This window comes from Neoarius graeffei, chromosome 9 (genome assembly GCF_027579695.1).
Source record: "Neoarius graeffei isolate fNeoGra1 chromosome 9, fNeoGra1.pri, whole genome shotgun sequence".
In the NCBI taxonomy this organism is placed as follows: Eukaryota; Metazoa; Chordata; class Actinopteri; order Siluriformes; family Ariidae; genus Neoarius; species Neoarius graeffei.
This window is the reverse complement of record NC_083577.1, coordinates 57,610,736-57,682,824: the sequence shown is the minus strand read 5'-3', so window position 1 is coordinate 57,682,824 and position 72,089 is coordinate 57,610,736. Positions and strand designations below refer to the sequence as shown.

The following is a 72,089-nucleotide window of genomic DNA, read 5'->3' as shown; positions in this document are numbered from 1 at the left end:
TATAGCCCAATATTTGTTTTTGTACCATTATCAGCAACATGAGCCGAGCCACCAGAAGTTCCCAGCGCGCAGTGCATGCTGGGATTTGGTAAAGGGGCAAATTTCAAAAATATGTTTTAAAAGTAGGAACTTTCAAAACCATTTTATTAGTCACTGAAAATGACATTGTCAGAGTTGCAGGTATATGCATAGAACATATACAACTGATATATAGTCATATTTATGAAAGTTGCATTGTCATATAATGCATTACCACATGATACACTACAGTGTAGTACACTGATCACAAAACACCTTATCCATCCATAGTCCTTTACGCGCCGTGTGGCGCATCGGGCAGCACCGATCTCCGCTTCGCAGCCCTCGGCCTCTCGCCTATTACATAGCTAGGGTTACAGTGGGGGGCTAGTCCTCTGGTTACCACGAGAGTTTAACTCCCCACTCGCATCTGTATTGCAGCGTGCCTTGCCAGATGGTAGTAGGTACCATTTTTATGATGGCCTTTGGTATGACCCGACCGTGAATAGAACTCACGATCTCCCGATCGAGAGGCGGACACACTACCACTAGCAGAACACTTCCATTGCATTCTCAACCGCTCGTCCACAATCAATGACGACACAATCGCAAGACTGCCCCAAGTCCCAATCAACCACACACTCGCCAAACTCCCAACCAAAGACGAGGTAGAAAAAGCCATCAAGCGCCTGTCCAGTGGCAAGGCACCAGGTGCTGACTTGATCCCGACTGAGATCTACACCTCTGGTGGTCCATGATTGATTGTGAGCCTCACAGTCCTGTTCCAGTCCATGTGGCACCAAGAAAAGATCCCACAGGAATTCAAGGATTCCTCAGTTGTCCACCTCTACAAACGGAAAGGAAACAGGAATGTGTGTGACAACCACCGTGGCATCCCCCTGCTGTCTATCGCTGGGAAAATTCTGGCCAGAATCATGTTCAATTGTCTCAGCGCGCACCTCGAACAAGACCTGCTACCTGAGAGCCAGTGTGGGTTTAGAAGAGGTCGCAGTACTGTGGACATGATCTTTGCAGCTCGGCAGTTACAAGAGAAATGTCAGGAGCAAAACGTCGGCCTCTACACCACTTTTGTGGACCTGACGAAAGTCTTTGACACTGTCTGCCGAGAAGGGCTTTGGAAGATCATGGCCAAGTTTGGATGCCCTGACAAATTAATCTCAATGGTCCAGCAGTTCCGTGACGGCATGTACGCGAGGGTGCAGAATGACGGCAAGTACTCCCAGCCGTTCCCTGTGAGCAACGGAGTAAAGCAGGGTTGCGTGCTGGCCCCTACCTTGTTCAGTATGATGTTTTCTGCTATGCTTACAGATGCTTTCCAGGAGGGTGACATCGGCGTTGGCTTCAGATACCAGACCGATGGAAAGCTCTTCAACTTGCGGAAATTGCAGGCTAAAACCAAAGTTCAGGAAAACATCGCCCGTGACTTTCTCTTCACCGACAACTGTGCGCTGAATGCTAGTACAGAGTCTGACATGCAGGAAAGCATGGACCTGTTCTCAAAAGCCTGTGATGACTTTGGCCTCACAATCTCCACAAAGAAGACCGAGGTCTTGCACCAGTCAGTGCCAGGAGCCCCTTACATAGAGCCCTTCATCACGGTCAACGGACAGAGACTCACCATGGCAGACAAATTCGTCTACCTGGGAAGTACACGGTCATGCTCCATCAACATCAATGAGGAAGTGGCCTACAGGATTGCCAGAGCCAGCGCTGCTTTCGGCAGACTCCGAGACAGGGTCTGGCAAAGAAGAGGACTGAGCCTGCAGACCAAGTTGAAGGTGTACTGTGTGGTAGTCCTTCCCTCCCTTCTGTATGCCTGCGAAACATGGACAGTCTACAGTCGGCACGCCAGACAGCTCAGTGCTTTCCACATGAGGTGCCTCAGGACTCTGCTCCACATAAAATGGCAGGACAAAGTTCCTGACACCGAGGTACTCCAGCGGGTGCAAATGGAGAGCATCCACGCCACCCTCATGCGTTCCCAACTTCGGTGGGCTGGCCATGTGCATCGCATGGACGACAACCGACTCCCGAAGAGACTGCTCTACGGCGAGCTGACTGCTGGCAAGCACTCTCACAGCGGTCAGAAGAAACACTACAAAGACACCCTGAAAGTCTCCCTGAAGTGCTGTAGCATCAACCCTGCCACCTGGAAAGAAACTGCGCAAAACCGTCCTGCTTGGCGCACCCTAGTCAAATCCGGTGTAGCTGATTTCGAGGCTCGATGTGCTGAGAAACAGCAGGAGAAACGCCAGCGCCACAGAGACCGCGCAAGTACCTCCTCCCAGCCAGGTCCAGCTCCACACATTCCCTGTCGCCACTGCAACAGAATGTTCGGAGCGAAGATAGGTCTGACCAGCCATCTCCGCACGCATACATCCACCCAGTGATGCAGTGAAGTTGAGGTCATCTTTGCCTGTGAAGGACGAACAACAACAACAACATATTGATGCACAAAGTTCCGGGGCCCTGTTAAAATCCAACAGGACTCGCCCAGCTTGTTTTTCACTGCATTCATGTCATGAGTAAAACAACCTAAGCTAGGACTTACTATTAAATACAAATTTATACCAGAAACTCTTCAGCTCAGTCCCAAATAATGATTTATTTTGTTTATTTTTAAGCCTTATTAATTTAAAAAAAAAAAAGGCGGGCCTATCTTGGTATCTGCAAAACTAAAACTTTTTTTTTTGGACGGTGGGGCCTGCCAGGTCCCCCCCCCCCCCCCCCCCCCCCTTAATTCCACGCCAGGTTTATTTCCATTATAACCCGGTTTATTCTCCATATTACCTGGTTTATTCCCCAAACTACCCAGTTTATTCTCCATACTACCCAGTTTATTCCCCATATTACCTGGAGTATTCTTCATACTACCCAGTTTATTCCCCATACTACCCAGTTTACTCCCCATATTACCTGGACTATTCTTCATACTACCCAGTTTGTTCCCCATACTACCCTGTTTATTCTCCATACTACCCGGTTTATTCTCCATATTACCTGGTTTATTCTCCATACTACCCGGTTTATTCTCCATTCTACCCAGTTTATTCCACATACCACCCAGTTTATTCTCAATACTACCCAATTTATTCCCCATATTACCCAGTTTATTCCCCATATTACCTAGTTTATTCCCCATATTACCCAGTTTTTTCTCCATTCTACCCAGTTTATTCCCCATACCACCCAGTTCCCCCCATACTACCCAGTTTATTCCCCATATTACCCAGTTTATTCTCCATATTACCCAGTTTATTCTCCATTCTACCCAGTTTATTCCACATACCACCCAGTTTATTCTCAACACTACCCAATTTATTCCCCATATTACCCAGTTTATTCTCAATACTACCCAATTTATTCTCCATATCACCCAGTTTATTCTCCATTCTACCCAATTTATTCCCCATATTACCCAGTATATTCTTAATACTACCCAGTTTATTCCCCATACCACCCAGTTTTTTCCCCATATCACCCAGTTTATTCCCCATACCACCCGGTTTATTCCCCATATTACCCAGTTTATTCCTCATACTACCCAATTTATTCCTCATATTACCTGCTTTATTCCCCATATTACCCGGTTTATTCCCCATATTACCCAGTTTATGCCCCATATTACTCAGATTATTTCCCATATTACTCAGTTTATTCCCCTTATTACCCAGTTTATTCTCTATATTACCCAGTTTATTCTCCATACTACCCAGTTTATTCTCCATATTGCCCAGTTTATTCACCATTCTACCCAGGTTATTCCCCATACCACCCAGTTTATTCCCCATATTACCTGGTTTATTCCTCATATTACCCAGTTTATGCTCCATATTACCCAGTTTATTCTCCATTCTACCCAGTTTATTCCCCAAACTACCCAGTTTATTCTCCATACTACCCAGTTTATTCCCCATATTACCTGGAGTATTCTTCATACTACCCAGTTTATTCCCCATACCACCCAGTTTATTCCCCATATTACCTGGGCTATTCTTCATACTACCCAGTTTGTTCCCCATACTACCCTGTTTATTCTCCATACTACCCGGTTTATTCTCCATATTACCTGGTTTATTCTCCATACTACCCGGTTTATTCTCCATTCTACCCAGTTTATTCCACATACCACCCAGTTTATTCTCAATACTACCCAATTTATTCCCCATATTACCCAGTTTATTCCCCATATTACCTAGTTTATTCCCCATATTACCCAGTTTATTCTCCATTCTACCCAGTTTATTCCCCATACCACCCAGTTCCCCCCATACTACCCAGTTTATTCCCCATATTACCTGGTTTATTCCCCATATTACCCAGTTTATTCTCCATATTACCCAGTTTATTCTCCATTCTACCCAGTTTATTCCACATACCACCCAGTTTATTCTCAATACTACCCAATTTATTCCTCATATTACCCAGTTTATTCCCCATATTACCTAGTTTATTCCCCATATTACCCAGTTTATTCTCAATACCACCCAATTTATTCTCCATATCACCCAGTTTATTCCCCATATTACCCAGTTTATTCTCAATACTACCCAATTTATTCTCCATATCACCCAGTTTATTCCCCATTCTACCCAGTTTATTCCCCATATTACCTGGTTTATTCCCCAAACTACCCAGTTTATTCCCCATACCACCCAGTTTTTTCCCCATATCACCCAGTTTATTCCCCATACCACCCGGTTTATTCCCCATATTACCCAGTTTATTCCTCATACTACCCAGTTTATTCCCCATATTACGTGCTTTATTCCCCATATTACCCAGTTTATTCCCCATATTACCCAGTTTATTCCCCATATTACCCAGTTTATTCCCCATATTACTCAGTTTATTTCCCATATTACTCAGTTTATTCCTCATACTACCCAGTTTATTCCCCATATTACCCAGTTTATTCCTCATACTACCCAGTTTATTCCCCATATTACCTGCTTTATTCCCCATATTACCCAGTTTATTCTCTATATTACCCAGTTTATTCTCCATACTACCCAGTTTATTCTCCATATTGCCCAGATTATTCACCATTCTACCCAGTTTATTCCCCATACTACCCAGTTTATTCCCCATATTACCTGCTTTATTCCCCATATTACCCAGTTTATTCCCCATATTACCCAGTTTATTCCCCATATTACTCAGTTTATTTCCCATATTACTCAGTTTATTCCTCATACTACCCAGTTTATTCCCCATATTACCCAGTTTATTCCTCATACTACCCAGTTTATTCCCCATATTACCTGCTTTATTCCCCATATTACCCAGTTTATTCTCCATACTACCCAGTTTATTCCCCATATTACCCAGTTTATGCTCCATATTACCCAGTTTATTCTCCATTCTACCCAGTTTATTCCCCATACCACCCAGTTCCCCCTCCATACTACCCAGTTTATTCCCCATATTACCTGGTTTATTCTCCATATTACCCAGTTTATTCTCCATTCTACCCAGTTTATTTCACATACCACCCAGTTTATTCTCAATACTACCCAATTTATTCCCCATATTACCCAGTTTATTCCCCATATTACCCAGTTTATTCTCAATACTACCCAATTTATTCTCCATATCACCCAGTTTATTCCCCATATTACCCAATTTATTCCCCATATTACCCAGTATATTCTCAATACTACCCAGTTTATTCCCCATACCACCCAGTTTTTTCTCCATATCACCCAGTTTATTCCCCATACCACCCAGTTTATTCCTCATACTACCCAGTTTATTCCCCATATTACCTGGTTTATTCCCCATATTACCCAGTTTATTCCCCATATTACTCAGTTATTCCCCTTATTACCCAGTTTATTCCCTATATTACCCAGTTTATTCTCCATACTACCCAGTTTATTCTCCATATTACCCAGTTTATTCCCCATACCACCCAGTTCCCCCCCCATATTACCCAGTTTATTCCTCATACTACCCAGTTTATTCCCCATACTACCCAGTTTATTCCCCATATTACCTGGTTTATTCCACATATTACCCGGTTTATTCCCCATATTACCCAGTTTATTCCCCATATTACCCAGTTTATTCTCCATACTACCCAGTTTATTCTCCATATTGCCCAGTTTATTCACCATTCTACCCAGGTTATTCCCCATACCACCCAGTTTATTCCCCATATTACCTGGTTTATTCCTCATATTACCCAGTTTATGCTCCATATTACCCAGTTTATTCTCCATTCTACCCAGTTTATTCCCCAAACTACCCAGTTTATTCTCCATACTACCCAGTTTATTCCCCATATTACCTGGAGTATTCTTCATACTACCCAGTTTATTCCCCATACCACCCAGTTTATTCCCCATATTACCTGGGCTATTCTTCATACTACCCAGTTTGTTCCCCATACTACCCTGTTTATTCTCCATACTACCCGGTTTATTCTCCATATTACCTGGTTTATTCTCCATACTACCCGGTTTATTCTCCATTCTACCCAGTTTATTCCACATACCACCCAGTTTATTCTCAATACTACCCAATTTATTCCCCATATTACCCAGTTTATTCCCCATATTACCTAGTTTATTCCCCATATTACCCAGTTTATTCTCCATTCTACCCAGTTTATTCCCCATACCACCCAGTTCCCCCCATACTACCCAGTTTATTCCCCATATTACCTGGTTTATTCCCCATATTACCCAGTTTATTCTCCATATTACCCAGTTTATTCTCCATTCTACCCAGTTTATTCCACATACCACCCAGTTTATTCTCAATACTACCCAATTTATTCCTCATATTACCCAGTTTATTCCCCATATTACCTAGTTTATTCCCCATATTACCCAGTTTATTCTCAATACCACCCAATTTATTCTCCATATCACCCAGTTTATTCCCCATATTACCCAGTTTATTCTCAATACTACCCAATTTATTCTCCATATCACCCAGTTTATTCCCCATTCTACCCAGTTTATTCCCCATATTACCTGGTTTATTCCCCAAACTACCCAGTTTATTCCCCATACCACCCAGTTTTTTCCCCATATCACCCAGTTTATTCCCCATACCACCCGGTTTATTCCCCATATTACCCAGTTTATTCCTCATACTACCCAGTTTATTCCCCATATTACGTGCTTTATTCCCCATATTACCCAGTTTATTCCCCATATTACCCAGTTTATTCCCCATATTACCCAGTTTATTCCCCATATTACTCAGTTTATTTCCCATATTACTCAGTTTATTCCTCATACTACCCAGTTTATTCCCCATATTACCCAGTTTATTCCTCATACTACCCAGTTTATTCCCCATATTACCTGCTTTATTCCCCATATTACCCAGTTTATTCTCTATATTACCCAGTTTATTCTCCATACTACCCAGTTTATTCTCCATATTGCCCAGATTATTCACCATTCTACCCAGTTTATTCCCCATACTACCCAGTTTATTCCCCATATTACCTGCTTTATTCCCCATATTACCCAGTTTATTCCCCATATTACCCAGTTTATTCCCCATATTACTCAGTTTATTTCCCATATTACTCAGTTTATTCCTCATACTACCCAGTTTATTCCCCATATTACCCAGTTTATTCCTCATACTACCCAGTTTATTCCCCATATTACCTGCTTTATTCCCCATATTACCCAGTTTATTCTCCATACTACCCAGTTTATTCCCCATATTACCCAGTTTATGCTCCATATTACCCAGTTTATTCTCCATTCTACCCAGTTTATTCCCCATACCACCCAGTTCCCCCTCCATACTACCCAGTTTATTCCCCATATTACCTGGTTTATTCTCCATATTACCCAGTTTATTCTCCATTCTACCCAGTTTATTTCACATACCACCCAGTTTATTCTCAATACTACCCAATTTATTCCCCATATTACCCAGTTTATTCCCCATATTACCCAGTTTATTCTCAATACTACCCAATTTATTCTCCATATCACCCAGTTTATTCCCCATATTACCCAATTTATTCCCCATATTACCCAGTATATTCTCAATACTACCCAGTTTATTCCCCATACCACCCAGTTTTTTCTCCATATCACCCAGTTTATTCCCCATACCACCCAGTTTATTCCTCATACTACCCAGTTTATTCCCCATATTACCTGGTTTATTCCCCATATTACCCAGTTTATTCCCCATATTACTCAGTTATTCCCCTTATTACCCAGTTTATTCCCTATATTACCCAGTTTATTCTCCATACTACCCAGTTTATTCTCCATATTACCCAGTTTATTCCCCATACCACCCAGTTCCCCCCCCATATTACCCAGTTTATTCCTCATACTACCCAGTTTATTCCCCATACTACCCAGTTTATTCCCCATATTACCTGGTTTATTCCACATATTACCCGGTTTATTCCCCATATTACCCAGTTTATTCCCCATATTACCCAGTTTATTCTCCATATTACCCAGTTTATTCTCCATTCTACCCAGTTTATTCCACATACCACCCAGTTTATTCTCAATACTACCCAATTTATTCCCCATATTACCCAGTTTATTCCCCATATTACAAGTTCAAGTTAAAAGTCCAAGTGAAGTTCAAGTCAACTTTATTGTCAATAATGCCATATGTGCAGGACATACAGAGAATTGAAATTTCGTTTCCCTCTTATCCGCAGTGCAAACAGTAATAAACATGAAATATAAAATATAGGTACAAGATATCAACTATAAAAAGGAAAAAGGAAAAAAAGGGGGGGGGAACCCGGGGGGAGGGGTTTACACACACAAGGTAAAGCTATCTAAGAAAAGACAAGACAGTGGCAATCCAGAAAGTGCAAATGTGGCAGTGTGAACAGAATTAACGGTATAAATTTAAATGTGACGAATGACAATATAAACAGAATGAACAATGTAAACAGGAACAGCAGTCTGACAGTATAGTAATTATCAGTATAAATAAATAAATAAATAGCAGTATGAGCAGAATTTTCAGTGTAAGTATAAATATGGCAGATACGACAGTATAAACAGTGTAGCAGTGAAGTCTATCAAAGATTAAAGATGTATAAAGTGTAAACAGTTTTTATATAGTGCAATTAACAAAAAATATATATATTACCCAGTTTATTCTCAATACTACCCAATTTATTCCCCATATTACCCCCCCATATTACCCAGTTTATTCTCATGAGCTTAAAGTTATCACATTATAACAATAGAAATGTTCATGTTAACACGTGAAATCAAATTATCACGTTATAAAGTGATACATTTCACGTAATAACGTGAAAACATATTGTTATAATAAGAAAAATATATGGCGGCACGGTGGTGTAGTGGTTAGCACTGCCGCCTCACAGCAAGAAGGTCCGGGTTTGAGCCCCGTGGCCGGTGAGGGCCTTTCTGTGTGGAGTTTGCATGTTCTCCCCGTGTCTGCGTGGGTTTCCTCCGGGTGCTCCGGTTTCCCCCACAGTCCAAAGACATGCAGGTTAGGTTAACTGGTGACTCTAAATTGACCGTAGGTGTGAATGTGAGTGTGAATGGTTGTCTGTGTCTATGTGTCAGCCCTGTGATGACCTGGCGACTTGTCCAGGGTGTACCCCGCCTTTCGCCCGTAGTCAGCTGGGATAGGCTCCAGCTTGCCTGCGACCCTGTAGAACAGGATAAAGCGGCTAGAGATAATGAGATGAGAAAAATATATTGTTATATCAATAATCTTTTCATGTTATTACGTGATACCACTGGCGGCTCGTTAATAGGGGTGATTTGGGCGACGCACTCCCAAACAGGGAGGGAGCTTTTTTTTTTAATCTACTCCTACTACCAACAGTAATGTCATTGTCCAATCAGGCTAAGGTCGCGCCTGGTGTAGCCACGCCCTTTTGGGGCGATTTCTGTCAGGTTCAGATTTGCCCCAAAATCTCCCATTGACACTAATGGTACGTACGTTTTTTTTGAAAATCATGCTCCCAATGCATTTTCTATTAGGTTTTATGTGCTTGCACAAGCAGCGTGCTTACGTCATACGCCTGTTGCGCCGCGCAAGTGTTGCCAGATTGGTTTTAAGTGCATTTTGGCGGGTTTTGAACATAATTTTGGGCTGGAAAATGCAACTTGCGCGGGAAATGTGTGAACATTCTATGAAGATGGCGGCAAGTGTTGAGTGCAACAATACGATAGCGTCTCTGAAAGAAGTTCCCTTTAGTCGTTGTACCAATGAGGAGAAAACGGCAATCAAACAGCTAGGACCTCCTAGACCGAATTTAAACATCAAGCAAGTGTCTACGAAGGGGGAGAAGACCTACTCAAGAGGTTTTAACAAGAACTGGTACCACCGGAAAACTTGGCTAGCTGGCTGTGATGTAGTCAATGCTCTTTTTTGCTACCCTTGCGTTCTCTTCCACCCTGGAAGTAGCACAGCAGACGGTACAGTGATATCTGATATTTGAATTTACTAGGCAAAAGTTGTTTGTGAGCAGTGCTGGGCACATTACTTTGAAAAAGTAATTAGTTACAAGTACTAGTTACTTCTCCAAAAAAGTAATTGCGTTAGTAACTGCATTACTTCACTAGAAAAGTAACTAGTTACCAGGAAAAGTATTTATTGCGTTACTTTTTTTTTTTTTTTGCTTACAGATAAACGAGGATAACTGTTCTTTTCTAGTGAAGTAACGCAGTTACTAACGCATTTACAGAACTTTGTTTCCAGGGCACAGTTTGCATTGGACATAAACATTATTGCCTTTGACTTCAACCAGCCTGAAATTATGCCGGTGTTTCCAGTTCGAAAATGCGACTTTGCGGCTTGGTGCTGCCATTGTCTCTTCCCCATCTCTGTGTGCGCGTGTGTGCGTAGCGGGAAAACACAATCGACTCCACCCACCTAGAACATCTTAGCAAATCACGATTTGTTCTCTTGCATTCAAAGGGTGAATGGGAGAATGTAAAAGCCATATTGGTACATAATTATTATTATATATTGCGGTACCGTGTTGCCAATGCTCATGTTGTCAAGGCGCCCATATCAAATTGTAACGCATCACGTTACTTCCCGAGTAACGGTAACGGCGATACAAATATGGATTAAGTAACTAAGTAATTATTCCGTTACCCAAAATGTGGCTCCGTTAGTAACGCCGTTATACTCTAACGCCGTTATTCCCAGCACTGTTTGTGAGTGTGTGTGTGTGTGTGTGTGTGTGTGTGTGTGTGTGTGTGTGTGTTTTACCAATGGCAGTTTAACATTGCCATGTTTTTGTTTTACCAATGGCAGTTTAACATTGCCATGCTTGGAATATTTCAGTAGCCTCAAGTTCTCTCTAACTTGGTGTAAATTAAGCATATTTTCAGTTTTTATATATTGTACAGTATATGTGTTCATTGGAGCCAGCAGCACCTTACCTTTTTTCCAACTTGTTAAGCCAAGTTGCACTGACTACAAAACCTTGTGTAACTTTGTGTGTATATAGCTAAATAACTAAAGCCTTTTGTGTTCATTGACATGCTTGTAATACTTTAAATTTCCTTTTAAGGCATGGCTTTCTGTAGGAATTCTTGGGAAAAAAAACTGCAGAATTTATTTAGACTTATTTGTTGTTAAAATGGTGCAATTCCATATAAAAAAAACACATAATTAAGCTGCACACGTTTGTTTGATGGTTATGCTTTTCATCTTTTTCAAAACTTAAATAAACACTTGTTTTGGATTTATATCCTGCCACTTTAATTGCATTCTTTAGAATTGAAGAAATTAGAATATGTTTATAATTAAGAATTTGTGTCTACTTATTATAGAATACTGGAATAATATGAGAAAATAAATGAGTAATGTAATATTAATTGATTGTGATGTTTTGCTTTGAAGGCTTCACAATGAATCTTCCTTAGTTTTAGCCTGGCAAGCCAGACTAAATGTGAATATTTGCCACTCGTAGGCAAAAATATTTTTGGCCGCTAGGCGGGTGGGTCTAGTTTACTAGGCTACCTTAGTTTGCCACCTTTAACTTGTTCAGTGTTGCCACCTAGTGGAGAGAAGAGATATTGTCTATATTGATATCTGAATTTACCAGGCAAAAACAAGTTCGGCCAATTGATTTGCTACCTAGGTCAATTTACTTCAGTCCTGTGGACATTTACGGTCCGTGTAGACATAACGGGGAAAATTGCCCCCCCTGAAAAAAAAATTCAGGAGCCGCCACTGCGTGATACTCTTTTTTTTTTCTGGTGTGGCCACGACACGCTTGTGTAATGCCTGTATAATAAGTAAAGAGAAACGGTAGCGCTTCAGCCCACACTCCAGACCAGAGGGGGCAGTAACGCGACCGCCAGGCAATCCAAAAGAAGAAGCAAGAAGAAAACGAAGCGAAGAAGAAGAAAGTAGACCAAGAGAGAGGATACTGAGGTCACTATGTGTGACCGCACATCTGCAGTGTTGTCACTGTTCGTCGCGGCAGTGGTTCCGTTCCATACCTCCCATTCCTTTACACGTGGTGTCTGTTTGGTTCGGAGACGACCTTGTTGTTGTTTTCGAGTAGAAAATGGAGACGTGTACGCGTGAAGGCGTGTTGGAGACGCTTTATAACAGCGACGACGAGACTTCGAGTGAAGAATACTCCAATGAAGATAGCTTTGATGCCTCTGAAGAGGAGGCGTTAGAGGACGTGTAAGTAGTCTGTAATATCTACACTTATGATTGCACACCTGCATAGGCAAGGCAAGTTTATGTAGGTTAACAGTATCAAGAAATGCCATCATAATGTGTTTGACTAGTGTTAAGGAAAGTGATACCCAATATTGTTCTGACATTTGGAAATATTGGAAGAACCAATTGTATGTATCTTTAATCTGATTTCTTTTTTAATGTGGGTGGGTGTATGCAGAGGTGGGTAGAGTAGCCAAAAATTGTACTCAAGTAAGAGTATTATTACTTTAGAATAATATTACTCAAGTAAAAAGTAGTCGTCCAATTAATTACTTAAGAGTAAAAAGTCTCATCTCATTATCTCTAGCCGCTTTATCCTGTTCTACAGGGTCTCAGGCAAGCTGGAGCCTATCCCAGCTGACTACGGGCGAAAGGTGGGGTACACCCTGGATGAGTCACCAGGTCATCACAGGGCTGACACATAGACACAGACAACCATTCACACTCACATTCACACCTACGGTCAATTTAGAGTCACCAGTTAACCTAACCTGCATGTCTTTGGACTGTGGGGGAAACCGGAGCACCTGGAGGAAACCCACGCGGACACGGGGAGAACATGCAAACTCCGCACAGAAAGGTCCTCGCCGGCCACGGGGCTCGAACCCGGACCTTGTTGCTGTGAGGCGACAGCGCTAACCACTACACCACCGTGCCGCCCCAGAGTAAAAAGTACTAAGTGAAAAAACTACTCAAGTACTGAGTAACTGCTGAGTAACTTTGTTTATTGATCAGGATGTCATAACAGGCAGAGATTTCATATATATTTCACACATATAAACTGTGTGTGTGTAGTTCTGTGTATTAACAATAACAAGAAGCTCAAGGCAGTCTGCACATAAACCAAAACACTGTGTGTGCGTGCGTGCATGTTCACTCCATGAAGTGACTGTTCAGCTTTAACAGCAGCTGGCTCTCAATTTTGCACTGTGAAGCTGTGACCTTTTAGCCGTGAACAGGTGAAAACAATAATAAATTAAATATTAATTAATTAAATCTTTACAAAGTAACAGAATAACAAAACAATGGGTAGAGGTTACAAAGAAAAAGAAGAAAAAGGCAGTCTGCACATCAACCATAACACTGTGTGTGTGTGTGCGCGCGCGCGCGTGTTCACTCCATGAAGTGACTGTTCAGCTTTAACAGCAGCTGAACATCACACGTAATATCTCCTCGTACGAAAAAGACTGGAAATAATCCTGTAAGATGCGATCAACGATGTTAATCCTTTCATCTCCCAAAAAGTTGTTTACTGGCTCCATCTCGCAGAGGAGTTAGCAAGTAACAAGAAAAAGGTTGCTAACTAGCTGCCAGCGCCCAGCTTGGCTGGGTGGTGGTGGGGATTGCTAGCAAGCGGTCAAGCTAACAAGCTAATGCCCTTCCTTTTGTGAACAAGCACTTGTAGACAAATAATAAAACAAATCTCACAGGAAAAAAAAACACCTAAAGTCTTCAAAAATCCCTCTAATCCACAACAAATACAGTAGCTTGAAAAATGGAGATTTCACAAACGATATGTTAGGCGTTTTGCTATTTAGTAAGTTTTCACCAGTCTTCCATTCCCAGTTTTTGACCAGAGCCGTGTACAACTGTAACGCTATTGAGGAGCTGACATTAGGCGAGCAACCTTATTTTCATGAGCATTTTTTGGTTTCACATCAATAAAAAGTGATTGTTAGGAAGATTTTTTGTAGTTTTATTTTTTGGTTCTCTGGTGTGTGTGTTATCTTGCCGTCTGAGGCCGCAGTGCGTCAATACATTTCCACAAGACAATGTATTTTACAGTTATTTATGATGTTACAACAGGGCTAACGTCTGCCTACGAAGACAGCCAAAAGCACACAGTCTACTTACCGCAATGTGTTTCCTCAAATTCAACGTTGAGTTTTTATAAGCTGAAACATCCACTTGTTTGGGGAGACACATGTGACACCGCATAACATAACTATTATTTTTTGTTGTTTGGAGAGTGAACATGGTTTGTATGTGTGGCCAGGGGTGTGCCTCTTCAGCTTGATGAGAAACGCTGGCCATTGTCTCTGCCATTTTTCTTCTGCTTCCGTGCTCTTTTCCACCTGGACTGCTCTTGCCGCGGGAATTTTGTGTGCAGGCGCACGCGGCAGCTTGGCTCTGTTTGATTGGCGAAATGGAGATAAGCCAAAGCTCAGTCCCCCCAGGATTTCACGGGCCTTTTTTGTTATTGTTGCGGGCTAAAATGTCTGATGTTGTGGGGTGGGGGGGTTTCAAAAAAATTGCGATGAAAGTTGCGGTGTTTTTTAGGTTTTTGTTGCGATTACATTGCGGGAGGAAGTGAAAGTTGCGAGAAATTGTTGCGATTTTCTCTTTTTGTGATTAAAATTGAGTGATATGTTAAATATTAAGTTATTACTGAAAAACTATTGATTAAAAAAAACAAAGACACTGAGAAATGGTCCTATAAACAACTTTACCAATATAAAAGATTACCAGGATGACAAAAATGCAGAAAAATAGGCTTTACTTATCCAAATGCACCTGTTGGTTCAAAAGTTAAAGTGCACAGAACCTCACAGCACAACATGAAGTTACCTTAAAATATAATATAAATGCCTCAGCTTTCATGTAAGAAAAAAAAACTGTTAGTACTAGTACTGTGTGCAGGCAGTCTCTCCTGAAGACTAAATTAAACAATAATTATAAACTAATAAAATAAATGGCTCAGGCTTCATAGAAGAAAAAAAACAATTTGAACAGAATCTCACAGTATGATGCTGAAGCTGCCAAACAATGGAAAATAAAATACCATTTTGGCAAAAATGTTGGCATCCATTAATTTCTTGTATTAAGTAAAAAAATAATGTCAAGTGCACACAGTCCTTCACTGTAAACATAACACACTTTCAGTAACAGAATTTAAGCCTATATAAACACTGACTCACACATGCAGTGTTGCCAGATACTGCTGATTGTTTTCCAGCCCAAAATATGTTCAAAACCCGCCAAAATGCACTTGAAACCCCCCAACTGAGCGGGAAACCGCCCAATCTGGCAACACTGGTAGTAAGGCGGAAGGTAGCTTGTCGACGTCACCTCAAGACGACGCCAAAGATTGGTCAAATTTGCGGGAAAGTTGCGGTGATTGGATATAATTGCAACACCGCCCTGAATTCATTGGTTGAATTTGCGTTGAAGTTGCAAATTGCAACATCGTGAAATCCTGGAGGCTCTGATAGCTCCTCCCACTATGGCTCTGGCTGCTCCATTTGATCGGTGAGATGCTGTCATGTGACAGAGCCTCTGCTGGAAGTCTCGACAAAACATAAATAAACAGACCACGCATCGCACGGATCAATAAAAATGAAGTAGCGAGTAATGAGCAGAATATAGCCCAATGTAACGGAGTAAAAGTACTGCTTGTTCTTCACAAATATACTCAAGTAAAAGTAAAAAGTATGCTGCATTAAAACTACTCTTACAAGTACAATTCATCCAAAAAGTTACTCAAGTAGGCAGCACGGTGGTGTAGTGGTTCACGCTGTCGCCTCACAGCAAGAAGGTCTGGGTTCGAGCCCCGTGGCCGGCGAGGGCCTTTCTGTGCGGAGTTTGCATGTTCTCCCCGTGTCCGCGTGGGTTTCCTCCGGGTGCTCCGGTTTCCCCCACAGTCCAAAGACATGCAGGTTAGGTTAACTGGTGACTCTAAATTTACCGTAGGTGTGAATGTGAGTGTGAATGGTTGTCTGTGTCTTTGTGTCAGCCCTGTGATGACCTGGCGACTTGTCCAGGGTGTACCCCGCCTTTCGCCCGTAGTCAGCTGGGATAGGCTCCAGCTTGCCTGCGACCCTGTGGAACAGGATAAAGCGGCTAGAGATAATGAGATGGGATAATGAGATGAGAGCGCATTTCATACACAGTGGCAGTTCAATGTGCTTTACAGAGGTAAAGGCAAAACAGTAAACAATAGAAAATAAAATTACATAAAATAAAGGGGGAAGAAGAGAGAAAAAAATAAGAATTAAACAATAGTAGAAATAAAATACTAAAATGAAGTAAAAGTTCAGTAAAAAACAGCAGAATAAAATAGAATAAAAGTTAAGTAAAGTTTAAAACATGTAAAGATGATATTTATCAGTTAGCAGAAAGCATCTGAGAACAGCTTGGTCTTTAATCTAGATTTGAAGCTGCCTACAGCAGGAGCATTTTTGATGTCCTCTGGCAGTTGGTTCCATAGCTGTACTGCACAGTAGCTAAAAGCTGCTTCACCACACTTTGTTTTAACAACAGGTTTTACCAGTAAATTTTGCTGCTGCGATCTGGTAGATCTGATTGGGTTAGGCTGCTGCAACATATCAGAGAGGTAATTGGGCCCTGTACTGTACCATTTAGGGTGTATTCACACCTACGTTGTTTGGTCCGGACCAAACGAACCAAATTTCCCTTGGTCCGGACCTTTTGGGTTGGTCTGAATACAAACCACCGAACTCTGGTCTGGACCAAACAAGCGGACCGAGACCGAGCTGCAAGGTCGGACTCGGTCCGGACCAAAGGAACTCTGGTGCGGACCTTTTGGAGGTGTGAAAGCAGACCGGACCTAATCTGACAGTTTTGCTTTTTTGTACCTCGGGAGCTTCCGTCGTTTGTCGAGCATTATGGGAAACAGAGTCTTGACACTCCACCGCAAAGTGCAAACACTGTTTCGGTTATCAAGGGAACCTTACAACAGTCGTTCAGTCATTCAGACCAGTGGTAGGCTAGACTACAGAGTACAAAAAATAAGTAGGGGGTAAACGTGGGTCGAGGAAGAAACCTGTACCCTTGTGGATATATGGGCAGATGTCCACATATCTGAGCTTTTGGAGAGAACACACAAAAATGCCGACGTGTTTGCTGTATTCAGTGAGAAAATGAAGGAGAAGGGGTTCACGCGCTCCCCAGAACAATGTCGGCTAAAAGTGAAGAAACTCCGTCAGACCTACATTAAAATCAGGGACATTCTTTCAAAAAGTGGCAGTACTAGCGACGCAAAAAAGAAATTCATCTATTACGATGGATAAGGTGAATATCCCGACACATACCTCCTCCGTCTTGCGTGAAGAGCCAGAACTGTCACAACATGATGTGCGCTCATCAGCGCTATCCTCCGTAGCCGCCTTGCCCTTTGAAGTCGTCGTTGATAAATTACTTGTACAACAGCATAGTAATCGCACAATTGTGAAAACAGTAAAAACTGGAAAAAACATATAGCTTTGATGACATTAAAAAGAATAACAGCACGGAAAGCCTCCATGACTACTTTTGAACTTAACGCTTTGTGCGCGTGTCGTCTCTGACCAATAGCTGAACGACCTCAGGGCGCGTGGCTTTGTTGACAGATTTTGGTCCGCTTACTAAAATGTACAGTGTGAAAGCGAACCGCACCAAAATGAAAAAATAAAAAAAACATTTGGTTCGGACCAAAGCAAGTGAACTATCGAACTATCCTGGTCTGAATACACCCTTAGAGATTTGTACACCAGCAGCAATGCTGCCACTGTCGCCACAGGCTTGCTCATTGGGGATAGATTAGGGATAAAATTAGCTCATGTTTTAAGTCGTTCAAATTCTGTAAAGCTGCTTTGCGACAAGTTTTATTGTTAAAAGCGCTATACAAATAAACTTGACTTGACTTTAAAGTCAATTCTGTAGCTTACTGGAAGCCAGTGAAGGGACCTTAGAATTGGAGTAATGTGCTCTGTTCTTTTTGTTTGTGTGAGAACCCTAGCCTCTGCATTTTGAGGCCAAGTTTACATTAGACCGTATCTGTCTCGTTTTCTTCACGGATGCACTGTCCGTTTACATTAAAATGCCTGGAAACGCTGGGAAACGGGAATCCGCCAGGATCCACGTATTCAATCCAGATCGTGTCTGATCCGGTGCTGTGTAAACATTGAGAATACGCAGATACGCTGTGCTGAGCTCTAGCTGGCGTCGTCATTGGACAACGTCACTGTGACATCCACCTTCCTGATTCGCTGGCGTTGGTCATGTGACGCGACTGCTGAAAAATGGCGCGGACTTCCGCCTTGTATCACCTTTCATTAAAGAGTATAAAAGTATGCAAATACTGATGCAAATACTGCCCATTGTGTAGTTATGATGGTTTTTAGGCTTGCCATCCTTCCACTTGCAAGTGGTAAGTGACTTGCGCACAGCGGCTCAGTCCCGAATCACTGCTCGTGCACTTCACTCGCGTGCTCTGTGAGCTGCGCAGGGCCGGAGTGCGCACCCTCCAGAGGGCACTCGCTGTTCAGGGCGGAGTGATTTGGAGCGCAGCTGCTGAGGAGGAAGCGATGAGCCGCACTGACACATTTCAACTTGCGTGCCGAATTTAGTCATGTGATTAGCGTATCCGTGTATTGGCGTTGCTGTGTGCACGCTAATCGTTTTTAAAAACGTTAATCTGTTGATCCGCTGATACGGTCTAATGTAAACCCCGCCTGAATCACCTGAAGTCATTTGATGGTCTTTTCACAGGCCTGCCAAAAAAGGCCATTGCAGTAGAGATGAAGACATGTATAAGTTTTTCCAGATCATTTTTTGACATAAGTCCTCTTAGTTTGGAAATGTTTTTTAGGTGATAAAATGCCGATTTAGTGATTGCTTTCATGTGACTGTCAAAGTTTAACGCGCTGTCAATGAAAACACCAAGATTTTTAACCATATCTTTTGTTTTAATCCCCCTTTTTTTAACCATATCTTTTGTTTTAATCCCCTTTGTGTCAAGACTGTAAAAGTTAAGTGAAGTTTAAAACATGTTAACATGCATAATACTGTTAGCATGCGTTTCCATATGTTTTCCCAATAACTAATATTAGCTTGCCTGCTTTTGTTGTGGAAACTCTCAAAACTTAAACTCTCCCAAGCAAAAATGATTCAAAGTCAAAGAGGTTGCAGAAAAGTTTCGACCTTTATTAAATCATTTAGCACAGGCCGAGTTCGGTCTGTAGAGTGAACCGACTCAAAATCACAAAGTTCTCATTTTATACAGTTTCAAAATAACACAGGGTATACACATAATCTCATTGGTTAACATGCCACGTCATACCACTTCAACATTTTTTATTGGGCGGTACATCTCATATTTTGTATCAACCAAACCAAATTTTCAAGTATGAACGGTCCATTCAGAAAGAATCAAAACATATGATAAGAAGTGATACGTCGTGAACAACACAGCATTCAGAGCGTACAATACATGATTCAAAATGACTGGAGCCAAATCAGTACAAGCTTAAGATTGATACAGGTTGCAGGTGCAGAATGAGCACAACACTCGATAGAGTACAATCGTGGCCTTGGCCAGTCTAACATAGGATTAAAAAAAAATGATGCACATTGCATCTGTGGAGTTTGTGCTGGAACAATACCAGGGTTTTCCACTTTTCAAAAATAAAAGGGTAGTAGCAGGGGTTTGGGGGCTGCCTAGGCCCTCTTGAACCTGACGGACTTTGGGCTTTTTTTTTTACAGTGAAACTGGCCAATAAATGGATAGGAAATGCTAAATCATTGTTAAAATCCATCCATTCATTATCTGTAGCTGCTTATCCTGTTCTACAGGGTTGCAGGCAAGCTGAAGCCTATCCCAGCTGACTATGGGTGAGAGGTGGGGTACACCCTGGACAAGTTGCCAGGTCATCACAGGGCTGACACAGAGACAAACAACCATTCACATTCACACCTACAGTCAATTTAGAGTCACCAATTAACCTAACCTGCATGTCTTTGGACTGTGGGGGAGACCGGAGCACCCGGAGGAAACCCACGCGGACACGGGGAGAACATGCAAACTCCGCACAGAAAGGTCCTTGCCGGCCGCTGGGCTCGAACCCAGGACCTTCTTGCTGTGAGGCGACAGTGCTAACCACTACACCACTGTGCCACTCCCATTGTTAAAATCATTTTACAAAAAATTAACACATTCTTACTGTACATATCATCTGATGGACGATGGCCAAAGATAGAACTTTTGATACAAGGTGTTTTATTGGGTCCGGTTTCCCAAAGTAGCAGCAGATATTTAACACAAAATAAATTATAATAATAAAATAAAAGTTCAAGTAATTATTAAAAAAAATACTTTGTCTACAAAACAGAATACTATGTTTGCACCGCCTGATTACATGACTGCTACATAACAGACAGTGCCTATGACCCAACTAATCCACCTCCCTTCAGAGGGCTAGATATAGTGGCCTGTCCCCACCCACTGGAAGATCCCAATTACTTTTCTATTACCAACATCGCATAAACCATACATCACAATTTCAGGTCTAAGTGCATGCCGATAATCTCTATAATTCATAAACAAAATACCCAATTACAATAAATGCATACATTTTTTTACAACACACATAACAGGGTTTCCCATACATAGACCATTGTGTGGCGCAGCACCACACAATGGATTCCTATCGCCACACAATTAGACTCGCGATTTTGAAAAAAAAAAAATTCCGTTGCGTTCTGTTCATTCATAGTGCTATTTCTTCTCGTTCGTGCGCGCGTGCACACACCCACAGAGAGAGACGGAGAGGCGTGTCCACAGGCCTGCCGTTGCGCATATACCCGGACTGCAAGTAGGCCTGTTAGGCTAATTAAAAATAACGCAGCCTTCCCGATTCGCCTTCCGACCCCTTATTTTAAAAGGTAGCCTACGTCGTGCTCGTGATGAGCTTTATCATAGCCTTCTTGGCTTACAGGAAACGGACATCCCTGAGTCAGGCTATAAACCAATTTTGATCCATACAGTAGCAGCTTGACGCGAGGAACCGGCCTTATTGCATTATCCCGTTTATCCTGCTTCAGCATTCATGCAAGTTATTAATAATGGCTTGACATTCACAATAAATAAGGATTTCCCACTAGCCTAAATAAAATGTTGTTATACTCGCGGGGATGCCTAATTGATGCTATCTGAAGCATAAAATCTGAATATTTTAAGAAACATCTTTATTAGCTTTATTGGCGAAGTAGAATTGTGAGCGGGATTTCTCGGGATTTCTCATAGGGTAAGCACATAGAAATTCGGTATTCCTTTGTATATATTTTTGATGTAATGGAAGTTTTTAGCGCTTTGATGATGAAGAAAATGTACTTTTTTTATCCATAGATTAAAACAGACCTCAGGAACAGGCTCCTAGGGGAACACCTAGCAGCCTGCTTACGAATCTCCATAAATGGTCCCGAACCCAATGACTTCCCTTACGATAGGGCACTTGAGTTTTTTTTTCAGGAAGCCATGCAGAATTAAATGTTCTGACAGGGCATGCAGGCTTTGCACCAATCAGGGTAATGCTTTTTCATTATTGTTAGTTGCCTTGGTGTTACCTTAAGTGGTTTCTTACATCTAATTATGATATTTTATTATTATTTTGTTGTTGCATTATACTATTTATTTCATTTTAGTATTGGTTGAGGTAAGTGTTGAGTTCAATATTTAAAATAAAAACCTCCAGCTTGTTTTTTGCAATTTATTCCTTGAATGTCAACTAAAGAATGATTGAAAGATTGCCACCAAAAAGGCAAAAAACTAAACTTTAACTTCAATTTTGGTGAGTAATTTTCATAAATTTAAAAGACAGGTTTTCCACCAACATCAAGCCCAGTAAACTAATGGCCTGCCCTGTAATGTAAAGTTGGGTCGAGGAATGAAACCAGGCAGGGTTCTGGTAAAAATTGTTTTAGCTGTCTTCTCTTAAAGAACTTAAAAGAATTTAGATCGAACTGAATAATCTCAAAATGTTTCTTGTAGCTTTAAAATAGTCTCAGCAGGTGACTCTGAAGAAAAATACTGTGTGTTTGAACACCGCCCGCTGTAAACACTTTGCATACACCCCAATGACCAACTCCACCGACCGCCACGACACCACCGCGCACGATTCCCTCATCGGCACAGTGGAACACCACAAATTGCTACCTGGTCTGTGGGAAACACTGCATAATTAATGTTAATTGGGTGAAACCACTACAATCCATGCATGAGCTGGTGCGCATGCCCGAGACTGGCACTACAAAGCCACCCCGGCCTCCGTAATTCAGGTCCTTTGACCCAGGAACCCGGATGTCCAGCAGTAAACAACCACAGTGAAGCAACGGGAAAATGCAGCTCTCGCCTACACAATCACAGATACGTAAAATAAAAGACCTGAACTTAACTAATGTGTGTGTGCGCGCTGTTATATGATTACTGTAACTGTGTATGGTCAGAAAAGACGATAGATAAGCATAACCGTTGCACAAAAACGCTACAAACAACCTACGTGTGCACCGCAAAGTTATTTAGCTGCTGGCTAGCTGCAGCTTGTAGCTTCCAACGTTACTGTGTGTCAGTATAGTGTAATGTGGTGCGGTGTAGTGTAACTAGGGATGTTAACCGATGACCGTTTGACCGGTGGTTGACCGAATCAATGTCAACCGGTTAATTTTTTTTTGGTTGTCGGTTAAAAAAAAAATCAATCGTTTTGAAGCTGCCGATTTTGGAGCGGAGAACGTGGAATTGTGTGTTGTAAACGCTTGGGGCATGCCATGCGGTGTAAGGACGACAGCTGACAAATCAGAAACACCCATTCAGTCATGTTCCGCCCTCCCGCCCCAGTTAAAGACAGCTGACAAATCAGAAACACCCATTCAGTCATGTCCCGCCCCAGTTGAACACAGCTGCCACTTGGCGAGAGAAAAGTGTGTAGACACAGGCTTTTTAGCTTACAAATTACTATTCTGTTGTTTTTTTTAATTATTATTATTATTAGAAGGTACATTGAGTTTAGTCCTGCCTTGGCCAGTGCATTCTGAAAGTATGTTTCGGTCTGTAGCCAACAATGCATGTTATTGCAGATCATATCTCTCCACACAAACTAAAGGCGCAGATGCCGACTTTTTCACGGCTGAATCGTGCAGATCCGATTTTTTTTTTTTTTTTTTTTTTTTTTTTTTAGGGGGGGCGTTGGAGTGTCTGAATAATTTCATCAGAGTAAATTCTGTATTAAAATTACTAAATGTAACGTGCACAGCTTTCTGATTTACTGTTTTCTTCTCATACTTCCTGTGTTTCATGGACTGTAACGGCATTTGCTTATGTAGTAATTTTAATACAGAATTTACTCTGATGAAATTATTCAGACACTCCAACGCCCCCCCCCCCCCCCCCCCAAAAAAAATCGGATCTGCACGATTCAGCCGTGAAAAAGGCGGCATCTGCCAAAAGGCGTGCCGTTTGCATCCCTGTTTAAACTCATAGGTTAACCGACTTTAACCGGCTAATGAGGCTCGGTGGTCGGTCAAGATTTTTTTTTTAGTTTTCGCCATCCCTAAAGGCCTCTGCATGCTCTTGCGACAAGGCTTTCGCAGATAGCTTTTCGCAGACAGTTGTAATTTATCGTTGAGCGGGGAGTAATAGGCGTGCGCGATGTTATTCACCGCCACAACGCAAGGGGGTGCCAAGTTGCGAAATCGCTAGGAGTAGTTGGTGGGTGTGGTTAGTGGAGTGTTTATCCTCCGGTTACTTATAATGACTAGAACTGGAGTCGTATAGATGTACGTACTTCCTCACTTCCTCGATCAACTGCTCTTCGTGCTGCTCCATCTTCGCTCGTGTTTTTAAAAATGGCGGTCGTGAAAACAAACCAAACCGGGAAAGTAGGGAAGCGGAAGTGCGTGTACAGCGGATGTAGAGTGGACCAATCAGAGCCCTCTTGTCTGCGACGCTGTCTGCGAGGCTTCTGCGGTGGTCACAATTTTTGGGAGGTGCGCGCAGAGCGTCTGCGAAGGTGGGGGGGCTACGCAGACGCTATCTGCGAGGACTGCATTGTCAGCATAAATTGGCCTTTAGTGTAACGCAGGGATAGACCTCAATCTGCAGAGCTCTGTGTCACAATCTGTATGCAGCCGGCCGGATGTTTTTCTATTGCAATCGCATGGCCACTTCAGGTAGCTCCGTTTAATGGTCTTCTGTGTGTTAAATAGTTACAAGATTATAATAAAGTGAATGCTTTATGATTTATTTGGTGTATGCTGGGCGGCACGGTGGTGTAGTGGTTAGCGCTGTCGCCTCACAGCAAGAAGGTCCGGGTTTGAGCCCCGTGGCCGGCGAGGGCCTTTCTGTGCGGAGTTTGCATGTTCTCCCCGTGTCCGCGTGGGTTTCCTCCGGGTGCTCCGGTTTCCCCCACAGTCCAAAGACATGCAGGTTAGGTTAACTGGTGACTCTAAATTGACCGTAGGTGTGAATGTGAGTGTGAATGGTTGTCTGTGTCTATGTGTCAGCCCTGTGATGACCTGGCGACTTGTCCAGGGTGTACCCCGCCTTTCGCCCGTAGTCAGCTGGGATAGGCTCCAGCTTGCCTGCGACCCTGTACGACAGGATAAAGTGGCTAGAGATAATGAGATGAGATGGTGTATGCTGATGAAGTTACGTTTTGTTTTTTGGCCAAGGGAAGGGTGGCGGGCCAGAATTATAACATGGCGGTGTGCCACTTTAAAAGCGCCCATGGAGAACACTGAATACCTGATTCAGAATAACTTGATAAAAATGTATTCCATTAGCCTGCAAAACACTCCAGAATGAACAATTGCTTAATTCAACATGGCCTTGGCTCATTCATTACAACATATGACAACGCTGCAAGCACTGGAATTAGGATAATACACTTTTTGAATAGGCCTGTGATTTAGCAGAAAACAACCATTCAGTATAAGCAATCTCAACATCTTTACTGTATTTCATTGTAATTATGATCATTCATAAATCAATTTATTATTACTTTTAATCGAATCAACTTCATTTACTCTGTACTGAAAATCAACATGACTGGCTTTGAATCGAAATACAATCATCATAAACCACATTACTGCTTATGTGATTGCATCAAGGTGTGTGTGGTTACATATGAATCAAAATACAATCATCATTAACCAAATTATTGCTTGTATGATGACATCAAGGCATGTGCGCATGGTTACATATGTGTGTGGTTACATTTAAGGATATAAAATCACCACACTATAAATGACCATGTACTCTGTGTGTTGGACCATAAATCAGGGAATTCAAGGACATGAAATTAATTATACATTCTTATAGTTGCACAGCAGCACCAGTACACTGAACCCAGCCTGCCTATATTTTGTAACATCTGTTCGAAGTAGCTGTATGCATCTAATTATAAACTCAATAAAAATGTTAGCTTTTTTTTTTCCTGGCTCTTGAATGAGGTATGTGAACTAAAGGCCTCTGCATGCTCTTGCGACAAGGCTTTCGCAGATAGCTTTTCGCAGACAGTTGTAATTTATCGTTGAGCGGGGAGTAATAGGCGTGCGCGATGTTATTCACCGCTACAACGCAAGGGGGCGCGAAGTTGCGAAATCGCTAGGAGTAGTTGGTGGGTGTGGTTAGTGGAGTGTTTATCCTCCGGTTACTTATAATGACTAGAACTGGAGTCGTATAGATGTACGTACTTCCTCACTTCCTCGATCAACCGCTCTTCGTGCTGCTCCATCTTCGCTCGTGTTTTTAAAAATGGCGGTAGTGAAAACAAACCAAACCGGGAAAGTAGGGAAGCGGAAGTGCGTGTACAGCGGATGTAGAGTGGACCAATCAGAGCCCTCTTGTCTGCGACGCTGTCTGCGAGGCTTCTGCGGTGGTCACAATTTTTGGGAGGTGCGCGCAGAGAGTCTGCGAAGGGGGGGCTACGCAGACGCTATCTGCGACACCGTCTGCGAAGACTGCGTTGTCAGCATAAATTGGCCTTAAATTTTCAACATGGTTAAATGCTGTAACAAATGGTACAGATGAAAAAGAGCTTGAAAAACCATTTAAAATGATACCAAGATCAAGTTTATAAGTTGAGTAATACCAAAACACGCCATTTGAGACTTGGGTTAAATGCCATTATTTCTTTTGTCATTGTTTTCCATTGGTATCCAGTGGTTTTGCCCCCAGTGTATTAGTCCCATGGGTTTGTGGTTTAGCCCCCAGCGTTTTAGCCCCATCACTGAATGTAACTAAATTTGATGATAATTTTGCCTTCTAAGACACCAATAACAGAAAGTTATCAGTTTTTAGAGTTAAGGATCAAGGACTATTGCTTGTTTTTATTTAACATCTGATATATGACATGATTGAACATGCTAAAGACAAGAGGAATTCAAACTCACTCCAAATTATTGCCAGAAATTATTCACGTCAAACGGTACTAAAGATGAGAATTCGACATCATGCCAAATTATTACCAGCGAAATCCAGTCAGAAACTTCAGGTTCAAACTTTCCTTTAAAAAAGCTCTGTTCTCTTTAAATCTAGAATGATCAGTCATAGACACGTTTGATCAACTTTATTCACGTTTAAACATGGGGCTAAACTATGTGAAGATGGGGCTAATACACTGAGAGCTAAACCACCAGGTACCGCCCCATGTGATTTAGCCCCAGGTTTAAATGTGGATAAAGTTGATCAAACGTGTGTCTATGATAGTAATGCTTTGTGAACAGTGAGCTTACCTGATCACCACTTCATGTCTTGCATATCTAACGAGGTGGATGTGATGTCAGATGCAACCCAGCAATTAGATGATTGATTGATTGATTGATTGATTATACATAATTTGTAATTATAGCTACGGATTGGTATCAGTCTGTTTTAAATAGTTGATTTGTAATGTCTACATGTAACTCTCTGTTCCATCCAATATTTGCATGATTAGTTTCATTTCATTTTTTATTCTGTGCAGTAGAATGTATTTGTTTATTTATTTGTTATTGCTGATCTGGAACAGTATATGAGGGTTCACATGTCTCTGGGCAACAGGAAATGACTTTACTTTTGTGGACCCTGACCCACATGCTGTCTCCATCTCTATGGCAACCAGAATTGTTCTGTCATTTTGGAATATACAATTTGTTTTCTTCTCTATTGTGCATGTATTGTCCATGTATTTTCTGTTTGGTTGAATTAATAATAATAATAATAATTTTTAAATTTTATATATATATAATTTTATAACACTTATAAAATTATTTTATTATTATAATTTTATTCATAATAATAAAAATTATCTGCAGTAATCTTCCTGAATATATCCATGATGATAAAATGTATTAAGTACTGTACTATATGATTAAAACACAAACACCCCTACAAAAATCAACCACTCGCACACACTTGACACAAACACACACACACATGGCACTTTGCACAGACATGTAAAACCTGTGAAAATGATCCCACATTATCAGTACAGGTGAAATGTCCATCCACAACCTTTAACATGATGATTGGTACAGTTCACTGCTGCACATGTAGGCATTTTTCTTGCAATTTTCTCAACAATTAGATGAATAACATGTCCAGTTTGTGGGGGTTTTTTTCTCAACAATTCTCTACTTTCACATACCCATAATGCCTTGCACCTCAGGAGGTAACCAGGCACCATATTTCTTTACTTAGTCAGATAACCTCAGTCATTTCTTCGACTTCACATGGGGAAAAACGACTTTTGCTGTGCACCAACTTGTTCAAATAACTGTAAAAGGAATCCTGATTTAAAGTGACACGGGTCGATGTGCTGGTTCAGGAGTCATTTAATCCACTCCCCTTTCTGAATTGTTTGAGCTGATGCCCATCCCCATAGCTGGTATGCATCACCTTGTTTCAGTACATTTTATTTCCTAATGCGGGGTGTCCTAACCATGTGCTAGTCTGTTTACAAACCGCTAGGCAGCCAGTTCAGAAAAGTCATGTGAGGTCATGTGCAGGTCAGAGGTCGTGACCACAGAGCCAGAGCAAACATGGCGGATCGCCCAGATCGAATGAAGGCTCCTAAATCGAGACAAAAAATGGTGATTTTAAGGAAGTGTCTGACATTGTCAGAGGCAAAACGCACCAGAAGAGAGAGAGGAAAAAACATGGATACCTACCGATTCCGCCATCTTTGTCGCGACCTTGCTCATTATAATATTATAATGAGGATAAACTTCGGCTGTTTCCGTGCCCAAGTGTAAACATTAGCCCGCAGTGGTTTTTTTCAGCTCATTCTCCTTCACAGGCATGAGGCAGCAGGGAATACAGCATGTGATTCAAGTACCTAGGGGTTATTCCAGCTCCACAGGGTACCATTCCTCTTTTTAATACATCAGCCGGTGTCACTTTAAAGTTTTATAGAATACCTAAAGAAGCTAAGCGTCAAAAAGCGTGGTTAGACAGAATTCGCGGTCAAAATTTTACACCGACAGACAACACACGACTGTGTTCTACACACTTCAGTGGTGGATTAAAGTCTGATGATCCAAGTCACGAAGCCTACAACCCCTCTGTCTTTGTGTTTAGTCATAAAAAGTGCAACAACCGAAAAACAAGGACAAGTCAAAGAACTGAAAAAGACAACTTTATCGAAGGATCAACTTCCAAAACAAAGCACAAACGATGCAGTGTAAGTAAGCTTACATGTACTTCCCCTTTGAGTGTTTATGTAGGTAGATCGAGTATACAGTGGTGTTTGAAAGTCTGTGAACCCTTTAGAATTTTCTATAATTATGCATAAATATGACCTAAAACATCATTAGATTTTCACACAAGTCCTAAAAGTAGATAAAGAGAACCCAGTTAAACAAATGAGACAAAAATATTATACTTGGTCATTTATTTATTGAGGAAAATGATCCAATATTACATATGTGAGTGGCAAAAGTATGTGAACCTCTAGGATTAGCAATTCATCTGAAGGTGAAATTAAAGTCAGGTGTTTTCAATCAATGGGATGACAATCAGGTGTGAGTGGGCACCCTGTTTTATTTAAAGAACAGGGATCTATCAAAGTCTGATCTTCACAACACATGTTTGTGGAAGTGTATCATGGCACGAACAAAGGAGATTTCTGAGGACCTCAGGAAAAGCATTGTTGATGCTCATCAGACTGGAAAAGATTACAAAACCATCTCTAAAGAGTTTGGACTCCACCAATCCACAGTCAGACAGATTGTGTACAAATGAAGGAAATTCAAGACCATTGTTACCCTCCCCAGGAGTGGTGGACCAACAAAGATCACTCCAAGAGCAAGGCATGTAATAGTAGTCGGCAAGGCCACAAAGGACCCGAAGGTAACTTCTAAACAACTGAAGGCCTCTCTCACATTGGCTAATGTTAATGTTCATGAGTCCACCATCAGGAGAACACTGAACAACAATGGTGTGCATGGCAGAGTTGCAAGGAGAAAGCCACTGCTCTCCAAAAAGAACATTGCTGCTCGTCTGCAGTTTGCTAAAGATCACATGGACAAGCCAGAAGGCTATTGGAAAAATGTTTTGTTGACGGATGAGACCAAAATAGAACTTTTTGGTTTAAATGAGAAGCATTATGTTTGGAGAAAGGAAAACACTGCATTCCAGCATAAGAACCTTATCCCATCTGTGAAACATGGTGGTGGTAGTATCATGGTTTGGGCCTGTTTTGCTGCATCTGGGCCAGGATGGCTTGCTATCATTGATGGAACAATGAATTCTGAATTATACCAGCAAATTATAAAGGAAAACGTCAGGACATACTGAAAGCAAAGGTTCACATACTTTTGCCATTCACAGATATGTAATATTGGATCATTATCCTCAATAAGTAAATGACCAAGTATAATATTTTTGTCTCATTTGTTTAACTGAGTTCTCTTTATCTACTTTTAGGGCTTGTGTGAAAATCTGACGATGTTTTAGGTCATATTTATGTTGAAATATTGAAAATTCTAAAGGGTTCACAAACCTTTCAAACACCACTGTAGTATTTTACTCTGTAGTCCTAACAGGAGCTTGTATTTTTTATATTTTCAGGTATCAGGAGAATATAAAGGCCGTCCGAGAAATGTAGTCGATTCATTAGAAGATCATGAAGTTTGGGGAACCTGTAGAACATCAACTCAAAGAACATGATTACTGTAAGCCCCAGATTGATCCTAAGTCACTAGATTTGAATGAAGAGATTCTCCAACAGTTGATTTCCCTGCAGAGCAGAGTCCCTGAACTCGAAGAAGAAAATGAAAGCTGTGTTCAGAGCGTCTTTTACTGGATAACTTGGGTGGGGTTTACATTAGACCGTATCAGCGGATCATCAGATTAACGTTTTTAAAACGATTCGTGTGCACACAGTAACGCCAATACACGATTCGCGTGCACACAGCAACGCCAATACACGGATACGCTCGGCTCCGCAGGCATCCTGCGCTCCAAATCACTCCGCCCTGAACAGCGAGTGCCCTCTGGAGGGTGCGCACTCCGGCCCTGCGCAGCTCACAGGGCGCGCGAGTGAAGCGCACGAGCAGTGATTCGGGACTGAGCCGCTGTGTGTGTGATCCCAGTGCATATCGGGCATGCGCGTCACTTACCACTTGCAAGTGGAAGGATGGCAAGCCTAAAGACAATCATAACTACACAATGGGCAGTATTTGCATCAGTATTTGCAGTATTTTCATACTTTTATACTCTTTAATGAAAGGTGATACAAGGCGGAAGTCCGCACCGTTTTTCAGCAGTCGCGTCACATGACCAACGCCAGCGAATCAGGAAGGTGGATGTCACAGTGACGTTGTCCAATGACGACGCCAGCTAGAGCTCAGCACAGCGTATCCGCGTATTCTCAATGTTTACACAGCACCGGACCAGACACGATCTGGATTAAATACGTGGACCCTGGCGGATTCCCGTTTCCCAGCGTTTCCAGGCGTTTTAATGTAAACGGACAGTGCATCCGCGAAGAAAACGAGACAGATACGGTCTAACGTAAGCTTGGCCTTAAAGCTTGGTGCCGAAAAGTTCCAATTCTGGACTGGCTTCCCAAACTTATGCTACTTTCAGGGTATTGTATGATTATCTGAATGCTGTTGGACTACAAAAGAAGAAAGTCTGGAAAGGTTCAGAAATGGCTTCCAGTCTTTCAAACGAAACGGGCAATAAAAGAGGACCATTATCAAAGCTCACATTAGAAGAAGCGCTATTTATGGTAATTGTGAGACTGAGAGTTGGACTGACACTGACTGATCTTGCACAAAGGTTTAGTGTCAGTGAATCAAGTGTCAGCAAAATTTTCTCTGCATGGATAAACCTGTTGTCTTTCCACCTGAAAGACTTGTGCCAAATGCCTGACTATGAGGAACATGGAAAAGCCAAACAGTTCTCTTACTTCCCAGACCTCAGAGTTGTAGTGGACTGTACGGAGATATTTATGCAGAAGCCCTCATCTTTAAAAGCCTGCAAAGAAATACACTCCAACTACAAGGGTCACACAACATTCAAGTTTCTAGTGGCAATCAATGCTCATGGAGCCATTGTTTGTTTCTCGAGCTTGGGGAGGGAAGATTTCTGACAAACACATCACAGCCAATAGTGCTGACTTCCTTGCCACCCTAAAGGCAGGGGAGGAATTGATGGCAGCCCGGGGATTTGACATAAATGAAGTGATGCAAGAGAAAGGAGTGAAAGTAACCATCCCAGACTTCAAAGGAACTGTGAGATCATAGCAGAAAGAGAAAGAGGGAAAATGTTCTGAGAAAATTGCAGAAGCATGAATTCATGTAGAGAGAGTTATTCAACATATCAAAACTTTTCAGATCTTATCCAAACAGATTCCACTGACAATGGCTCATTTGGGGGAACAAATTTTTATTGTATGTGCATATCTTGTAAAATTTCAAGCACCTATATTAAGACGGTGAGTTAAAAATGACTGGTATTATAATTTTTATTTGTGAGTTCAACAATGTGAAATTTGATTTTATAAATTAAATAAAACCACTCTGCAATTATTATTGCATTAACAATGACTGTAGATTTCAGTCTTAATTTTGGGCACTGCTTAGTGAGTGCTTTGTTAACTTTTTGTGCTACACCGTAGCATTTAAATAATCACTCCTGTCTTAGTGAGGACAGAGTAGAATAATCATAATTAATTCCTAGTTTACCAATAGCCCCCAAGCATAACTACATCACTTGTTTATCGCAATGCATTATGGGGGATAGCTAGGGTTGGTAGTTGGTAGTTAATTTTACGTGAGCGTGATGTGTGAGGAGCAATTTTGTCGTGTTCGGTCATGGAAGACAGTGAAATTGGTGATTTAAAGAGGTGGATAACATGTCGAGAGTTTACAGCAGGAAAATCTGAATTCAAATCAAGCTTGGTGAGAAGGTAAGACATAAGTGACAAGAATTCGTACAACTTAGAGATTGACCGAGTCTACCACACTGTACAACAACAACATCAAATCTCAATGTCTTAACAAAACATTTATAAATGAGTGATTAGTTAAATAGAACTTGATATTAGGAAACACTACAAAAAAAATCTTTGGAAACCCAATGATCTGTCGTGCCATGTTCAGTATAAATGCATTTACTTCAATAAATGCTACTAGTGAGGTACACTGAACATTATATATACTCAAAAGAGAACCCTTCGTGGTTTGGGAGTTTTATCGGTCCGACAGGCTTGTTCGGCTGCCGAGTGCTTCGGTACATTGAGAGGCAAAGGCTGAAGAAAGCTGCTTTGTTTCACAGGCTTTGGAATATCGCTAGTTTCAGACGATGAACAGTGTCGATTGTTATAATCATCTATAACCGAATGCCATTCCGCAGACCATGGAAATATTGCTGGGTCACAGTTTAGGTACGTCTTTTTCCCACCAGAGAAATGTAAGCTACAAACACTTATCCATTTCAATTCAGTTTGAAGGTTTTTGTTGTGGATTAAACTTATCCATTTCTTTCTTCTCGACTAGCAGCTGATAAAAGCTCAAATTAGGTGTCCTCTTTGTTGTGGAGACACAGTTGGGCACACAGCAATTCACTTTAAGCATGGTTGAAACCGGTTAGACAGGACAATGCAGTGTTGAGCAAAGGTGAAAGTAAACAATATAGCGGAGCTGAGCCCGGGTATTGCCCATAATGCATTGCGGTAAATAAGCGATGATGTAGTCATGGGTTAGGGTTATTCTTTCGAGTCTGTATTTAACTCTGGGATAAAGGTTGTTTTACAATCAGGGTACAAAGTTTGTGTCACAGGGGTCCAAAATTCAAATAAAAAAAAAAACAACTATCAAATCTGCACTTTTGGAAATTAATACACATATGAACATAGGCATGTGTAATAGTTTGTATTATTACAAGATTAAGCCCATGTTTACATTAGACCGTATCAGCAGATCATCAGATTAACGTTTTTAAAACGATTAGTGTGCATACAGCAACACCAATACACGATTTGCGTGCACACAACAATACCAATACACGGATACGCTCGGCTCCGCAGGCATCCTGCGCTCCAAATCACTCCGCCCTGAACAGCGAGTGCCCTCTGGAGGGTGCGCACTCCGGCCCTGCGCAGCTCACAGAGCGCGCGAGTGAAGCACACTAGCAGTGTTTTCGGGACTGAGCCGCTGTGTGTGTGATCCCAGCGCACATCACTTAACACTTGCAAGTGGAAGGATGGCAAGCCTAAAGACAATCATAACTACACAATGGGCAGTATTTGCATCAGTATTTGCAGCATTTTCATACTTTTATACTCTTTAATGAAAGGTGATACAAGGCGGAAGTCCGCGCCGTTTTTCAGCAGTCGCGTCACATGACCAACGCCAGCGAATCAGGAAGGTGGATGTCACAGTGACGTTGTCCAATGAGGACGCCAGCTAGAGCTCAGCACAGCGTATTCGCGTATCTCAATGTTTACACAGCACCGGACCAGATACGATCTAGATTGAATACGTGGATGCTGGTGGATTCCCGTTTCCCGGCGTTTCCAGGTGGTTTAATGTAAACGGACAGTGCATCCGCGAAGAAAACGAGACAGATACGGTCTAATGTAAACGTAGCCTTAGGCCAAGTTTACATTAGACCGTATCTGTCTCGTTTTCTTCGCGGATGCACTGTCCGTTTACATTAAAACGCCTGGAAACGCCGGGAAACGGGAATCCGCCAGCATCCACGTATTCAATCCAGATCGTGTCTGGTCCGGTGCTGTGTAAACATTCAGAATACGCGGATACGCTGTGCTGAGCTCTAGCTGGCGTCTCATTGGACAACGTCACTGTGACATCCACCTTCCTGATTCGCTGGCGTTGGTCATGTGACACGACTGCTGAAAAACGGCGCGGACTTCCGCCTTGTATCACCTTTCATTAAAGAGTATAAAAGTATGAAAATGCTGCAAATACTGATGCAAATACTGCCCATTGTGTAGTTATGATTGTCTTTAGGCTTGCCATCCTTTCACTTGCAAGTGGTAAGTGATATGCGCTGGGATCACACACACAGCGGCTCAGTCCCGAATCGTGGCTTGTGCACTTCACTCGTGCGCTGTGTGAGCTGCGCAGGGCCGGAGGGCGCACCCTCCAGAGGGCACTCGCTGTTCAGGGCGGAGTGATTTGGAGCGCAGGATGCCTGCAGAGCCGAGCGTATCCGTGTATTGGTATTGCTGTGTGCACACACATCGTGTATTGGTGTTGCTGTGTGCACACTAATCGTTTTAAAAACGTTAATCTGATGATCCGCTGATACCGTCTAATGTAAACATGGGCTAAGTGTAGCTTTAAGCAGCGCTGGGAGAAACAAATGAAGTGATTCTCAGAGAGGACTTTTTTTTTTTTTTTTTTGACAATTCAGAATCCACTACTTCCATAGTGCTTTTAAATATAAGGCTGTAAGCTTTGTGTTAGTTGTCTCTAATATTTATGTCTCAATATCTTGACCACATTTTAGGATGAAAATAATCATTTTAGATATGTTATTTTATACTGAAAAATTCGCTGTCTCGGAGAGGATTTTTTTTTTTTTTACACAATTACATACTAATTTGATCAAAATAGTCTGAAAACTTGCTGGCATTCAACATTAAAACTTAACTATGTTTCCAATGATATGGAACCAAATATTTGTGTTATGGTATAAAGAATGATGTAAGTGCATCCCTTTTGGAGCTACCTGTGGTCAAAAAAGCACTTTTTCTAAATGACACGAGTAATTTTGCTAAATATGACATATATTGCCATACATTCACCAAAAATAACATTATCACCAAATTTTTTTTGTATGGTAAATAGAGCTATCACAGGGCTACAATAAACAACCAAGTTTATTTAGTCAAGCCTTTTGATATTGAAGATATCAAAGCTTCTAATGTGTAATAATCAACAAGCTTCTAAGTGTTAAATGTGATTTTTAGCTTGCGTACCCTGATTGTAAAACAACCCATAAGCTAATTCTAACAACACAAGACCATAATAAAACTTCTCAAGTCTTGGCAAATTGAGGTTCCAGAAATCCTCATTATATTAAACTCTTCTCACCAACAAGTGTTTGCCATCTGAAGCTACAAAGTCAATCCAACTCCTGCTAGTGCAGAACAGTTGTTGCTGCATCTGATGATAATATTTATGATTCTCATTGATAATTAAAGATCCATCTACCTTTTTGATGATATGGAGTCTTTTTAAAGCTTCTAATGTTTCATTATGGTGTGGGTGGATTTTCTTGACTTCAATAAAACCACCATCATCTATCAGTCCATCGGGGGAAGCTCCTAGGAAGGGATGAGATTTGGAAATGAAGAAGCCACATTTGTGTACTTTGTTGTTTGTCATTTCCATGTATTGTTGAGTAATATTTTCTTTGGATTTGATGCCATCTCTCGTGTTCAGTTTCAGTTTTGCTGTTGTACCCTGGTATTTCACTTATTGCTTTGGTGGGACTTGTAGTTTCCTTCATGAGAGCACGCTTACATTGGGATGCAGTCATCCTGGGAGACCTTTCAATAAACCACTCTTTACTCTGTGACTGATCCCCTCATTGCCTCATCAGTTTGTTTGATATGCTCTTCTTGTACACTGAGTTTGTGAAGAATTGCATCAGCTTTTGAAATAATGTCATGTAGTGATGCTGGACTTGACTTGACTGGACTGACAATTTCTTTAAGGTTATTCACAGGCATGACATTTTCGATATCCACATTGAAGCTGTAAGCCAGGTGTAGGTCATCAGCAGGCATGACATCAGGCAGTTCTTGTGCAAGCAGTGTATTTACATCTTTGCTTTTTTGTGCAAATGGGTAATGTATGGGTGGCATTGGCTTTCCATGGTTGGCATAAAATATCTTTCATTAAGTTAATTTCACATTCATCAATCATTATTCCCCAATGGTTCCATAAAATTGTTCTGTTATGGAAGGGCATGGACGAAATTCCTTTGCAGGTGTTTTTTGACCAACTTTAGCTTTGTAGAGGTTAATGTCCTCCACAATGACGGGCTCAACCTTGGCACCTATATAAAAAGTGCAAAGTAGAAATTAGCTTTTATAAGTACAGCTATGTCTCGGTCATTTATATTGTATAAAATTGCTTTTACCTTTGGGATCAGACCAAGAACATGGCAGATCAGTGCAGGTAAGGTCAGGTGGAAAGTGCCGTTTGTCCTCTGCAACAATATCAAAGAGCACAAACATCAAGGCTCCAATGTGATTGCAATTACCTCTTAGTCTAAAAAAATATATTAATGCTCCGATTTAATAAAGTTACCTGGTAGTTTTCATCATTCAAATTTAAAAACAAAACAACAACATACCCAACAGTGCACGTACAGTAGAAATTAAAGCAGAAAACACTGGTTTGCTTGCAGCTGTTTCAAGTACCAAGTACATGACTTTCTTCATTGTCAGTTGAGAATGAGGGGTTGCAGCTTCCTCTAACAGCCCAAAGATTGTTGTAATCTGGTAGCATATGAGCTTTAGGAAAATCAGACTGAAGGAAATCAAAATCAACTTAAACAAGAAATTTGACAATTCGTCTGTGTTTACAGTACTTACTTGACTGAGTGAGTGAATTCCTTGCTTGTGTTCCCATGCACGAAGCGTTTTCTATTTTCTTACGGCTTTCTCGTCGTAACCAGCACCCAGCAAAAATGATTTCACTGTGGATTCTTCTATGATCAGTGTCAAGCTTTCTAAGCTCTTCTGCCAATTTTTTAACTTCTGCAGGTAAGTAATTGTTGGAACACCCATGTTAACAGATGAAGGCTGCTGACTGTTGCCCGAAGTAGAGATGTTCAAAGCGTTTGAGGCAATATTTACAATCGCTTTTTTTTTTTTACCAATAATTTCTTGAAGTCCACAGAAAATGCTTTGTAGATTTCTTTAAGCTTTGGTTTAGTTAGTTTAGACGCTTCTTTGAAGGTTTTAAGGAGACTTGAATTCAAAAGATTACTGCCCGTGTGTGACGCCATGTTGTTTTAGTTTGTTTATATTTTGGTTACCCCCAAGGTGCAAAACATTATGGGTAATGTGAAAGTGGTCAATTAGATGAATAACATGTCCAGTTTTGTGTAGCTTCCTAGGCAGAGATATGATCGTGACGATCCGATGTGTGTGGTAATATGGTGGCCAGATCGCTTCACCCTGACTGGCCAATGAGCTATCCAGATATTTTATGTAGAGATCAGTGAGGAGAACGCATGAGAAAACCACAAAATTACATTAAATGGCTTCAAACCACCAAGATAACAAAAAAAAGTTTCTCTGTGATTTATATTAAGACCTAACTTTAACCCACGCATGCATGTGCAAAGTAGTTTCCGGTGTTAGTCACTAAAGTGCAAACTACTCAAAAGAGGTGTGACCTGAAATGTAAAAATATTTTTTTGAGAGAGAGACTGACTGGTCTAATAAATTGTGTTATGTAAGAGTGAAGGGTTTTTTTTTTTTTTGAGAAGTTTTTGTGTGAAGCATTCAGGAATCCTATTGTAATCTCTGTCAGGATTATTTACATTCTTGGTCCATAGAACCAAATTTTGCAGGCAATAAAACTCATGTGGTCTTCATTCAAATTCCTTGAAATTTTCATTCATTTGCAGTTAAGTATACAAGCTAAAAGTCTATTGTAGTTTAAATAATGTTTTTTAGTCACTTTTTCAGCAAAAAGAATGATGATGATTTAAGACCCAAAAAACCAATGAGCTCACAATGACAGTGGTTGAAACTGGAGCGAAACAATTTGAAATTAAATCAGCGGTTATATTTCTTTTTTCTGGTGGTCTCATCAGTCAGAATACTCAGAATTCCACCAAACAAGCCAGTAGTTTTGACTTTTCTGGGAACAGCCCAACCTGCAAGAAGAAATCATAATCGTGGCTAGCAGAACCAAGATGGAACCAAGAACACAAATCGCGGAGATAGTCATGTACATAATGCATACATGCATGTGTTTGTGCTACCTGTATGTTCGGTTGTCTATTTGTGCATTTGCCAATTTTTTTTCTCTTCATTTCAGAGAGAATCCTGCAGGGGAGACATCTGCCATTGCCTCTTGCCCATCATCTAATTCTGCTTCGGAGGCTTCGCTGGGTGCATCTGTCCGCTCCTCTCTCCCAGCAGCCTGCAGCTCTTCTAACCTGTTAGGTCCTTTAGGCCTTTCCCCATCTACAAGGCAGAAGAGATCCAGAAGCAGTGGGAGGCCATCACCAACAAAGAATCCTTCAAAGAGGAGTGCACTCGCCCCACAGGAAGATAGATGGCATGATGACTCTGAGGAGGATGTGTGCCCCCCACAGTTTCCATTCTGTCCCAAGAGGAATCCTGGAGCTCAGTTGGATTTACATAAGTCCTATAGCCCCCTGAACATTTTCCAGCTGTATTTCTCACATAATGTACTTAAGACGCTGTGTACCAACACTAACAAGAATGCTGCCCGGAAGTATGCAGAGGGCTTAAAGATAAAGAGGCCGTGGACCGACGTGACTCCAGATGAGATGCTCAACTACTTTAGCCTTATTCTGTATCTTGGCCTGGTCAAGGTGTCCTCTGCAAGAGACCTGTGGAAGAGGGATGACCTTTACAGATTTCCCTTTCCTGCCAGCATCATGCCAGGCGATAGGTATGAAGCTATCACTGCATTTTTACATATGAGTGACCCAGCTGGTGACGTGGTGAATGATAAGCTCCGTGGTCAGCCTGGTTTTGATGGCCTTTTCCGCTTGAAGCCTCTCCTGGATGACATCCTCATGGCCTGCAGGACATACTACCACCCGCACCAAAACCTGGCAGTGGATGAGCGCATGGTAGCCACAAAGGCAAGGATCAGGATGAAGGAATATATGAAGTACAAGACCACAAAATGGGGTTACAAGCTGTTCGTCCTGGCTGACAGCCAGAGTGGTTACACATGCGACTTCTCAATCTATGAGGGAAAAGCGCAGTGTCTGAGTGACAGTAGGCTGAGCTTTGATGTGGTCGTCAACTTACTCAAGGTGCCCCGTCTTGGCACAGGGTACCATGTGTTTGTTGATAACTTCTATACGAGCACTGCACTCTTTAACCATCTCCACCAGCTGCGCTTCGGGGCCTGTGGGACTGTCCGGGAGAACTCTGTGGGGTTTCCACGTACGAAAGAGAATGCATTAACCAAGAAATCTGCTCGTGGGGAAATGCGCTGGATCCGGGAGAGCCCTCTGCTCTATGTGAAGTGGAAGGACACATGCGAAGTCATGATGTGCTCCACTATCCACAAAGCCAACAGCAGTGATTTTGTGCGTCGCCGTGTCCGGAACCCTGACGGAACCTGGACAAAGAAGTCGTTTCCTGTGCCTGAGCCGGTAAAGGAGTACAACAAGTACATGGGTGGGGTAGACCTCTCGGATGCTCTCATCAAGTACTTCTCTGTGGACCACAAGACTAGCCGGTGGTACATGAAACTGTTTCTGCACTTCATTGACATTGCAGTGGTGAACAGTTTCATCATCTACAAAGAAATGGCAGAGGTGAAGAAGCAGAAGCCCCTCAGCCAGAAGAAGTTCAGGATGGTGTTGTGTCGCCAGTTGGCTAAAGTGGGGAAGGAGCAGCCATCCACCTCCATGGAGCCACCTGTTAAGGCAACCACTGTTTCTTTGGCACCGAAGAAAGAAGGAAAGCTTTTTGCATGCTACCCTGCACCAGTCTGTGAGGTCTCCAGTGATCGGTCTGTCAGAGCCACCAAGGGGAGGAGAAAATGTGTGCAGTGCAAACTCTGCACCATTTACAAGTGTGAGGCTTGTGATGTGGCTCTGTGTATAATTCCAGACCGGATGTGCTTCACACAGTGGCATAAAGACAAGTACGTACGTAGTTGTAAATCTAACAGATCAGAATCAGAAAAATCGGAAAATCGCAAATCAGAAAAAACAGAAAAACGCAAATCAGAAAACTGCAACTCTGAAACGTCAGAAGAACGAGACAACCGCAACTCCGAAACATCAGAAGAAAGAGACACCCGCAACTCTGAAACATCAGAAGAACGAGACAACCGCAACTCCGAAACGTCGGAAGAACGAGACAGCCGCAACTCTGAAACGTCGGAAGAACGAGACAGCCGCAACTCCGAAACATCAGAAGAACGAGACAGCCACAACTCAGAAACGTCAGAACAAGACTGCCGCAACTCAGAAATGCCAGAAGGAACAGACAACCACAACTCAGAAACGTCAGTAAAAATTAAATCAGAACTATCAGAAGAAATTAAATCAGAACTATTAGAAGAAATTAAATCAGAAATATCAGAAGAAATCAAATCGGAAATACTGGAAAAACTAATATCAGAAAAAGCTGAAATATTGGAAATGCAAATAAAAGAAGAAAGCAGGAATGACTAAATTAAATTTGACTTGTATTTCATTGCAGTCATTATGCACCCATCTCATCTCATTATCTCTAGCCGCTTTATCCTGTTCTACAGGGTCGCAGGCAAGCTGGAGCCTATCTCAGCTGACTACGGGTGAAAGGCGGGGTACACCCTGGACAAGTCACCAGGTCATCACAGGGCTGACACATAGACACAGACAACCATTCACACTCACATTCACACCTACGGTCAATTTAGAGTCACCAGTTAACCTAACCTGCATGTCTTTGGACTGTGGGGGAAACCGGAGCACCCGGAGGAAACCCACGCGGACACGGGGAGAACATGCAAACTCCACACAGAAAGGCCCTCGCCAGCCACGGGGCTCGAACCCGGACCTTCTTGCTGTGAGGCGACAGCGCTAACCACTACACCACCGGGCCGCCCCCATTATGCACCCAATATAACTCATGTTTTGTCTGGTCACTTCATTTCATTTATTTATATATGCGGTGCCCTCCACAATTATTGGCACCCTGTATGAGAATTAGTAAAAATGGTTAGGAAAAAATATCCACCTTTTGGTGAAGGAGCTTCATCTCGCACTGAAAAAATTAGAAAAAAAATCAACCTTGAATTCAAATAAATTTTTATTCAGAGAAAAACAAATCTTTCCTCAAGAAATAATTTGACAAAAACATGTGGCACTATTAGTGGCACCCTTGGAAATTATAGTGAACATAACTGAAGCATGTTTCTCATTTAAATTCAACATTTTTGATTTAACTGGAGTGTGTATGAATTTTCAGGCTGTAATCTGTGACTTTCTGATTAACTGGGATATAAATATGAGGTGACACACAGAGGCCAAATTCCCTTAGTCATCCATCAACATGGGAAAGATAAGAGAACACACAAACCAAATGAGGGAGAAGTGTGTTGACCTTCATAAGTCAGGGAATGGTTATTAAAAAAGAGCTACTCACATAAAAATGTTCATATAAAAAAGTGGACACCACCTGAAACTGTTACAAACTTGCTTAGAAGAGAACCCAAATTTATTTTGCCCCCACGTACAGTGAGGAGGATGGTGAGAGAGGCAAAAAAATCTCCAAGGATTACTGGTGAATTACAAGGAAAAGTAAAATCTTTGGGTTTCTAAGATTCCAAAACCGCCATCAGATGCCACCTCCATGCCAGCAGGTTATTTGGAAGATTTGCCAGAAAAAAGCTTTTTCTGTCAGTTAACCACAAAACATAAACACCTGAAGTTTGTGAAGCACTACTACAACTTTGACTGGAACAGTGTTCTACAGTCTGATGGATGCTGTATGATAGAATGATTTGCTGTAGGACAGAAGGCAAGATAAAGTATGCAAACTTGGTATACAGTGACAGATATTTTGGTTTGTATTTGGTGATTTTGGATAGGTTATGAGACACTTGGAAATGTCTAAAGATACCATATGAAAACTGCTCTGTACCTTTTGTAAACCTTATCTGCTTCAAAAACTGTACAGTCCATATACGGCCAAAGTGTTGAATCAGGAAATGTAAGTGTTAGTTTGCTAGGCAGGCAGCACAGTGGTGTAGTGGTTAGCACTGTTGCCCCACAGCAAGAAGGTTCTGGGTTCGAGCCCAGCGGCCAATGGGGGCCTTTCTGTGTGGAGTTTGCATGTTCTCCTCGTGTCTGCATGGGTTTCCTCCGGGTGCCTCGGTTTCCCCCAAAGACATGCAAGTTAGGCTAATTGGTGGCTTTAAATTGATCGTGGGTGTGAATGTGTGGTTGTTTGTCTCTGTGTCAGCCCTGCAATGATCTGGTGACTTGTCCAAGGTGTACCCCGCCTCTCGCCCATAGTCAGCTGGGATAGGCTCCAGCTTGCCTGCGACCCTGCACAGGATAAACGGCTACAGATAATGGATAGTTTGCTAGGCCTTTCAAAACACAAACTCGTACTACAAATAAAAGAAAAAGGGTAGGTGCTTGTTGTTTTTTAATGACAGTTGTTTTGCTATTGCTGCTCTGAAATTGAATCCAAAATGAACATTATAAAACACTTCATGTGACTGCAGTTGATAGTCCAAGTGTCTTCATTAAGCCATGAATGATTATTATGCAATCTGTAGAACCATCGATGCTCAAGTTTTAAGTGAAAGTAAAAAGTATAGTTGGGACTTGTCAGTTTTACCTCTCTGGACCAAATCATTAAACTGATGTTCACATCTACATCAAACCTGACTTTATGTATTCATGCAAAATTGAAGGCTACTGCAAACTAGGAGGATATTAAATGGGCTTCAGTCTTACTCCAGGCACCAGATGGCAGTCATGCACACATTCTACTTCGTTTTCAGTATTGTAGCAGGTCCCACCTCTGTTACAGAAGTCTCAATTGAAAATCTTTAAAACGCTTGAGGGTTGCACTTGCACATGACAAAACTAAAGACTTGGCTCAAGTTCTATAAACTGAGTTTTTTCAGTCCAAGCTCACCTTTCATCACATTCATATTAATTTGAAAGTTCCTTTGAAACGAGCACAATAACAAAGATTGTGCATAATGAAGGATTGCTGAAACATTGTTGACTTTAATAGAACTAATGTACTGTACGGAAACGAACGGAACTGGCTCAGCTTCCTAAACATATGTCTTGGGGACATGCGTACTTTTTTCCATCATTAATCAACACATTTATCAGCATCAGGGTGGGATGGTGACACAGTAGGTAGAGTTCAACCTCATAACTCTTGGGTCCCCAGTCCGATCCTAAGCTAGGATTACTGTCTGTGTGACATTTACTCTGGGTATATTTGGATAGCTCTAAATTGCCTGGATAGCATGGTGGTGCAGTGGGTAGCACTGTTGCCTCAAAACAAGCAGGTTATGGGTTCGAACCTGCCAGTCGACTGGGGCCTTTCTGTGTAGTGTTTGCATGTGCCTATGTGGGTTTCCTCTGGTTGCTCTGGTTTCCTCCCACAGTCCAGTGACATGTGAATTAAGTTAATCATGAGGTGTGAATGGTCGTCTGTCTCTCTGTGTTACCACTGCCATAGACTGGCAACCTGTCTAAGGTGTACCCTGCCACTTGTCCAATATCAGCTGGGGTTGGCTCCAGCTCACCCACAACCCATAATGGATAAGTGATACATAAAATGAATAAATGAATTGCTGTATGTGTGCGTATTCCCAAATATGGGTGTATACCGGTACCTGGGATCAGCTGCAGGTTCACCACAACTTTGACCAAGATAAAAGCACTTATTGACATGAATAAATAATCAGGACCAAAAATACACCCATAAAACTACAGTGCCTTGCAAAAGTATTTATACCCCTTGAACTTTTTCACATTTTTCCACCTTACAACCACAAACTTAAAAGTTTTTTATTGAGATTTTATGTGATAGACCAACACAGAGTAGCACATAATTGTGAAGTGAAACGAAAATGATAAATGGTCTTCAAAATTTTAAACAAATAAAAATCTGGAAAATGTGGTGTGCATTAGTATTCAGCCCCCTGTCCTCTGATACCTCTAAATACAATCCAGTGCAATCAATTGCCTTCAGAAGTCATCTAATTAGTTAATAGAGTCCTACTGTGTGCAATTTACTCTCAGCATAAATACACTTGTTCTGTGAAGGCCTCAGTGGTTTGTTAGAGAACACTGAAGAACAAACAGCATCATGAAGACCAAAGAACTCACCAGACAGGTCAGGGATAAAGTTCTGGAGAAGTTTAAAGCAGGGTTAGGTTATTAAAAAAATATCCCAAGCTCTGAACATCTCAAGAAGCACTGTTCAATCCATCATTCAAAAATGGAAAAAGTATGGCACAACTGCAAACCTACCAAGACATGGTCGTCCACCTAAACTGACAGAGCGAGCAAGGAGAGCACTGGTCAGAGAAGCAGCCAAGAGTCCCATGATCACTCTGGAGGAGCTGCAGAAATCCACAGCTCAGGTGGGAGAATCTGTGCACAGGACAACTATAAGTCATACACGCCACAAATCTGGCCTTTTTGGAAGAGTGGCAAGAAGAAAGCCATTGTTGAAAGACAGGCATAAGAAGCCATGTAGGGGACACAGCAAACATGTGGAAGAAGGTGCTTTGGTCAGGTGAGACCAAAGTTGAACTTTTTGGCCTAAATGCAAAGCGTTATGTGTGGCGGAAAACTAACACTGCTCATCACCCTGCACACACCATCCCCACTGTGAAACATGGTGGTGGCAGCATCATGCTATGGGGATGCTTTTCTTCAGCAGGGACAGGGAAGCTGGTCAGAGTTGATGGGAAGATGGATGGAGCTAAATACAGGACAATCCTGGAAGAAAACCTGTTGGAGGCTGCAAAAGACTTGAGACTGGGAAGGAGATTCACCTTCCAGCAAGACAGTGACCCTAAACATGCAGCCAGAGCTACAATGGAATGGTTTAGATCAAAGAATATTCATGTGTTAGAATGGCCCAGTCAAAGTCCAGACCTAAATCCCACTGAGCATCTGTGGCAAGACTTGAAAATTGCTGTTCACAGACATTCTTCATCCAATCTGGCTGAGCTTGAGCTATTTTGCAAAGAAGAATGGGCAAAAATTTCAGTGTCTAGATGTGCAAAGCTGCTAGAGACATACCACAAAAGACTTGCAGCTGTAATTGCAGCAAAAGGTGGCTCTACAAAGTATTGACGCAGGGGGCTGAATACTAATGCACATCACATTTTTCAGATTTTTATTTGTTTAAAATTTTAAAGACCATTTATCATTTTCATTTCACTTCACAATTATGTGTTACTCTGTGTTGGTCTATCACATAAAATCTCAATAAAAAACTTTTAAGTTCATGGTTGTAAGGTGGAAAAATGTGAAAAAGTTCAAGGGGCATGAATACTTTTGCAAGGCACTGTATATAATCTGGTTAAAATACAACATGGTATTATTTCTGATTTTCAAAAATGGTGAGCCCTTTCTTTGAAATAAAAGTATAGGATTTAAAAAAATAAAGTTTTTTTTTTTCTCCTTGTTCCACATGAGTAGTCAATACTATAACAGGTCTGGGTAAATTCTTTTGAACTAATGATCCTGGAAGAACAATGGCTGCACCAAACTGCCAACCTAATCAGCTTAAATGGGAACACTAAGAGTTGCATTTGAGAAGGAGAAAAATGAAGTGAGCAATGTAAAAGAAAATAAGACAATTGAACTATTGATGGTGGCTTTGTATTGGTAAAGAGCTTGGTATTCCATTAGTATTTTTACCTAATCTGTGGTTCAGAGACATGCAGATTTGGTAAAAACACCCAGCCACTAGGGTTGCACAAGCCAGTGCATACTTAGCGCCGGTCCCAAGCCCGGATAGACTGGGGAGGGTTGCATCAGGAAAGGCATCCGGTGTAAAAACCTGTGCCAAATCAAATATCATGATGAGCCACTGTGGTGACCCCTAACTGGAACAGCCAAAAGAAGATGATTCCATTGGTGGTGGCTCCACACTGCAAGAGCCTGCTCTTCATGATTATGATATACTAGTCAAGCCAAGTTTATTTTTATAGTGCTTTTAATGATAGACATTGTTGCAAAGCAGCTTTACAGAAAATTAAAGACTTTAAACATGAGCTAATTAAACATGAGCAAGCCTGTGGTGACGGTGGCAAGGAAAAACTCCCTCAGACGACATGAGGAAGAAACCTTGAGAAGAACCAGACTCAAAAGGGAACCCATCCTCATTTGGGTGATAACAGATAACATGATTATAAATAACTTGCTTCTATAACAGTGTCCTATATAGTCACAAAGTATAACTGTGAAACCAGTATACTGTAATAGAGTACATATTATATATACTGGCGGCATGGTGGTGTAGTGGTTAGCACTGTCGCCTCACAGCAAGAAGGTCTGGGTTCGAGCCCCGTGGCCGGCGAGGGCCTTTCTGTGCGGAGTTTGCATGTTCTCCCCGTGTCCGCATGGGTTTCCTCCGGGTGCTCCAGTTTCCCCCACAGTCCAAAGACATGCAGGTTAGATTAACTGGTGACTCTAAATTGACCGTAGGTGTGAATGTGAGTGTGAATGGTTGTCTGTGTCTATGTGTCAGCCCTGTGATGACCTGGCGACTTGTCCAGGGTGTACCCCGCCTTTCGCCCGTAGTCAGCTGGGATAGGCTCCAGCTTGCCTGCGACCCTGTAGAACAGGATAAAGCGGCTAGAGATAATGAGATGAGATGAGATGAGATTATATATACTATATTATAGTATAACATACTACCAGTCAAAGATTTATATACCTGCTCATAGAAGGATTTTCATTGCTGTTGTATAATAATAATAATAATAATAAAGATATTAACATTGTAAAATAGCAAACGTATCTGGAATTACATGGTGACCAAGAAAACTACTAAAACATTTAACATTAATAGCATTTAATTGTGTCTGCATATTCTCCTATATGGTATATAAATAAGGATTACAATAATTCAGAGAACTGTTCTTTATTGATTGTGAATTAATAATCATCAATAATGTTGTTGACTACAACCAGCACAGATGAATTATTCTAAATCAACTCGTGGTCTTCCATCCATTATCGATACCACTTGTTCATCAGGGTCACTGGGAATGCTAGAGCCAATCCCAGCTGACTTTTGCAAGAGGCAGGGCTAACACAGAGACAAACAACCATTCAACCTATGGGGAATTTAGAGTAGCCAGTTGACCTAATCCACACGGACTATGGGAGGAAACTGGAAAATATGCAGGAAACCCAAGTAGGCACAGGGAGACCAAGCAAACTCCACAGAGGAAGGCCCCAGGCAGCCACAAGGTTTGAACCCAGCACTTTCTTGCTGTGAGGCGACAGTGCTAACCACTACAACACCATGCTTCCCTTAGATGTCTTGAGCATTTAATACATTGAATTCTTTGAGATAAGACATGACGTCCATATGCAATGAAATGCCCATTGTCCACAATTATTCACTGGCTTTAGTTTGGACTGGGGAAAGTGGCATATTTCTCCCTCCCCCATAAGCCTTTGAGATTTTTTTCACTTTACTTCACAGCTACAGTGTGCAAGCAGCAACTTCATCTCCTAGCCTCACTTATTAGAGTAGCCAGTTGACCTAATCCACAAACATATTTTAGCATGCAAAAAAAACCTTTTTGTCTCTGGTCAACAGCAACAATAAAAGTACAGCAGTGCTGTAAATGCCCCATTTTCTTGTCTTGCCTTCAGCTAAAGCCCAAAATTACACAAAACAGTGACTCAACACTAGGTTGCATTCTTTTATCTAATCATAATGATATTCTAATAAATGTTTATGAACTAAAAACAGACGCCAATGTTGAAATCAAGCATAATTGTTCAGGAGGACAATAGCTCTCTGTTTGTTTTGCTGTGGAGTGCCAGTGAGATTTAAAGCTGCTGACAGCACCAGACGCTTACATTGCAATTGGCTCTCTCTCTCTCTCTCTCTCTCTCTCTCTCTATCTATCTTTCACACACACATTTGTATGGATGAGTACTCGTGCATCTACCTACCTGTCACAAAGGACACACGGTTATTTTAGTGTTTTATTTTCCTCATACTTTCTGTTCTAGATTGAATTCATACCAAACTCTATTTTATACACTTCAGTCATTTTGGTTCAGGTCCAAAGAGAGAGGATATGCATCAGTTGTAGGACAATCATAACATCTTTTTTGAATGGAAAACTGCATCAGATGAATGCTGGCAGTAATCTTTGCTTTGTAAAGGCGTTAAGATTTTTTCATTATCGGACCTCACTGAATATGACCTCCCCTGAAGAGTCCCTGACGAGAAAGCACCTGTTTCAGTTAGCAGTGTCGAAATACGAAGCATATAATTTACATTTTATTTGAAATGTAAGCATAAAAGGACATTTTATGGGAGTACATTCTAATACAGAAATTCTTGCACATAGGCATATTTCATACATATTTAAATGTATTTATCAGTTGTAAACCTTGATAAATAACCTCTGATAAAATTGTCACTAATTATCCCTTGTCTGTCATCAAAATTGCACTGTCATTTAACATTTCCTCAAGCAATAAAATGATCTGTCCATCATGGACATTACTAACAACGGTTATAGAGCATTATAAAAGCTTTGTATTACCGCACTAGTTTTTCTGTTACCTTTCTTACTTTGGTATTAACGGATATGCTCACATCTATGGCAAACACCACCAAATAGAGAGTGTGTTTATGTATATACAAGAGACTATATTCAAGTGGGAAAAAACCAATGTACATGGACAGAGGGGTTACTGTGCTGTAGCCTTGTACCAAGCTAATAGCTTGATCATTAAAAGTGAACGCTTATCCATTTACGCTATATAGTTTAATGCCTCACTCAAGCATTACCTGGCGTTCAACCCATATTCAAGATTTTTTCACAGTCTAGTAGCTAGATTCAGTAAGTCAAGATCTCTTTATATGTTTACTCCAATTCTAAACAGGGGCAAGAAACAATCAATAATTGTTTACCAATCATGAGTCTGGTTACTTTTTTTTTTTTTGTATGTGGAAAAATCTAGCACCACTTTCACTGTAGTGGTTTTGTGAGAACAGTGCAAATTTCTGGACTATGTCAACATGTTTTTCAATGCATTTTTTTTTGTTAAGTTGCTGAGCCAGTAATCAACAATGAGCACTGTTTATGCTAGAAATACAGTACTGTGCAAAAGTCTTAGGCACCCTTTTTTTTAAAGTACAAACTTTGTAATAGATTTTTATCTTGTGAATTCTACATTACTGAGTCAGTACAAAAACAGTTTAGATTTCCAAACATTAGTTTTCTAACACAAAATAAAATGTTACAGAAAAATGACTGTCAGTAAAGAAGGCAGCACATTATGTAAGAGACCACTTCTCAGACAAATAAAAGGAGAAAAAGAATGAAGGCTGTTGGGTTTTGCTGCAAAAATAAGAAGCAAGTGTGACAAAGTCTCCAGAAGACCTGAGGCTGGTTTTACAAGATGTTCAGTAAAACTTACGGCTCATTTCCTTATAAAACTGCACACGTTGTACATGAGACAATTTTTAAAAAATGAAATTAAAGAAAGAAAGAAAGCACAACTTTATTCATCACACACTTGTGAAATTTCCTCTCTGCATTTAACCCATATGAAGCAGTGAACACACATACATACCCAGAGCTAACAGCGCCCGTGGAGCAGTTGGGAGTTAGGTGCTTCGCTCAAGGGCACCTCAGCCCAAGGCCGTCCCATATTAACCTAACCGCATGTTTTTTGAACTGTGGAGGAAACCGGAGCACCCAGAGGAAACCCACACAGACACAGGGAGAACATGCAAACTCCACACAGAAAGGCCCTCGCCGGCCGCTGGGCTCGAACCCAGAACCTTCTTGCTGTGAGGCGACCGTGCTAACCGCTACACCACCGTGCCGCCCAAGTGGGCTTCTTTTTAAAAGAAACCATCTGGACAAATACTCATCTCATCTCATTATCTCTAGCCGCTTTATCCTTCTACAGGGTCGCAGGCAAGCTGGAGCCTATCCCAGCTGACTACGGGCGAAAGGCGGGGTACACCCTGGACAAGTCGCCAGGTCATCACAGGGCTGACACATAGACACAGACAACCATTCACACTCACATTCACACCTACGGTCAATTTACAGTCACCAGTTAACCTAACCTGCATGTCTTTGGACTGTGGGGGAAACCGGAGCACCCGGAGGAAACCCACGCGGACACGGGGAGAACATGCAAACTCCACACAGAAAGGCCCCGGGGCTCGAACCCAGGACCTTCTTGCTGTGAGGCGACAGCGCTAACCACTACACCACCATGCCGCCCTGGACAAATACTAAAAGAGCAAATTTTCCCTAAAATTAAATGTTTCTACATTTTTTAAAATCCTACAAAGTGCATCACCCTTTGTTTAAAAATAGTAGTAGAGTGCAAAGTTCAGGAAAAAATAAACAATAATTTATGAATAATCTGTTTACTAAATTGAACAGATACATTATTATTGTTATACTGAGGGAGATTAAGGGTGGTTTTTGTTCATTTATTAATTTTTTTATTACACTTTATTAGGTTTCTGGCAGCAAAAAGTCTGATAAGTCAATGATTTCTGCTTAAGACTCTTTAAAGTATGTTTAAAGAGCGCCTAAACCAGAGCAAACCTCATAAAAGGGCTTTCAGTACCATTGATCAGAAATGGCCAAGAGACAAGAGACCAACGCCCCGAGATCCATACAGCTCCCTGCTCACGCACTACCTTCACCTCACATCGAAATATGAATTGCGAAAAGGTTCAGTTATGCTCATTGTCATGGCTGCACATTACCCCAGTGCTTACAGAAAAGACACTTCTCTTATTTCGGTTGATACTTTGGTTTATGTTGTGGGTTTTTTCCCCCCCCAGGTCTCATGGCTATATTTGATAGTGATACTTTCTCTGTTTCCTCCGTTCCGCCTATGGCTGAATCCCAAATACCTTGCTTTCTAACACGTAGTAGACTACATCGAGTGTAGAAGCCATTATAACAGGCCCCGTGTAGTGCACTTGTGAAAGAAGTATGGAGTCTAATCAGGATTCAGCCTTCACTTCAGACTGGCTTTATGTCTGGCCGGTAGCGCTGTAAACGGACATGCGCGGTCGCCATGTTACCAAGTTCTCCTCCCCCTTTCGGTCTCGTCACAGGCGGCTAGCACTAGCACAGCTACATTACAAGGCGATAGCTGGGGAAGAAGATAGCAACTGGTATAACTAAACGCTGGATTAAAACAAAGAGGCGGAGAAATGGAATAAACAAGTCTTGCGATATCGTTAACTTACGTGAATCCAGTCTGCCGACCTGCCATCGTCGAGGGGTTGTATGATTTTTCGCTTCATATAACATTATATTCAAAATGCGACTTGCAGTCTGTTAGCTGTAACTGATAGAATATAGTGTCGATGTATGCAGTTGTAGCTCGCGTTGTCTGATATTAATTAATTGCGACGTTTAATTCTTACTGTCGCTATTATTTAGGCAAAAATAACAGACGAGGCATGTTAAATTGACGAGCTTCTAACACACGTATCCGATAAACAGCCCAACAAAACGCTGTTGGCTACATTTGTGAGCTAGCATTACTCAACGACGACTGTTTTTAACTTAGCCAGCCCGCTAGCATATTAGCGCGCGACCTGGCCGTGGACATTGTTAAAACAGACAGAACCAAAGTGGAATTATCGGATCCTGGCTGTTTGTGAAAGCGAACATTTAGTTGTATGTGGAAACTACTTGGGCGAGGTGAAACTCTTGTTATAAAGGGCCTGTCAACACGGCAGTTCTTCTAGTCTGTATTTACAACTCTGCCAGAGACCACCCGTAGAAATGCATCACCCTGAGTTGGCAGCAGATTCAGCGAGCGCTCGAAAAATGGCGCAGGCGGCCAATTGTCCCAGACGGGCCACCGCTAACAGTGCCGGTGGACCTTCCTCTGCGTTGACTCCATCACCGGCGGGTGTCAGCCTTAGCAGCAACATGATTCCATCAGACGACTATAAACCTTCAGCGCTGATTCAACCCCTGCCCACTGTCGCGTCCTCACTCGGGACTCAGCACCCTCCTCCTCCTCCTCACAGCCTCAACATCCACTCGCAGTCCTCGCTTTTGCCCCCAGGTGTGCCCTCATCAGGCGCACAGATAAAAAAGAAGAGTGGCTTTCAGATCACTAGTGTTACCCCGGCGCAGATCTCTGTCAGCACAAATAACAGCATTACAGAAGACACCGAGAGTTGTGATGACTTGGATGAATCCCATACAGAAGACCTTTCCTCTTCTGAAATTTTGGATGTGTCCTTGTCCCGGGCTAATGATGCGGCAGGACCTGAGAGGAGCTCTTCGGAAGACACTCTAAACAACCTCCATGATGCAGAAACCCCAGGAGCTGTGTCCCCAAACCAACCACCGTTACTCCCCCAGACACACGGCACAATGGTTAATGGTGCAGTTCACCATCACCATCATACTCATCACCACCACCACCACCATCAGCTTCACTCTGCTCCCTCTGGTGGTACTCATTCGGCTTCATCAACTTCAGGTGGGACACAAGCTGGCATCCCACTTGGTAATGTAGTCATGTCTACTGTCACACCAAACCCTGGAGCTTTACCAATCATAGACCAGAAAATGCCTTCAAATGTGGGAGGACTGGTGGATAATTCCACTGTTGGCACAGTCAGTGTTGGTCAGCCCTTGATTGCTGCTCCCCCAGGAATGTCTGCTGGAATGGCTTCTGCAGCATCAGGTGCTACAGTTAGTGTTAAGCCCTTAACAAGCAATGTTAATAATTTAAACTCCAGTGTGCCTGGTTTGGGTGGTATAAATACAAACAGTAGCAGTCTAGCTCTGTCCGCTGGCTTGAATAATACTAATAACCAAAATGTAAACTTAATGCGTCAGCAAAGCAGCAGTGTAAGTAGTGGCATCACTATACCTACTGGCACTGCTGCTTCTGCTGTTATTGGGTCATCAAGTGGAAGTCATGTGGGTGTCACTGACATTCAACCACCTTCTGCTGCCCCTGCCTCAAATGCTCAGCCTCAACAGACCCCAATGCCTGCTCCTCATACCACCAGCTCACGTTTCCGAGTAGTTAAATTGGACTCTACTTCAGAGCCGTTCAAGAAAGGTAGATGGACCTGCACAGAGTATTATGATAAAGACGGTTCTGGATCCTCCGAAAATGCGCCTAGCACCCGAACAGTGGAGAGCATCCGCCAGTTTGTACCTGACAGCTCGGAGAGAGAGACTGCTAGTGTCAGCTCAGTCAGCACTCTAAGCCACTACTCTGAAGGTGTAACCAGTGGGGATGTTGGTGGCTCTTCAGCTGTACAGCAGAGCTTTCCACCACCTGTTCACATGCCAGAGTACTCCATGCCTGCTAATGTCTCCAAGCCTCAGATGCATCCACACAAGAGGGCCAACACTGCCACTCCAGTGCCAGGTAGCAATCAGCAGCAGGCTCCTGTCAACACAGGAGGCTTGCAGACAACAACTGGCCACCCATCTCCTGCCGTGCCTGCACAGCAACTGACGTATGCTCAGACAGTAAAGCTGACTCCAGCTCAGAATGTGTCTGGAGTCACTCAGCAGCAAATGGCCTACCCTCCTGCTCCACAGCCAGCTGCAGCAGCCCAGGTAGCTCCCGTGCATGTCGCCTCGCTAAGCCAAGGAGGTAGCCGGCCAGCTGATTTCGCCCAGTCTCAGCAGATAATCCAGGTTGCAGCTTCTGGATCAACACAAGCCCTGCCCCACCTGCCAACCTCCATGACCCCTGTAACCTTAACTGGCAATGGGCAGGTGATGCCAGCCACTCAGCCACCTGTGGGCAACATGCCTGCCTCTGTGGCTCAGTCAGTTACTCAAGGTAAACTGCAACCCCAGCAGATGCCGCAGCTGGTACAGTCTACAGGGCCTGGAGTTGTACAGCCGCCTCCAAAAGGGCCACAACTCTCAACACAGCTCTCTGTGGAGCAGCAGACGCCTCACAGCAGCCAAGGCATAGGAGCCCAGTTTGTCCCTGTTACTTCAAGTTTGCCCACATCTAATGTGCCTCTCAGCATCCAGAGTGATCCTCAGGGCAGCTTGGTCCAGAATGGCTCCAAGGATGGTGGGGCCCAGCCTGCTGTCAGTGCCCTTTATGCCACCCTTCCCTCGCTAATGGAGGATGCTCAACGCCTTCTAACCCAGCACCCGTCCCTGCTTACACTTCCCAAGTTAGCAACTGGTGAAAGTGCCTCACAAAGTGGCACCTCTTTAGCTGCTGAGGAGAGTGGTGGAGTCAGTGCCTTAACTGCCTCAGCCAGTCTGCTGAAGAACTTGCCTGTAGATGGAGATGATGATGGGTAAGTGACACATTTTCAGTTAGATGAAACTCTCAAACTGTGATGCTAGTTTGATTGTTTATCATGATGCCTACCTGCAAATTCTACTGCACGATAATAATGAATGCTTGCTTGCTGCTTTTTTTTAATTTAAATTTAGTTTGTGCTGTTACAATATTTACATGTTGATGTGTTCTTAGCTGATGTATCATTTAATAAGAAAGAAAAGAGAAACACAGCCTGCATCAATTTATTGCAAGCAACTGTGCCCAAGTGCTAACTGATGCAGTTCTTTGGCTTTGCACACACATCCTTACAAGCTCTAATAGCCTTGAGGATTGCAGAGATTAGTGTTTTACCAGTTTGAACTTTCTGATGATACAGAAGATTTAATCGTTGTTGCTCTATATAGGCTGATGTTTTAAGACTTCTTGCATTCAAAAGTAAACCTCATGTACATGTATAGTTGCAGTAAACTTTTTAAAAATCTATTTTTATAGATAATTGGCATTACTCAAATTACCTACCTGCTGTATCTTAACTCTTATATTGTTAGCCTAAACTAAGAAACTTATCAAACATTATTAACCCATATCAGTAGCCTAATATGGCAAAATGTTACAGCTTAATGTTTTTCAGCAAGCCTGTCAATTTCCAGATGTTTTCAGGTTGTACTCTTAAGTGGCAGTATGTGTCTTTTTATAGTTTTGTTGTAAGACCCAGCCTCAGTGACTTGCATATCATTATGTATAAGGTAATTTAATGTATAGTATTATGTGGCGTTCAAAATTTCTTATAACAAAATTGACAAACTCTTTTTCATTAAAGGACACGGGACATGGATTTTTTTCTGGGTATAATTATGTATAAAGGACATAAGAAATGCCATCTAAATCACTGCAGGGCGTCAAAAATGTGAAAATCATCACATTATTCAACTTTTTTATACATGAGCATAAAACAATGATTCGTTAATTAGCTAAGCGGTCACGTGACCTGTGACGGCACAAAAACTTTTCAAGGAGCCAGCGCTTGGGTATCTAATGTAAACAGGTTACCGAAATGGACACCATCGACAGTGACATTCCCGATGTTTCACAGAGATGTGAAGTTAGACCCTATCAATTCGAACCGATAGCTGGAAATTCACATGAACATAGATCTTGTCTTTACTCTGACGGGTCAGATGATTCTGAGAGTGAGAGTTCATTCAATCCCCATGAAACTGAAAGCGGTCGGCTCAATAACACTTCCTGGTAAGTTAAAAACAATTCTGCTCAAAGGCTAATGATCTGTTGAAAGAAGTATTATTTTTGTATCATACACTGAAAGTTCATCATAGATCTAGCTAAAGTCCATTGCAAGCTATTTTTTTTTTTTGCTGATATTTTTCGATATTGATTGAGATACAATGCTTCCAGAGTCCGAGATGAAAACGTTCAAAATGGCGAAACGAGTCAGAATTATGATAATCAATAATTCTCTCTCTCTCTCTCTCTCTCTCTCTCTCATTATCTCTAGCCGCTTTATCCTGTTCTACAGGGTCGCAGGCAAGCTGGAGCCTATCCCAGCTGACTACGGGCGAAAGGCGGGGTACACCCTGGACAAGTCGCCAGGTCATCACAGGGCTGACACATAGACACAGACAACCATTCACACTCACATTCACACCTACGGTCAATTTAGAGTCACCAGTTAACCTAACCTGCATGTCTTTGGACTGTGGGGGAAACCGGAGCACCCGGAGGAAACCCACGCGGACACGGGGAGAACATGCAAACTCCACACAGAAAGGCCCTTGCCGGCCACGGGGCTCGAACCCAGACCTTCTTGCTGTGAGGCGACAGCGCTAACCACTACACCACCGTGCCGCCATAATCAATAATTGATACACCCAAAATTATAATACTAATCCTTACCGCATGAGGCCCATGGTAAAACCACACTTCCAGGAGGGGCTGCCGTCTGCCTCCCAAGCCAGCCAAGAGCGCTCCTCGTCGGGCGAATGCCCTGGTCCGTCCGCCCTGTCTAAAAAATAATGGTACAACTCCGAGTGAAGGTATCAATGCGCTGTCGAAGCGCGCAGAAGGTGTTAGTACGCCTGTCATTATAGTGTGGACTTTCCATAACATAGAAAATCGCCACGTTTCAATTTGTGTAACTGAACTTTGTTTCATGTCACTGGTCATATAAACCTATGTAAACAGGAAAAACGTGGAAGAGTTTGGTCGCATCTAACTACAGCCCCAAAAAATACCATTGGCCATGCTGAGCCTAGCTACATTGCTAACAGGAGTAACAGCGCGTCTGACTGACTGGGAGGTCGCAATACACCATGATGTTCAATGTACGTTAAACACTAAAAACGAAACAATTTTCTTGTCATCCAAGACACAAAAACTATTTTGTCGCATTCGTCATCATCACGATTCACACTTCTCCATATTCATCTACCCGCTTGTGCTGTACCCGAAAGTTTTTGTGACGTATGATCACGTGACAGTGGCTCTTCCGGTTGTAAAATATGCATATCGGAGCTCGAGCAGAAATGCCATATAATCATCACGAATATAACAATTTTGCTGAATTTAATAGATAATTTTGTATTTGTTGATGCAATTATTTCATATTTTTAATGGAAAGAAACTGATATAGCGTGCATTTATGTTTCATGTCCCATGTCCTTTAACATGTTGATCTATTTCACTTAACTTTCTACATGACACACATGTTGACTCCGTACTGATGGCGGACCAGTGGGATTTAGCACTTCATGCTTCGTCTCTATTTTTAGAGAGAATAGTGCAGCAGCACTTTAGTCCTTCGGTCTGTCCAGGTGTCTCCCATCTCTATCTGTACACTTTTCTCAAACAGATTGGGTTCCAAAGCTTAAATTTCATGTTAACATTGCCACCCTCAATTAAAGTCATCATGCTTAATATTTCATAGAATGCTAGGGTTGCCTGTGTAGAAGAAGCCTTTATTTGTCATATATTCACCAATCAAAAACACTGACAGGTGAAGCGAATTACATTGATTGTTGTTACAGTGGCACCTGTCAAGGGGTGGGATATATTAGGCAGCAAGAGAACAGTCAGTTCTTGAAGTTGATGTGTTGGAAGCAGGAAAAATGGGCAAGCGTAAGGATCTGAGCGACTTTGACAAGGGCCAAATTGTGATAGCTAGATGACTGGGTCTGAGCGTCTCCAAAATGACGCATCTTATAGGGTGTTCCCGGTATGCAGTGGCTAGTACTTGGTAAAAGTGCTCCAAGGAAGGACAACCAGTGAACCGGTGGCCGGGTCATGGGCGTCAAAGGCTCATTGATTCACATGGGGCACAAAGGCTAGCGCATATGGTTCAATCCCACATAAGAGCTACTGTAGCACAAACTTTCTGTTTTAGGCAGCATTAACTTTTTTTCAGCGGTTTGTGCTACAGAAGCTCTTCTGTGGGACTGGACCATATGGCCTAGCCTTCGTGTCCTATGCGAATCAGTGAGCCTTCAACGCTCATGACCCTGTAGCTAGTTCACCGGTTGTCCGTCCTTGGACAACTTTTGGTAGGTACTCACCACTGCATACCGGGAACACCCCATAAGATGTGCCATTTCGGAGATGTTCAGAGCCATCACAATTTGGCCCTTGTCGAAGTCGCTCAGATCCTTACGCTTGCCCATTTTTCCTGCTTCCATTACATCAACTTAGAGATCTGACTGTTCTCTTGCTACCTAATATATCCCACCCCTTGACAGGTGCCACTGTAGGAACATAATCAGTGTAATTCATTTCACCGGTCAGTGTTTGTCATTTTACAGCACAGCAAAATTTCTTTTCTTTGCATATCCTAGCTTGGGGTCAGAGTGCAGGGTCATCCATGATGCAACACCCCAGGAGCAGAGATGGCTCAAGGGCCCAACAGTGGTGCTGGGGATTGAACTCTGACCTACTGATCAGTAACCCAAAGCCTTAATCATTGAGCCACCACTAACTAAAAACAACTGCATTGCATTCTCAAAGTTAGTCCAGCTTTTTTACGCCAGTATTTTGTGTTCAATAACTAAAGAAAGCTTGTAAAGGCAGTATTTGCACAGTACCACAATACCACAGATGACTTGCTTGTTAAATAATACAATACTCTGGTGTCTGTCTTTCATTGAAGGTGTGCTAAATGTGGACAGGGTGGTGTTGGATTTTAGTTGTTTTAGTCATATGCATGTTTATTTTACAGATGATTCCTTTCTTTTGGGATGGGTTTGCTCACTTTAACAAAACGTGAGAGGAAGCTTGTGTGTTGTAATTTTAGGTGTGAATGGCTAAACAGGAAGTGAATAACTGCCTGCCCGAAGCATCGTGTTTCTGAGTAAGGTGCTGCGGAAGTGACACAGGGTTGATACAAGATTAATAAACAAACACAGGGAGATTACCTCAGTCCTATAGGATAATTTCATGTGGCCACAGATTGTTTAATGGACACGTTTTCTGCGTATTATCCCAATGTGCTGCACTTATGCCTTCAGCTGTTACACAATTAAAGGTGCACATTATGTGAAGAATGCAATTTGTCTTAAATTAAACCTGTATGTTGACTGACTCATCTCTCCTCTGATGAATCACAGTTGCACAACAAGGGCCAAACGTGTATGTTTATCCATTTCTACATGCCTGCACTGACTTTTTTTTTTTTTAATAATTTCAGTCTTGTTGCTGTTTAGGTGAGAGCTTTCTGCATCTGTGTGTGGTGTTTTTGTTTATTTTTAATTATTATATCCCCAGCAATACTCTTGATCTGACTCAGCACTAATAATGGTTTGTAATTTTGTGTCATGATGTCAACTGGTAGAAAGATGATTTTTATCTAGTGTGTGGTTTTTTTTTTAAACATTATCTACCCTTGGCAGTTATTCAAGCTGTGCACGAGAGGCTCAATGAATCGCTCATTGTGTGGAGATCAAGTAGATTATCTCTCCAATTAATGGGCCCTATGGAATGGCAGAGGAGAGGAAATGCTTTCATTCTGCCAGTTCAGGCCAGAACAGATAAGGTGCATGCGTTATGTTGTGATACAGCTGGGTCTCACGTTCAGCAGGCTGTGCTCTTAAAGTGACAGTGCTCTGTGTTTGATTTTGGTACTATCCTGTTAAATTAATTGGAAGTTAATTCCTGGTATGTACACTAGAAAGACCTGTTGTCATATCTATTGCATATCCATATTCCTTTGAAGTGTGTTTCACCTAAGAAGGTCCTTTTTAGAAGTAGCCTGGGATTTTCTGACGTTTGTCATTGGGATCAGAATATCCTCAAAAACAGAAATGAAAGCACATTGTGGGTTGGAGGGTCATAAAGGAAAAGGTCTGCAATCCTTGCACATTTTGACTACTTGCAAGGATATGTTTGATCTCTGTCCTGTGTGGTCCAGATTTTGAGCAAGCACGTTTTATTCACTAGCTATTATAACAGCCAACTAAGGCTAGGTGTTGTGAATAATTTGTGTGTTCTTTTGGTATTAATGCCACTTTGAGGTGATGTGTGATCTTGCCATTGCTGTGCATTTCCAAATTGCTGAATCTGACTGCCTAGAATCTGGAAAAGAGGGAGAGTCTCAATAGTGTCTGTCGGTTATCTAATGGCCCTTTTCCACTACCCTTTTTCAGCTCACTTCAGCCCGACACGGCTCGCGTTTCGACTACCAAAAACCAGCACGACTCAGCTCGCTTCAGCCCTGCTTAGCCCCTAAAACTCGCACCGTTTTGGAGTGGGGCTGAAGCGAGCCAAACCGTGCCGAGTGAGGCTGGGGGCGTGAGCAGACACTCCCCTGTGCACTGATTGGTGAGGAGGAGTGTCCTCACATGCCCACACATGCCCCGCGAGCACGCTGGGATCTGTAAACACCGCAAACCCGGAAGAAGAATAATTACGAATTACGAGAATTTCTGAAGCCTTATGCGCCTCGCCTCATCTATACGCTCTTGCCAGTATCTGTTTGCGTTGTCGGTGACAACAAGCCACAGCACCAAGACCAGCAACACTAACGACTCCATGTCCTCCATGTTTATTGTTTACTATTCGGGTCGTGAGACTACCGCTTAAAAGCTCACTGATGTCACTGTTTGCGCTGCTTAACGACATCACCTGACGTCCACCCACTTTCGCTAACTCCACCCAATGTGTCCACCCACTTCCAGCCAGCACGGTTCAGCGCGGTTGTAGTCGAAATGCAACTCCAACAGCCCCGCTCAGCCCGACTCAGTACGGCACGGCTCAGCCCGACTCAGCCGCGTTTGTAGTGGAAAAGCAGCATTAGATGGAAATGGCTTTCCGTATGGAGTGTTGGGGCTGATTTATACTTCTGTATCTGAAAAGATGCAAGGGTGTTATATGCAGACATTGCATCTCATGCGTCACACATTACATGTGTACCAGGGCACAGTATGTGCATTTTTATTAATAAACGTGATCACTTGCAGCTCAAACATTTTGTAAAAAAAAAATTTAATTTAAGCTGGCATTAAACATTTTCTTTGCTATGTTAACCCTCTGTTAGTACTTTTTAAAATTTGTACAGACAAAATGCATATTTTGCATAATTTATGATTCAGAAAGTCTTTTTAGTAAATTTTTCTTCATTTAAAATAAAATGGAATTTTATCAAGTTCTGAAGTAAAAAAAAAAAAAAAACCACCATCATGAATCAAATTGAATTGTAATCGAAGTGCATCATTACCCCCTTATTTCAGTTAACATTTTAATTGTTCTTTGGTTTGTTGCCATATTACTTTCTTTTTGAAAAGGCAAAACGTTGGACAGTGTGTCTAGGCCATTTGCATGATCAGAGCTGCTGCATAGTAGAGTAGCATTTCTAATTTCATTGTGAAGCCCTGTGCTTGCATAAGAGGTGCACTACAGTATTGGTATCAGGCAAGAAAATTCTAGCTCGGATTTTACAGAAAATAAAAGGACAGATTTGATCTTATTCAGGACCTATTTGTTAAAGAATCACACGGATTCGGGCGGCATGGTGGTGTAGTGGTTAGCGCTGTCGCCTCACAGCAAGAAGGTCCGGGTACAGCCTTTCAGCGCGGAGTTTGCATGTTCTCCCCGTGTCCGCGTGGGTTTCCTCCGGGTGCTCTGGTTTCCCCCACAGTCCAAAGACATGCAGGTTAGGTTAACTGGTGATTCTAAGGCCCTGTCCACACGGCAACGGATTCAGGTGACTCCGATACAATTGCTTATCGTTTAGGCCTGGCGTCCACACGGCACCGGCGTTTTGGGTGCCCAAAACGCAATCTTTTTGAGAACGGGTTCCAGAGTGGAAAGATCTGGCAACGTTGCTGTTGTGAAGTCGTCTGGATGAGTAGAACGGATTTGTTTACGATGACGTCACAACCACATGACTGTGAGTGCTTCACACCGGGTAGAAGTGTAACGAATATCACCAGGATATCACCAGGAAAAAGCCTTACAGAGCACTAGTGAGAGTGAAACACGAGCTTGGATATTATTATTATTATTATTATTATTATTATGTTCAGTGTTAGTTCACAGTAGTAATGCAAGAAGCAGAATAGTGACAGTAATAGTGAAGCAAAAACATGCAATTGTACAAACACTACAGCTCTACAGCAAAATATTCATTTATGAAATGGTCTGATTCTTAACACCAATAGTGCCAATGATCTTCTCATTGTGATGCGAGTTGTCAACAAATCCTATAACTTGGTTCATGAAACGCGCTTACAAAATATTTTCACTGTGAATATTTATTGTGTAATGGTGCAATCCCGCCAGCAAAAATAGGGGAAAAAAGGAGCGATCTCACCTCTTCAGATGTTGATTTAAGTCCGACAATACATTCCTCAAAAAGGGCGTAGAGGAGCAAATTAATCCAATTTATTCCGGACCATTAAAGACGCCGCCTTCCGCGTAGAATCATACGTCATCCTCGCCGCCATATTGGATAGGTCAAAGCGGAGAATAAAGATTAGCTGCGTTTAACTGTACCAACAGGTTTACCGTCCAAACGAGATCATATGGGATTACCTTTCACAGGTGAGAAACAACAAATTAATTCCATCAACGTGTATCATTCACTTTATTCCGGACCATTGAAGACGCCGCCCTCCGCGTAGAATCATACGTCATCCTCGCCGCCATTTTGGAAAGGTCAAAGCGGAGAATAAAGATTAGCTGCGTTTAACTGTACCAACAGGTTTTCTGTCCAAACGAGATCACATGGGATTACCTTTCACAGGTGAGACAGGAAAAATACTTTTCATTGTATTTGGTCATTATAATGTAATTTTACAAACAGGTTTTCCTGACTTTGTGGCTAATATGAAGTCTTGCGCATAATAGTTTATGCGCATGCGTCGTTACTTCTATTGTTCTGGTGTCTCCGAAGGGACCGTCTTACAGCGCCCCTAGAGGTGTGGCATGTGTATTGCATCGTTTTCAGCAAGCGTTGCGTTGCCATATGGACCTGATATTTTACTGATTGTTGCCCATTTGGACGCGATATATTTTTAAATAACATCTCGTTGTCGTGTGGATGTAGCCTAAATTGACCGTAGGTGTGAAGTGAGTGTGAATGGTTGTCTGTGTCTGTGTGTCAGCCCTGTGATGACCTGGCGACTTTTCCAGGGTGTACCCCGCCTTTCGCCCGTAGTCAGCTGGGATAGGCTCCAGCTTGCCTGCGACCCTGTAGAACAGGGTAAAGCGGCTAGAGATAATGAGATGAGATCACACGGATTCCTGTTGCCAAAAGCACAGTGCAGCACAAAGCAATGTGAAACATCACATGGTGATAACATTAGATGATGTTGCCATGACAATGAGCAGTTGGCTGTTTACCAAAGCACATGTGAGTGTGGCTAACTTGTAGCCTGTGTGGAAATACTTCAAACTAAAAGAGGATGACAAAGAACCAACTAAATACATGGAAAACGAGTCATACTGATGGCACTTTTTCTTCCTGTAGGGTAGTAGTAGTGTTTAATTAGTGTGGTCAGCTGAAGTGAAGATGACTATATTTGTGAAATGCTTGCTTTAAATACTACTCAGTTTTAAGGTGTGGTAGTTAGAATATCAGATTGGAATTGGCTGATACTTAAGGGAAAAACTGATATTGTACCTAGTCTGTACACAAGGCAGGCAGGAGAGCGCTTGAGATCGGCAACACAAGAACATCTGGTCTGTTAAGCCAATCTCTTAAGTCCAGTCTGAACACTGAACTGGCTAGTAGATGGAATAAACCTGCTCACTTTCTAGAGCTGACGGTGCTGTTGCCAGAGGTTAATTAAATCAGTTTTGTTTTCATGATCACTTGTGCTTTTAGTTGCTTAGCATGTGTTACAGCACATTTATCTTAGTGGGGTGTATATAATATTTTTCCTGCAGCGGATGTCAATTAACTGCATGTATTATTGACTGATGAAAATGGCCATTGTCTCCTTTAATTCGATGGCTCTGTAGTAGGTCTGCAATTCAGTTAGATGAAACAGTGGTCTAACAGGCCTCTCACTTCATATTGGATCAGATTGTTTATACTTGGCGTTGTCTGTCCATGAAAAGAAATGAGCTTCTAGAAAGAATGTTGAATCTACCAATTATGGTGCTCTAATTTTTTTTTTTTTTTGGTAATGCAAAGATCACGCTGCATGTTATAGAAAGCATCAAAACAAAGATTGCTGTTTTTAGATCAGGAGGATGAAAAGAAGAGGAATCATCTTTGGAAAAGGCAGAGTTGCTTTCATCAGGACACTTTGATATTCTTCAGAAAACACAAATTATGCGCTATGTTTTGTAGGTGAAGATTTATGGGACCCCCCCCCCCCCCCCCCCCCCCCCCCCCCCCCCGCATGACCAGGAGACACAGGTGTTCATTAGGAAAAAGAATTTAGTTACTCCATGAAATCGAGTTGCACATGAGCTGATAGTTGGCTATAAGCCATGTATAATGAGATTGAGTGGAATAACTGTTTTATTCTATCCACATTCACTGGGTTTTGAGAAACGGAGCATTTTTAATTTTTTGCAAATTCGATAAGTAACCTTTTTTTTTATACAAAACTGACAAAATCATTTCTGCTTAGAAATGTAAGCAAACCAGTGAAATGACAGTAGCGGTTTGTGAAAAATGCTATAATAATTCTTGAGAAAAAAAAAAAAAAGATGCGTTCTTATCATCGAATACTTGTATTCCATATTGTTGCTTTGTATTTTTGGGGGGTTTTGTTTTCGAGTAGAGTTTTGATTTCAACCTCGTTTGGTTCAGTAAAACACTCCACAATTTTGTTTTTCTCTATGCATGATCTGAGCTGATAGCCTAGTAGTAGAGTAGCCAATCAGAGCACATGATTGCTCATATCCAGTGAATGTAGATGGAATAAATTGATACACATACTGAGAACTGGGGGGCGGCACGGTGGTGTAGTGGTTAACGCTGTCGCCTCACAGCAAGAAGGTCCTGGGTTCGAGCCCCGGGGCCGGCGAGGGCCTTTCTGTGCGGAGTTTGCATGTTCTCCCCGTGTCCGCGTGGGTTTCCTCCGGGTGCTCCGGTTTCCCCCACAGTCCAAAGACATGCAGGTTAGGTTAACTGGTGACTCTAAAAATTGAGCGTAGGTGTGAATGTGAGTGTGGATGGTTGTCTGTGTCTGTGTCAGCCCTGTGATGACCTGGCGACTTGTCCAGGGTGTACCCTGCCTTTCGCCCATAGTCAGCTGGGATAGGCTCCAGCTTGCCTGCGACCCTGTAGAACAGGGTAAAGCGGCTAGAGATAATGAGATGAGATGAGACTGAGAACTGGAATCAGAACATGCTGTTTGACCTGGCAATATATGAAAGTAAGAAGAAGAAGAAACCTTTTATTTGCCACATGCATACTTCAAGCACAGTGGAAATTCATCCTCTGCATTTAACCCATCTGAAGCAGTGAACACGCGCGCGTGCACACACCCAGAGCAGTGGGCAGCCACACCAGAGCGCCCGGGGAGCAGTCAGGGGTCAGGTACCTTGCTCAAGGGCACCTCAGCCCAAGGCCGCCCCATGTCAACTTAACTACATGTCTTTGGATTGTGGGGGAAACCGGAGCACCCGGAGGAAACCCACACAGACACGGGGAGAACATGCAAACTCCACACAGAAAGGCCCTCGCCGGCCGCTGGGTTCGAACCCAGAACCTTCTTGCTGTAAGGCAACCGTGCTAACCACCACACCACCGATACTTTTATGCATATAAAAGTATCAAGAAATAAAAATTAATTTTTGCTCTCAAAATACTAGTATATAAAGAAAAGGAAAATTCCTTAACAAAGCATTAGAAAGGCACAACGCATCCTGTGAACATTTAACTGAGAACGCATATCTGCAATCTTGTACGTTTTGGATGTACAAAGATGATCTAATTCACTAAAAAGAAAGAAACCACATCGTGCTGTTTGAAGACAGTTGCTAGTATTTTATTATAGCTATAGTCATGTCCCTTCCTTAAGGTAAATATGTTCCTGTGCACATATTGGCAGTTTTCCAAGTTGAGTCTTGCCTTGAGCTCTATACATGTTGAGAGCTGAATTGTAGAGGTCTGAATGTGACCTGACGTGATTAGTTTCACGTTTAGCTTGCTCAACACTAGCATAAATCACTGAAGTGCCACTCCAGAATGTGTCATGTTGGACACGTATGTCAGATGTCGGTGTGTTCTGACGACCTTTCACAATACGTTATCCAGGATTGTAGTGTGACGCATGGCGCAAATCGGTCTGTGCGATGAATGAATGAATTTACCGCAGTAGCACCCATGTGATAGTTTCATGTGTGAGCGACAGAGCCACTTGCTTGTGTGTGAGGTTGCTCGACGGTGTGTCACTGTTCTGCTTGGTAGTTAGTTGTACTTGATCATGTGATTTAAAAATAATGTCCCTGTCCACATAGTCCGTGCATCCAACATCAAGTCCCACAATTCCTAGTGAGCAATCCCCGTTTCTTCAAGTCGCGTTAGCTAGAGGTATTGGGAAGTATCTTTGCTACAAGTCACGCTGTTACTAGTTTAACTACATTATTCAGTAGTGTGGTGGTACAAAAAAAGTTAACGTGCAGCCCTGTTGTCCTCCGTAAAGTCAGTGGTAAGAGGTGTTCCGTTAACAGAAATATGAAATTGAAATATTTGACTAGAGGTTGTCAGCAGGGCTACTCCAAGTGAAGTATTTAATGGTCATTGTTGTTTATGCATTGGCTGACTCTAGGTGTCTGCATTTATATTAATAGGCTATAAAACTGGTGCTGTCAGCTGAAGCGTTGGTGCCTGTTATTCTTGGCTTTCCTTGGGCTGGTCTGCATGCTGCATGTGAGTCAGCAAAATTGGAATGTTGTCTTGCTGTGGTTTTAGATAAAGCAGGAAATATCTGGCCGAAACATACAACCTTGACCCATGTGTTGCTCATGCTTTGTTGCCCCGCAATCAGATTTCCCCTCCATGTCCATCAAGTTGAGCTGTGTGAAATGAGGTCAATGAGAATACAGTGGTGGCTGCTGCACAAAACGATGCCTCCACCCCGGCAAACTTAATTTTAAATTTAATTATTTGGCTTTTCTCAAAACTTTAAAATGAATATAATGTACTGTATGGCTAAAAGGAGCTATGTTGTGCTGGAATGATTGGCCAAGTAGCCAAACACATGAATGGAGCACTTTCGCACTGTAGACAATCTTGATCAGTATGCACATTGCATGTTATTGTCAGCGTTACCATGACACCATGGAGCGCTTGAGTCCAGTCGGTGCATTCAACTTTAAAGGAACAGTCCACCGTATTTCCAAAATGAAATATGCTCTTACCTGAATTGAGACGAGCTGCTCCGTACCTATCCGAGCTTTGCGCGACCTCCCAGTCAGTCAGACGCAGTCAGACGCGCTGTCACTCCTGTTAGCAATGTAGCTAGGCTCAGTATGGCCAACGGTATTTTTTGGGGCTGTAGTTAGATGTGACCAAACTCTTCTGCGTTTTTCCTGTTTACATAGGTTTATATGACCAGTGATATACAAGTATATGACAGTAGATGTACAAGTTCAGTTACACAAATTGAAACGTAGCGATTTTCTATGCTATGGAAAGTCCGCACTATAATGACAGGCGTACTAACACCTTCTGCGCGCTTCGGCAGCGCATTGATATTCAAACACTTCCGGGTTTTCAGGCGCTGCGTGGTGTCTTTGCGCCTGCAGCAGTGCTTTGCCTGTGCTGTGGCCGAAAATAGTTCCATATATAAATAGGTCTAGTAAATCCCTTCGTGTTAATTTGCATTGATATGTGTACTCGATGTGAATGTACAGGTCATGAGAAATAATTATAAAAAATCTTGAGTTATTTGATTCACTTTTGCAACGACAATGCTAGCTGGACACGCCGGATTACAGCGACTACGCCAAGCTAAGCTAACCGGGGCGTTTCTAGATCAGGGCAATGGCTGGGTTGGCTACAAAACGCTTTGGCTCACTCATCCAACTCTAGGGACTGCAGCGACTGACTCAATTTCACCTGGGGGTGGCGTACTCCTTTAACTATATCAAATGATGTAATATTAACCTAGTCATATTTGATATGCAATATTAACCTAGTCATATTTGAAATGCAACATTATACTACTGGTGGTCAAATTGGTAAAAATAGGCTAGTCACATGAATTATAGTAAAACAGTAACCTAATCATATAACAGAAAACTAGTCATATTTGTAAGGTTTTGCAGTATATAATTCTTCATATAGTTTTTGATCTAAAATCTTTACATTTTTTAAAGTTCAGATCTGATCATAATGTTTGTGCAATACTATAAACTGTGGATAAGTGTTTGCTGATATGGTTTTCATATCACTGTATTAAAGGATATGTATAGTGCCATAATTATGATATGTAGATTAACATCTGATATGAATGTTTGTTACATGTATTTAGTTTTATTAATAAAACTGTTCTGTTTATAGATGTACTCTTGAAAATATCTACCAATGTATTACTTATTTTTCTGTCCCCACTAACTGGAACAAATGAGGGATATTTTTACCCATGTTAATATTTTCTGTCCCCTGTTTCTACAACTAGTGAGGGATCTGTCCCCTATTTTCAAATTCCTAGATTAGGCCAAAAAAAAAAAAAAAAAAAAAGTGTGTTTCCGGTTACGTAGATTTCAAAACTAGGGTCGGTAGGCAGGCATTTTCTTTTTTTTGAATTTTTTTTTCCAAGATGGCTGCCATAACCTATATTTAGACAGGAATAATTTCACAAAATATAATGAATTTCTTTGCAGGTCACCTGAGTTATGGCCCAGTCACACCGCCCGAACTTTGCTGGAGCGTTCCTTGAACGGTAGGGAGGGGGGGCCGAATTTCGACAACGCTCGTCACCGCGCACAAAATGGGGAAAAAAATCGAAAACACGGGCGTTGGCTTAGCGGTGCACCGCTGAAGCCGGCGTTGCTTTAGCGTTGGTTTAGCGGTAGCAAGCGTTGGTTTAGCGGTGACGCGAGCGTTGGTATAGCGGCGTTCTGCGCATGTGGGCTTTGGCTCGGCGGGGGTATAAAGTTGGTTTAGCACCAATCATAGCAAGTCTCTCAGCATCCATGGTGATACAGTTTTACTGTAACTTTGAGCAAATTCAATATACATGAGGTCTGAACTCAACGGCAGCTCGATTCCAAATGAGCTCCTGGTCCATTTCTCCCCATATTTATAGCCAAATACGAACGAACTACGAACAAATTACGAGCCGTGTCTGCTCGTAAAACGCTTACAACCGCTCCACCGAAGTTTGTGCAACGTTTAATCGCAGCCCGGGCAACGCTGGCGAAGCAGCGGTGGTCCAGCGTTCAAGATTTCTGCGTTGGCCTAGCGGACCCAAGCGTCCACGAACTTGCGTCTAGCAGTGCCAAACTTTGACTGGGCGTTGGTGGAGCGGGGGTGAACTTTGCAGAGGCGGAAAATTGCCCCCTCCTCACCGCTCGCAATATTTTGTGCAGCTCAAAACGTTCGGAGCGGTAGGAGGGCCCCTTGAGAAACATCAGCGGTGGCCGAGCGTATACGGCGTTGCTTTAACGGGGGCCAACTTTTGTTAAACGGTGGTGAATGGTTACGAGCAGTGATTGAATTTTTCTCACCGCTCCAGGAACGCTCCAGCAAAGTTCGGGCGGTGTGACCGGGCCATTACCACCTTCTGATGAATCTGATGCAGCATGAGACACCTTTTAACATGATTTTTCTGAGAGAGAGAGCAGCCCCGCCCCTCTCTGCTCCCTGAGTGGAGCTCGTCGCCTTGGTAACGGTGCAGGGAAGAGACACAATATAACAAGCAAAGAGCGCTTTTTCTCAGAGTTCCCTCTCCTCGAACAACGCTGATTTACACGGAAACGAAAGGAGCTATTCACAAAATTCTTTAACACTGAGTGCTACAAGGCTCCCATGAACACACACAAATGTAATTATTTTTTTTTTTGTCCCTAGTGTAAAAAATGTGGACACTAGAGCGAGTTAAAAACAAGTGACTTTTCTGATTTTGCAGTAAAAGGGCCGCCACGTTTATAATGTGAGTCTATGGGAGAGCGCGGCTGTCCTCTCCTTACTTTCAGGCTTCTCATTCAAAAACTGTAAATCCTATTGCTCAGGGAGACACTTGTCTTGATTCACACAATGTGTGACTACAACTTTTGAGAAAATTGTGTGTGTAGAGTGAAAATTGTGGCTGAGAAAACAGTTTAAATGAGAAAGTTAGAGCTTTTTTTTTTTTTCAAGCTGCCTACACTCTAAACTCCTGAGCTCCACTGGTGTGTAACGCCATAGACACCCATTATAAAGCCTGAATTTCTCCAGATTTGCTCATGGTGTTTGATCTGTGACTGATCAAAAAGTATAGAACCTAGCAAAAAAGTTGAATGCCAGATCCACACAGGAGAATTTTGTCTCCGTCTTAAAGTTTGAATCATGTCTCTAGGTGAAAGACAAAATAAGCGTTATCTCTGCTTCTGTTCACTCCGACAGCCCCGACACACTACTGAGTGCGTGCGCACGCACCGCATGTCGGGGCCGCGGATGAGTTACTCTCCCCTGATCAGCAATGTCGGCGGGGAATTTGTGGTTATTATCGGTACAAACGGCGCGAATCACAACTTAAATGAGTGCGGTTCAGTTTGACATTATTGTCAGTCCGTTAGATAAACATTTAATTTTATTAAAATCGAAAATTAATATTTAGAGCCTGTGGGCTACAAAAGTAATAGTCATTAAAGTAGCCGGCTGGACTTAATTGTGTAGTCGGCTGTATGGCTGGCAGCCGGCGCTTGTGGAAAGCCCTGATTTTCCCAGTGAGTGACACAAACTTCCGGTTCACGCGGTTGGGTTATATGTAAAAGTCGCGACTGGGAAAAAACGAAAAAAAAGTTTAGGGTAGGGCAGTACGGATTAGGGTCGGTCGGGTAACCGGAAACACACTTTTTTTTTTTTTTTTTTTTGCCTTAGACTCTGTGATGGGCTGTTTATGAGCCAGGGAGGGGGCATGCTTGGGGTTTGTTCATGCAACCAAATTTTGTGTATTCATTACGTGCTTTTTATGGCGGTTTGCGTTTCTTCAAAATTGCACAATTTTCTTATTGCTATTGATCAAAAGTCAATTAATGGTACATATTACTCTTGTTTTTATCACCCAGGCCTGTTTACCCCAGATGTAGGCAAGGCATGTCTAGCTTTAATTTAGTGCTGGCGCTGTTACACACTCAAACTGTGTGTATTTTAAACCCATTCCACCTGCCTTAGTTTGATGCTGACATAGTATGAAACAAAAATATTTGATAAATAATTGAGCCTGGCTTCAGGTAGGTAGATCAGAAACTATATCTTTTAAGA

General features: G+C 42.2%; 2 protein-coding genes across 3 annotated transcripts in view; both read left to right on the top strand.

The window, feature by feature from the left end:
• Positions 1-12,384: 12,384 nt before the first annotated feature.
• Positions 12,385-41,380, top strand: LOC132891281 (piggyBac transposable element-derived protein 4-like). Of its 2 annotated transcripts, XR_009655299.1 has the most exons (4): positions 12,602-12,690; positions 29,060-29,162; positions 30,551-30,654; positions 39,022-39,110. XR_009655299.1 is itself a non-coding variant. In XM_060928774.1 (2 exons), exons 1-2 carry the CDS (start codon positions 12,566-12,568, stop codon positions 41,372-41,374), a joined length of 2,478 nt encoding a protein of 825 aa, XP_060784757.1. In that variant the 5' UTR covers positions 12,385-12,565; the 3' UTR covers positions 41,375-41,380. The 2 variants fall into 2 exon arrangements, 1 of the variants encoding a protein (XP_060784757.1); XM_060928774.1 differs by lacking the exons at positions 29,060-29,162; positions 30,551-30,654 and having other exon boundaries at positions 12,385-12,690; positions 39,022-41,380.
• Positions 41,381-51,460: 10,080 nt separating this feature from the next.
• tsc22d1 (TSC22 domain family, member 1) overlaps positions 51,461-72,089 on the top strand; it is a 68,016-nt gene continuing 47,387 nt past the window's right edge. Inside the window, 3 exon segments of the mRNA XM_060929910.1 lie at positions 51,461-52,629; positions 52,632-52,703; positions 52,706-55,229. Coding sequence (XP_060785893.1) covers positions 52,605-52,629; positions 52,632-52,703; positions 52,706-55,229 — 2,621 coding nt within the window. The 5' untranslated portion in view covers positions 51,461-52,604.

Bases quoted from the DNA above. Each gene is read 5' to 3' on its own strand.
- LOC132891281 (XM_060928774.1), top strand. From the start codon at position 12,566: ATGGAGACGTGTACGCGTGAAGGCGTGTTGGAGACGCTTTATAACAGC. The intron at 12,691-39,021 runs GTAAGTAGTCTG...TCTTCATTTCAG, and splicing joins GAGGAGGCGTTAGAGGACGT to AGAGAATCCTGCAGGGGAGA.